At 36.8% G+C, this 72,089-nt stretch overlaps 1 protein-coding gene across 1 annotated transcript; it reads left to right on the top strand.

Annotated features, from left to right (window-relative positions):
- Positions 1-31,329: 31,329 nt before the first annotated feature.
- On the top strand, positions 31,330-61,293 carry LOC127252642 (uncharacterized). Its single transcript, XM_051276914.1, has 8 exons — positions 31,330-31,761; positions 32,990-33,201; positions 33,434-33,715; positions 50,984-51,106; positions 51,658-51,808; positions 51,960-52,156; positions 60,931-60,967; positions 61,062-61,293. The coding sequence occupies exons 1-8, from the start codon at positions 31,440-31,442 to the stop codon at positions 61,178-61,180; spliced, it is 1,443 nt and encodes a 480-aa protein (XP_051132871.1). The 5' UTR covers positions 31,330-31,439; the 3' UTR covers positions 61,181-61,293.
- Positions 61,294-72,089: the final 10,796 nt, after the last annotated feature.

Genomic DNA, 72,089 nt, shown 5'->3' with positions numbered 1-72,089 from the left:
CTCATTTCGTCACCTATATGCATTAGTAAAGGTCTTTGGCGACAAATATGACTTTCATAATAAAAAATATTTTTTTTTGCAATAAAAGTTAAGAAAAGAGATATAGCTACGAAAATATGATTTCGTAGCTAAAGCTCTTTTACTATAAAATTAAAATTCATAACAAAAGATTTTTAGCAACAAAATATCTATGATTTTAACCAAATAATTTTAGCTATGAAAAATAATTTTGTAGCTGAAACATTTTTACTATGAAAAGAATTTTCTAACAAAAAATTTTAGCGACGAAATTAATTTTGTAGTACATCATTTATTTTTAGCGATGAAATTAATTTTTGTTGCTAAATGACACATTTTAACTACAAAATATTTCGTAGTTAAAAATATTGTAGCTAATTAGATACTTTTTTATAGTGATATTTTACCGCAATATTCTGGAAACTATAATGAGAGTAATTAAACTTTATATAAACATATCTATGCACAATAAAAGAGGCATACTCTCTAAAATTTAACAATCCTTAAATGACATGCATTTTCTAGCAAAACGTTTCAGGCATCATTCTTCTAATAACCGAAATACCAGTTTTGATTGGATACATTTTTTTCATTTTTTTTTACACGCAAATAAAGATATACAAATGTATATTAATATAATCTCCTAAATAAGATAAACTCCACATGCAGTGGAAGAAACCTAGGCTAAATAGTTACATTTGACTATAGTTTCTTTCCCCAGAACAATTACCTACAATGACTAATGAAAACAAGGGTTGTGGAATTTAAACATTACAAATCAGAACAACATGGATCAAATCAAGAAAACAAATCATCTCTCTTCAAACGGACAAACATAGTAGCAATTTTTAATTGCATATAGTATTACCTTTCCAAGAGATTTCAACTTTCACACGGTTTGTACTAACAAGTATCCGACTCACATTTGCAATTGCAATCCAACACAGAATCAGGTATCAAGGTTTCATAGGAATGTTGCTCTTAATTCCTTTCAAACTTGAAAGCAAAACTAAAATATATAAAAAATTCAAAGCATGTGATATTATATAATCAAGATTCAAGAGAAACCAACATTGAAGCCAAATCACCACAAATTTCTACAAAAATGAAATCTATAGTTTGAGATTCACCCAGTAGTAGAAACCAAACTCAGACAAGCGAAAAATCAAACTAAAACACCTTTCCGCAACAGAAAAGAGAATGCGAGAAATATTTTCTTTCACCTTTTGCTCTCCGGCCGCAGAACGAAGAACACCCACCGAAACAAGCTTACAACGTAGGATGATGATGGCCGGAGCTGTATGCGGCGTGAGAGAGTTGACAAAGAATCGTAGTGAGGTTTGGGCAAAGATGAATGAAAATGGGATAAAATTTCTCTTTGTATTCAATAAAAAAATCCTAAATATTTTTCTTAAAAGATATAAAATAAGGGGAAAAATAAGCCATTATTTTCAAAATTCCTTTTTCATCCGTCAACAGCAGACAATTTCTTGGACACATCATATTTACGAGGCAAAAACCCTTAAAAGGCTAAGAGCATATACTACGGCTCATTTTTAGAAGGTGTCACTGAGGCTATCGACGGCATTGCATTAGTACTAAAAAAATTTCCTCCGTAACGGCTGTATCTTCGACAACAAATTCTTGAGCTGCCGTCACAGAAGCCTGGTGCAGGCAAAGCCACTTTGATGAGGTACGTTTTCTTTCAATTTTTCTTTCTCTTCCCCTATTCTCTCTCTTCTTCTTTCTCTTCCCTTCTTTTTCCTAAACATTTTTCAATTACTTTATCTTCTAGAAAATAATCCCCTATCGACGAGTGTGAACTTCGACGGGAGGTTGTCTGCGAGTAATTTTCCCAACACCATGGAAGGGATTCCGCCGAACACTCTGAACAAAGGTAAGAATTCGGAGACAAATTGCAATTATATAGTGTGTCAAATATATAATTTTCGTGTGGTAAAAAAAATTACTATATGCAATTTTTTGTTAGGGTTCTTCAATTTGGAAGTGGTTTACATTCTTGGTTTAGTGTTGTTTTGCATTCTTCATATATTGATGCGTGTTGAAATGTGACTTGGATTTAGCGATCTACCCGACCTGGAACCAAAGTGAAAAGGCTGTTTCAATTGGCAAGGTTTCTTTTTGGCCCATTCTAATTAATAAGAAATGAGTTTAGGGTTTAGGGTGTTCTGCGACACTTATAAATAGATAGCTATGGTTCATAGCCGTTAGATAATAATTGTAACTCTCTGAATTAGTATAATAAAATCTCTTCGGTTCCTGCCCGTGGACGTAGGTTGACACACCGTCACCGAACCACGTAAAACCTCTATGTTCTTTATTTGCTTTCTTTCTCGTTTTCTCATAACAAGTAATATCAGAGCCATATCTGATTGATTGAAGATGTTCTTGTATAAGTTTGATCTGGCGAAGTTTAATGGGTCGAATGACTTCACGTTCTGGAAGGTCAAGATGAGGGCACTTTTGGTTCAACAAGGATGTGTGATTTGTTGGAGGGAAAATACAAGTTCCTTAAAGACACGAACGAGGAGGTGATTAGGAGATTTTGGCAAAGGCTCATTCCGTTATCTTGCTATCAGTTACTGATGAGGTGTTACGTGAGGTTGGAGATTAGACGACGACTTCTGGGCTATGGGATAAACTATGTGAGAAGTACCAGAACAACTCTCTCACAAATAGACTATATCAGAAGCAACTACTTTACATCCTCCGGATGTCCGAAAGTACTAAGGTAAAGGATCATCTTGATACCTTTAACCGTATTATTCTTGATCTTCAAGGGGTTGAGGTTAAAACTTAAAATAGATAATGGAGATCAAACCCTAATTTTATTGTGTTCACTACCTGGTTCATATCAGAATTTTCTAGATACTTTGTTATATGGTAGAACAATAATTTATGTTAATGATGTGAAAGATGCCCTTATGTCCAAAGAATTGAAAATAAAAGGTTTCTATAGAAGAGGGTTCTGGTTCATGTCTGTTTGCAGGTAGGGGAAGACCACAAGAGAGTGGTAATGAGAATGGGAGGTCACGTAAATCCCCTAGCAAAATTAAGTGTTACCTTTGCAAGGAAAATGGGCACATCAAAAGGGATTGTCCACAGAAGAAGAGAAATACAAAAGTTAAGTCTAGTAACATTGGCAGTGTTGTTGTGGTACAAGACAGTTATGATGATGGAGACCTTAGTGAAGTTCTAACAGTGTGTAGTGCTAGTACTGCTGATACCTGGATTATAGATGCCGGTGTTTCTCACCATATGATTTTCTCTCGTGATCCACTCACTTCTTTCAAGGAGAAGAATGGACTGGTGAAGTTAGGTGATGATGACGTTCTAGCCATAAATGAGAGTGTGATAGTGCAGATAAAATTGCATGACAGTAGTGTCAAGAAATTTGACCTTTGGTATGTTCCTGAACTTAAATTTGATTTCTCTTGGCACCTTAGCCAAGAATGGTTTAAAATATCATGGTGAAGGTGAGTGGGTGAAAGTCCTGAAAGGTGCTCTGGTGAAGATGAAAGGAAAAATGCAGCATGGAATTTATTTTCTATAGGGCAGTTCAGTGATGGGAATGAAGGCGGTATCCCAGTCCTTGGATACACATGTTGACAAGACAAATTTGTGGCACCGTCGATTGGGTCACATGAGTGAGAAGGGGTTGTCTGTGTTGAGCAAGCATGGTTTATTTGGTGGGGATGTAATAGGTAAAATTCAATTATGTGAGGCTTGTGTAAAAGGGAAGCAACGCAGGGTAAGGTTTAGTACCGGTCATCACACTTCAATAGAAATTCTGGAGTATGTTCATTCAGATTTATGGGGTCCCTCTCCGGTGAAATCGCAGGGTGGTTCTTCTTACTTTCTCACTTTCATAGATGATTATTCAAGAAAAGTCTGGTTGTACTTTCTGAAGACTGAAGTTGAGGTGTTTGGGAAGTTCAAGGAGTAGAAGACCATGGTTGAAAAATGGACGGGTAAACAGGTCAAGATTCTAAGAACTGATAATGGCTTGGAGTTCTGCAATACTCCATTTGATGACTTCTGCAAGAAAAAAGGTATAGTGAGGCACCTAACTGTACGACACACACCATAGCAAAATGGGGTTGAAGAGCGAATGAACCAAACCCTCATGGTGCGTGCTAGGTGTATGCGCATATTTGCTCGCTTATCTATGAAATTCTGGGCTGAAGCAGTTAACACTGCTAGCTATCTGGTTAATAGATCTCCATCAACTGTAATTGACTTAAAGACTCCTCAAGAGGTATGGTCCGGTAAACCCTCTGATTACTCTAATCTAAGAATATTTGAATGCACTGCATATGCTCATGTGAATTATGGTAAGTTGGAGCCGAGGGCTGTAAATTGCATATTTCTAGGGTATGCAACATGAGTCAAAGGTTATCGATTGTGGTGTACAAAAGGTAAAAATACTGGTAAATTTCTTATTAGCTGAGATGTAATATTTAATGAATCAGCTATGCTTGTTCAGAGTAGAGGTTGTGAAAGTATTGCAGGTACAAAAGAATATGAAAGAAATATAGATAAAGAACTGAATGATATTTCATTGTTTTACTAATAAATCTGGAAATGCTAGAGCTACAAAGCTGCAATTGTAAGCAATAAGCTACTCTAAGTAAGCGGTAAAGACTTGGCCAAGGGAGAAAGGGAATCCCTACTCCCTTGGCCATTCTTGTGGAGAACTCCCTTACAGGGTTGGAGCTCTCGAAGAACAGGAAGACAACTAGAAATGCGCAGGAATTTTAATCGCTAGTATACTCCAATCAAAGTATATTTAGATAGAGATATCTGATCCTATTTATTGTAGGTGAAAAGGAACGGTTGCAAGAAGTTATAAAGCAGTTCCAACCGCTAGGCAGTTAGGTGGTTGATGGCAGTTATTCTGTTGGAGCAGTTGCTGGCCATAATTCCTAGGGTGCCGCTTCACTTGCATAGGTCAGTAAGGGCTCAGCTCTTCCTCGCTTGCTGGAGGGCATCAGCAAAACTAGGACTGCTTGCACTGGCTAGAAATGGAATGGTTGTACCGCTGTAGTTGGAACACTTAGTCAATATCTACTGTCGTTCGGCAGTAGCGGGCGTCTGGGCTGTCGCTTGCAAGCGGGAGAGACTGTCGTTTGCGAGCGGTGGAAGCTACCGCTTGTCTCTCTTGCCTTAGTTTTTCTGGCACCAGAATACCGCTTAAAAAGAGCAAAAATCATTAATAATCTCAACAACAAACTCTGGATCATACCAAGCGATATAGATCAATAATGTATGCCATTAACAAGTTACTATGATGGTTTTTATACAGAAATTCAAGTAATACACAGTTTTGTCAAGTTAAGAATATGCTCATATTTGGAGTCATCAAACCTCCTCACATTAAACATTTGCTCGTCCTCGAACAAACTGAATTATGACATCACAGAGTTATTTTGTTCACTGCAATCAAGAATTGTTAACGACCAGTGCCATGATTGGGAGCAATGTGAACCTCAAATAGAAACAATTGAGCCTTAAGCATTCAAACTTGCCATTTGATTTAACATGAATGGAGTTATCCCGGTATCGTCTACTTTGTTTGCTTAGCAGGGATTATTTTTTAGTAATGAAACCTTCAGTCGAAGGGTGCGGAGAAATTTTTTTTTTTTGGATCGAGAGTTTCAAACAAACATTGTGTTTACTCAAGATCTTATTTGATTCTCGCGCACCTAGGCCTTTTCAGCTCCCTTGTAATGATAGGTCCTCTCTGCTTTGCTCACATTGTGTCTTAAACCATATTTAAGGATTTTTCTTTTCAAGTCATTTCTTGTGAACAAAGTCGATAGACAGAAGTCCGATTGCCCTATTGAGTATGGAAAAATTTGAAATGAAGGAGGCACTAATCTTCACAAGTCTTATTTGTTGTTACTTAGTCTAACACTAATGTTCGGGTTATTGAGAAGTTCGAAAGACAATTACTTGGTCTATGTATGTAAGTTATCTAACTTTACTCTAAAACATATCATAGAGTTAACGCAGCGGAATATCACAATCATTTCAAATAAGAACACATACTTCATATTATGTTAGGCATACAATAAAGAAAAATGTCACTTGTTACCAAAAATTATTGTTTCGTTGATCATTGTTCTATGTACAACCCTTGTCATTTCAGAGTTTATGTATATGGGGGAGGACCTTCATTTATTTTCTTTTTTCGCTTGAGGGCCCTCGCCCCTGAGGAAGATTCCGTGTTAGCTTCCGCACTAGATCTTCCATCCTTTGTAAACTTCGAGTTGTGTCACGCTGTTGTTCCATGAGGATGGCGTTTTGTTGGGTGATGGCTGAGAGCGCCTTCAGAATCTCTGTTAGAGATGCACTGCTTGAGTCTCCAGCGCCTCTACACGCGCTTCTAGTGCGGTGCTTGCTTTCCTGCCAGTGGCCAGTCCCTCAGCCAAGTTCCTTGCATAGGTGTCGATCAAATTTTGGTCATCAGGTATTGGCTGAGCATGGCTGAGTCGAGTTCATCCAGTCTTCTTTCTAAGGTTTCAAGCGTCGCGCGGGAAGCTGATGTGCCTGCTCCCGCGGCTACTGATGACTGTCTCTCCGACTCAGCTAAACTGATTTCCACTGGCTCTTCTTTCTGTGAGGAATCGGGTGCCGGCTCAGGGGTGACATCCCTAAGGAACACCAGTTGCCTCGTTGTCTCATACTCCAGCTGCTCTGCCTTCTTTTGTTCTAAGTATCTCCTGAATCATAGCTGGAGTTGGGTTAGCGGCTTCTAGTATTTGAGCAACTTGACCAGCACCTTCATCTTCCTCTTCTTCTGGCACTCAACTTGCCGCTTTTGTTCCAGATGTTGCATTTCGGCGAGTAGCTGAGCTTGTTTTTCCCGAAATTTTCTTTCATCTTCATCATCCTCCTCATCAATGATTGTTTTGTCCGATTTGGCTGAGACCGGAGTCAGAGCTTCTGCAGGTGTTCAAGTTGTTACTGGTGTTCTGGGGCTGCGTGGGGACACCTGCAGAAGGGGAAGATTCGAAATCACTGCCTCCACCCCTTCGGTTTCATTTGCAGCTTTAGCGGTTGTGGCAGCGGGGACCTCGGAGGGATACTCATTGTGACATCAATCTCGCTGATGGTTTCTTCTGTGGCGATGGTCTCCCGCTCCTCCTCTGATCCAGCAGCAGTAGGCTCCACCGCTCCTGGCTGGTTAACGGGTTTTGTTTCATTGCCTAATCTAGCAGCAGTTGGCTCACCTGCCCCCTGCTGGTTGAAGGGAACAGGTTCATTGCCTAGCGGACTGAGCGGCTTGGGTGGCACCCCCATCGTCGCTGGCCTAGCTGGTGAAGGTCTTTCAGGTTGAGCAGTGGGTTCTCTGATCGTGATCCCCTTCCGTAGTCTAGAAAGCGGGATCGTGTCCATGCGCGCTTCTTCTTCCACCGATTTCCCCTTCCATTTCTCCTACCTTGTCGCTCGCCGAGGGGGTGTTGGATTTTTTCACAATGCTTCTTTGACCCTCGGCTTCTTGACAGGCGCTGGAGCGGGGTCTTCCTTCTTCTTTGACCTCTTTTCACCAGCGGCCGCTTTAGGAACTTTTCCTCCCTTATCTCTCCTATCCTCCTCTATCTCCTGAGCGAAGCGGAGGGCTTCCTCCTCCTTATCGATGGGAGTTTCATTGGAGATTGTTCTTTCAAAATCGGGTTCACCAGCAGCCTCCTCCGGATCAGCTTTGGGTGTCACCTTTTCTCTTATTATTCCCCCCCTCCCCCCCCCCCCCACCTTCATTTTTCTTTTTGGTGGGGGGGGTGGTGCAGCCGCTTGCGCCTTCCTCTTTTTCTGCTTGGGGATGAGAGTGAATCCCTTGGACTCCAGCCATGTTTTGTGGAAAGCCACTAGAAGCAGCGGCTTCATTTGCAGCTCTGGGGCTGGAGTGGGCATATCGATGCCCGCGCGTCGACATAGCTTTGTGATTAAGGTCCCGTGACCAAGCATTATCTCTCAATTCCTTCTGTCCCAGATGTCTATGCCGATTATTGCGCCCAAATCCACATCAGCGGTCTCCTCCAGAATCAAGCGCAGGGCAAGGAGGAAGTCAGGACTGATGTCAATGATGTGTGTGGTGATCATCACTCGGCTCAGCGACCACTTCACCCATTCTTTCTTATCTTCGTCCACCGACCCAAACTTCAAGTTCCTCTTCTCGTATTCGGGGGTGGTGGCGAAGGTCCTGTAAAGCGCCTGCAGCTCAAGCGAGCTACAGGTCTCCATTGCCCGCAGCCTGTCTTGCACTTCCTGGGAGGGGTAATGGTGTTCCCAGCCCAGGACTCGGTTAATCTTTCTCGCTGAGCAGTCTACCCATCTCCCTCTCACATATACGTTCCGTAGACTCTTAGCTTGGTTCAAATTCGCGTAGAATTCCCTCACCAGTGATACGTCCATTGGATCACTGGGATTCTTGATCAACCAAGTCAGGCCCCGCTCCTCCAGCCAATCGGCGAGCGGGCCTGAGATCTTCTCGGGGTTGAATCCTCTCTCATAGAGGATCCCCATTGCCTTCACCTTCTCGTATGTCGTTGTTGCCTCAATGTTGACAAAGTGAAGGCCGTCGAACTGTTTGGACCTCAACACATCCTTGACAGCATCGGCAGCATTCTTTTTGGAGATCTTCTCGCTCCTGAACGCCTTCATTCTCCTCGAAGCCTCTTGGCAGGCAAGTTTGTCCTTGAGCTCTTTTAGCTGGTAGTCCCTCAGCTCGTCATAATCTAGCCACCAGTCGCTCACCGGATACCTTTGCTCTGTTTTCTTAGTGTATTCAAATCTAAGGTAGTCCTCCGGGAACTCTGGGATAAACTTCCTGAAGGGAACTAACTTCAGCTCTCTGAGCTTCCCCCAATCTTCCGTCAGCTCTAGCACCCTCCTCCTTCTGTAGTATGCCTCCGGCGGTGCTGGTTCCAAAAATTCAGCCCCCAAGGTTGTGGTTATCACCTCTCGCCCGTCCGTAGATTTTATCCTTTGGACTCTCTTTTCTATTTTCTCCTCTACCTTCTCGAATTCCTTTCTTAACGTTTCTCGCTTGGATAGATCTATTTTGTCAGGCTGTCCTGAACCTAGGGTTTCCAGAGTTATTGTTTAATATGAGAAATTTATGAATCCTGCTTTACTACTTTTAAAATGCTGACAACATTCATGTATAGGCAATCATTTTCATAATCTCGGTGATTTTAACCTTAGCTCATTCGTTGTGTAAAAAAGGGAGAAAATCACATAACAATACAAAACATACAGATTATTACAAAATTGATCCATACAAAGCAAATATATCAATTATTGTATCTAAATCCAACAGATAATAGACCAAGATTCACATAAATCAAAGATATACACATTTTCGCGATACTGAAGAACAGAGAGTTTTTGCGAAAATAATTTGTGATTCTGTGTTATTCGGCGTTAAATCAGAGAAAATCAACCGTGAAATCAAGTTTATGGACTAAGGTTAACCTAGATCTTACCTTAGTTGAAGATATTATTGGCTGAAGAATCGAGATTTTGAAAAAAAATTTGCATGGAGAAATGGCGGTTACTGAAGCTTCTTGAGGAAGTTACTGTATGGTAAAAGTGGAAAATGACTGTTGACTGGGGTATTTATAGGCTTTTCTATCACTCATCTGGAGGGGCAAGCGGAGCGTTGCCTAGTCCATTGTGTTAATATAAAGGTATAAGGGTGGGTTTTCAGGGCGGGTGAACGAGTAAAGCAACACTTCTATTTACCTATGGATGACACTCAAGCGGTGATGGAAACGGTATTGGGTGAGCGATACTGCTCTTTCAGTAGGTATTAGGGTGAGATAAGCGAAGTGATGGGTGGCTTAGGTCAGGCTTAGGTTAGAAGTTAAAATTCTAACATTGAGCTACTTCTAAAAAGCATTAATCCTGAATATTTAAAGAAATAACACTACTCTAATGAAAGTGATAACAAAAACTGTAAATTTAAACTACGAAATCGATAAAGATAATTATAAAATCTATCTATGAAAGGGGTAAAAGAAAGCTGTAAATTTTTAACTATAAAAGCGGTAAGTTCTAACTAGGAAAGCGGTAAAGGAAAACTGTAAAATTGATGGTTTTTAGATTGGGCTTCTGGATTCCCTTTTGTAATTCCATCATAGGACGAGTTTCTGAACCTCCACTAGATTAATATCTGCATTGGCCTGCTGTAAGATAGGCCCTTCGATATAGGGTTTCAGTCACGCTCCATTGACAAGGAAGGAATCGCTTTCTCTGGGATCGTCCACATTACTTATCCTTATGACTCCACTTGGCAGCACTTGTTTGACTATATACGGCCCAGTCCACCGTGATCTCAACTTCCCTGGGAATAAGTGGAGCCTAGTATCATATAAAAGAACCTTGGATCCCTCAGCAAATTCTTTCTTCTTCAACTTCCTGTCGTGATAGAATTTCATCCTTTCCTTGTAGAGTTTTGCGCTTTCATATGCAAGATATCGGAACTCAGTTAGATAGAGCAATCTTTTGGCGCGCTTCTCCTATGCTGGGAGAAGATCAAAGTTTAGATACTTGATAGCCCAATACGCGCGATGCTCGAGTTCCAGAGGTAAGTGGCAGGTTTTTCCATACACAAGCCTATATGGGGACATTCCAATTGCAGTTTTGAAGACTGTTCTATATGACCACAACGCGTCATCCAATTTTTCTGCCCAACTCTTGCGACTTTTGTTTACTGTGGTCTGGAGGACGTGTTTGATTTCTCTATTTGAAACTTCCACCTAACCGCTTGCTTGTGGGTGATAGGGGGTAGTAAGATGTTGACAAACACCATATTGTTGAAGGCAAGTTTGTAGCGCCTTATTCACAAAATGGGTGCCTTCATCACTTATTATCATTTTGGGGATCCCAAACCATGGGAATATAGTATATTTTATGAAGCGGATCATATATCGAGCATCAGTAGTAGAGAGCGCCTGCGCTTCAACCCACTTGCTCACGTAATCCACCGCCACCAGAATGTATAATTTCCCATTCGAATTCGGAAAGGGACCCATAAAGTCTATCCCTCATACATCAAATATATCCACAAACAAGACTCCAGTTTGGGGCATCTCATCTCTCTTCGAGATAGAACCCAGTCTTTGGCACTTGTCGCAAGATTTGGCAAAGGCATCTGCATCTTTCTATGGGGTAGGCCAAAAGAAGCCCAACTGCAAAACTCTGGCCGTTATGCGCAGGCCAGCAAAATGCTCTCCTACATGGGACCCATGACATTCATTTAAAATTAGCGGGATCTCAGACTCCACTACACAGCGGTGGATTATCCCATCTGAGCCGATGTTAAACAAATAGGGTTCATTCCAAAAATAATCCTTTGCCAAACTGCGCAATCTCTTCTTTTCCCGTTGTACTGTATGTGCAGGAAACTGTCTTGTAGTTAAAAAATTTTCCAGGTCGGCAAACCATGGCTCCTTCGCTTGCACCAGGAACAACTTTTCGTCTAGGAATAATTCATTGATTCCAGGAGATATGTCCTCTTCTTTCCTTATCCTACTGAGATGATCTGCCACATGATTTTCCTTTCCCATCTTATCCTTGATCTCGATGTCAAATTCTTGGAACAACATGACCCATCTAATCAAGCGGGCCTTTGTCTCCTTCTTCTCCATCAAATACCTGATAGTTGTATGATCAGTGTGAACAATGGTCTTACTTCTGATGAGATACTGTCTAAATTTCTCGAAAGCGAAGACAATAGCTAGCAGCTCCTTCTCGGTTGTAGTGTAATTCTTCTGAGCGGAATCTAATGATTTGCTTGCATAATATATGACATTCAATTTGGATTCCACCATTTGTCCTAATACAGTGCCGACGGCATAGTCGATTGCATCCGTCATCAACTCGAATGGCTCGCTCCGCACTGATGCAGAAATTATAGGAGCGGTGGTAAGCTTCTCCTTTAAGACGAGAAAAACCTCCTCACACTCGGTTGACCAGTGAAAGTGAGAATCTTTGCACAACAATGCAGTGAGCGGTTGTGTAATTTGACTGAAGCCCTTGATGAAGTAGCAGTAAAACCCCGCGTGTCCAAAAAAACTTCGCACTAATTTCTCTTCGAGGGCGCTGACATCTTTTCGATTACACTAACATTTGACCTGTCTACCTCTATACTGGCAGCTGAGATCTTATGACCTAAGACGATTCCTTCATTTACCATTAGATGACACTTCTCCCAGTTCAGCACGAGGTCAGTCTCAATGTAGTGGAGAAGTACTTTTTCTAAATTATTCCGGCATCTGGAAAATGTCTTACCATAAACCGAGAAGTCGTCCATAAACACTTCTATGCAGGAGTCCAAAAGATCACTAAATGTATGATACATACACCACTGGAAGGTGGCCGGGGCATTGCAGAGCCCGAACGGCATCCTTCTGTAAGCGAAAGTACTATATGGACACATGAATATGGTTTTCTCACAGTCCTCCGGCTTGATGGGAATCTGATGGTAGCCTGAGTAGCCATCGAGGAAACAATAGTATTCGTGTCCTGCGAGCTATCCAAGCATTGATCAAGGAATGGAAGTGGGAAATGATCCTTCTTTGTGGCTACATTCAATCTTCTGTAATCGATGCAGACCCTCCATCCAGTGACAGGTCTTGTCATGAAGACCTCCCCCTCGTCGTTTGTCTGTTCGACAAAGCCTCCTTTCTTGGGAACCACCTGGGTTGGGCTGACCCACTGGCTGTCACTGATAGAGTAAATGATTCATACATCGAACAACTTGATTACCTCTTTCTTCACCACTTCTTGCATATTTTCATTTAAACGCCGCTGAGGCTGTCTGCATGGCTTCGCATCAGCATGCAGCCTAATATGGTGCATACACACCCCTGGGCTAATTCCTTTGATGTCAGTAATTTTCTATGCAAACGCCACTTTCCTTCTTTAGAGAAGTGAGACGAGCTGAGCCTCTTGGTCCGGCAACAGTGAGGCGGAGATTATCAGCGGGTAAGTCTCCTCCGGGCCAAGGAATATATACTTGAGGTGCTAAGGTAATTTCTTCAGCTCGTCCTTTATGCAGGTGTCGCTCGCTGGTTCCCTCGTAGCTTCCTCTATGGACTCAGTGGGCGTTGTTCTCTCACCGCTTGCCTCACTGGAGTCCTCTTCAGCTTCCAGCTCGAGCGACCCATTATCTGAAATTCCTTCCAGATTTTCAAGTGTTATACACTTCTCAAAAGTTGATAATTCATTTAACTCATCGATAAAATCACAGTTTTCTTCTTGAGGTTGATGCAGTGCTTTGTTCATGGAAAACGTGACTTTATTACCACCAAAGCTCAGTGATATTTCGCCTTGAGCAACGTTTATGGTGGCTTGAGTGGTGGCCGAGAAAGGTCTCCCTAGGATAATTGAAATTTCGCAATATTCGCTCATTTCCATAATAATGAAATCTGCAGGGAAAATTAATTTATTTACTTGCACGAGTACATCACGAATAACTCCTTTAGGAAGTCTTATTGATTTATCGGCAGGCTGAATTATAGTTCTGCATGCTTCTAATTTATAAAGCCCTAATTTAGAGAAAAGCGAGAAATGCATAAGATTGTTACTTGCTCCTAAATCACATAATGCCCTAATCGGCTCTAAATTTCCTATAGTACAAATAATAATAAAACTCCAAGGATCGTTGAGTTTCTTTGGAAGGTCCTCCTTAAATACGGCGCTGCACATACTTTCCAGCTGCACCGCTGCTACTTCGTCCGGGAATGCCCGCTTTCGATTGATAATGTCCTTGATAAACTTAGCGTAATGTGGCATCTGTGACAAAGCATCAACAAACGGTATAGTCATTTTAAGACTACGGAAAGTATGGACAAACTTATCAAACTCCTTGGAATTGTCCTTCTTCCCAAGTCGTGTAGGAAAGGGAGCCCTAGCCAATGGCTGAGCGGGACCCTTTTCCTTTGGTTCAAGCACCCGAACGGATGCTATCGCTCATGGTTGGGATGGACCTTCTTCCTCAGCTGGAATCTGAATAATTTCATCCTGCACAGGCAAATTAGCAACAATAGGGGTAGAAGGAGTGTTAGTACCTCTGTCATGCAGCAATGGTGATTGCGTCTGCTTCCCACCCCTTGTTTCGATGGCCTTCACTTGGTTCGGGACAGTCTCGACTGTCCCAGGCAACGTTCCTTTCTACTTTAGCTTTATAGCTTCAGTTATCTATTCGACCTGGATCTCCAGCATTTTGATCGAGGCAGATATATTTCTTTGGAACTCCTGATTTGCTCGCTTTGTGTTCCTCTAGAGTTCCTCCAGACTCAGCGGTGCTTGGGCCGTTGTGGGAGGTTGAGCAAAAACAGGTGTCTGCTGCGGAAAGTGAGGGGCTTGAAAATACTGTTGTTGATGTGGATAAAACCTCCTTGATGATATTGTTGTGCAGCAAACTATTGTGGCCGTTGGAATTGTTGCTGAGGACGCGGTCCAACGGGGCCTTGAGCATGCCCTTTTTAGAACTGCTGGAATTGAGGGGCATTTCTGCCAGCCATATAGAAGACCTCCGCTGGGTTCTGAGCCTCTTCAGTTGAGCACTCAGCAACCTGCGGACTCTGATGGTCTGTATAGGCACTTTCCTCAATCTCCGTGACCCCATGCATTGCCTGTTTTCCTTTATTACGCAGGTCCTGCTTCATGAGCTTAGACAGCTCCTTGACTTGGATAGACAGACTGTCTATCTGTGCATCATGGGAAACTAAAGCAGAAACCTGGTATATACCCCTCGATGGCTCCGGCCTGTTGGTCTCTGGCCAACTTGTCTGATTGGCCGCCATTCTTTCTATTAAAGCCCTCGCTTCATAGGCACAACGCCCCATCAGCGAGCTTCCTGCCGCTGCATCCAGAGACATCCTCAGTTCAGGAGTGATTCCTGAGTAGAAAATTTGCAGCTCTATGAAGTCTGAAATTTCATGATGGGGGCAGTTACGGAGCAGTTGTTTGTAGCGGCTCCAGGCTTTAGGAAGGGTCTTGTTACTCGCTATCTTGAAACTCAGTATCTCATTCCTCTGGCGAATGGTTTTTGACATAGGATGGTATTTACTCACGAAGGCCTGCGCTGCTTCCTTGAAAGTGACAGGAATGGGATAAAGATTATCAAACCACTTTCTGGCTTCTCATGTTAAAGAAAATGGAAACAGAATTATTTTCGCAGCGTCCTCCATGATGCCATGTGATTTGGAGGTGGCAGCGATCCTGTTGAAGTTCTGTAAATGCTCGTATGAGCTTTCATTGAGTAGCCCATGGAATTGGCTCTGGTTCGCCAGGCTGACGAGTGCTGGTTTCACCTCACAGCGGCTAGAGCCTCTGGGCACAAAACTAGTAATAAGTGTATGATCCAGAAAGGACTGATAGTGAACGTCCATGGGGACTTCAGCAAGCGGGAGTTCAGCAGCCCTGTGTCCCTCAGCCCTCTGGTTAGGCTCAGCAGTAGGTGGTGGGGGAGTGATGGCAGCTGGTGTCACAGCCGTGTTGGCAGCTTGAGCCGCTTGGGCAGCAATGTATGCTCCTTGTACAGCTTGGGCCTTCTCTACCTGAGCGAGGTGTGCTTGCAGCTCAGTCATTCCCTGTTGGATGCTACCGAGGGCTCTCATGAGCTATTCCTTGATGGGCGTCAGCGCGTGGGGAACGACAGTTGGGACAACAGTGGGGATATGGAGCGGTACCTCCTGCGAAGATGCAGATGTGGCAGAGTTTGAGGAAGTCCCAACGGCAGTCTGGAAAGCTGGGACAACAGTAGAATGAGCGGTGGCGTTTCCTTGGTTAGCCATGATCTTTTCTCTGACTTGCTTACGGAACAGACGTCTCTGCGAACGAGTGGAAAGAGTAGGATTCGTGGGATGCTGAAACCGCTTCGGACCCCTACATAAAGATAGCCATATCAAAATAAGAAAAAGTTAGAACCAGAGTTAGTAGAAAGCAAATTTTTACAGAGATTAAAAAGGTAAATTATGGCGCTTCAAAAGATCTTAAAATAAATTCTTTTCATAAGTTTAAAGTCCCCGGAAATGGCGCCAAATTATGATAACTAAAATTTGTTGAAACTTCATTTGTACATTTTCACAGGGAATTTATATTCAGAAATTAATGAATGAAGAACTATAGAAAGCGGTCAGATATAGTAAAAGATTGTGGTTGTAGACCCTGAGTAGTTATCATAATTATTTATACTCTTTTTACTTGTGGGTTTCTAGGTCGAACACAGGGATTTTAAGTCATGAATTTCGAATCAAGTGTAGATCTTGAGAAAGCGGCGAAAAATGCAGTAAAGGACCCGCTCTGCAGCGGATCCAGATTTCTACTCTATAGGAAGCGGTAAACGAAAACGGTAAAAGTAAGCGGAGGTGAGCGGAGCGGAGGCGAGCAGTGAAGTGCCAGCGGTAACCGAGTGAACGGGACATGAGCGGATGGCGTTTACCAAGTGAACGGGATGTGAACGAATGGCACAATATGTATATATATATATATATGTAAGCAGTGGAGAGTGAGGGAGAGACGTTGTGTCTGACTTGTGCGTTACTTAATTGCTAGGTTTTCCTGGATGTAATGAGCGAGCGGTGTAAGTGTGTTAACGGAGGTATATGTATAATACGGAAGCGGATGAAGGAGATAATGTAAATATATAAACTGAATTATAAAGAATTCTTAACACTGGAATTTGACCTTAAGGGATTTACAACAAGACTTCAATGTACCCAGAATTGGAATATTATAAGAAAGAAACCCTACTAGGAGTTTCTGTGACCTAATAGACCACCATCTATGCCCCGTGAATTATCCCAACTTTTGCCTCATTAGTGTCTTTACCCTTCTGTTACCTCTTTTTAATCAAAATTGAATTCAAAACAGTAGTTAAGCAGGTCGACAAGGCTCCCGCGTACTTAACTACATTGAACTACCTTGAAAACGCTTTTGGCAAAAGACAAGGCTTACATAATCAATTCTTCTTATGCTCTAAACCAGTGAAATGAAATTCTTTAAATTCAAAGTTTATATAAGTGTGAAAAGAATGTGAAAGAAATATAGATGAAGAACTTAATGATATTTCATTGTTTTACTAATAAAGTTGGAAATGCTAGAGCTACAAAGCTGTAATTGAAAGCAGTAAGCTACTCTAAGTAAGCGGTAAAGACTTGGCCAAGGGAGAAGGAGAATCCCTACTCCCTTGGCCATTCATGTGGAGAACTCCCTTACAGGGTTGGAGCTCTCGAAGAACAGGAAGACAACTAGAAATGCGCAGGAATTTTAATCGCTAGTATACTCCAATCGAAGTATATTACATAGAGATATCTAACCCTATTTATAGTAGGTGAAAAGGAACGGTTGCAAGTAGTTATGAAGCAGTTTCAACCGTTAGGCAGTTAGGTGGTTGATGACAGTTATTCTGTTGGAGCAGTTCCTGGCCATAACTCCTAGGGTGCTGCTTCACTTGCATAGGTCAGTAAAGGCTCAGACACTTGCTGGAGGGCTAGAGGGCATCGGCACAACTAGGACTGCTTGCGCTGGCTGGAAATGGAATGGACTGCAGGTGGAACACTTAGTCAATATCTGCTATCATTCTGCAGTGGTGGGCGTCTGGGTTGTCGCTTGCAAACGGGAGAGACTGTCGCTTGCGACCGGTGGAAGCTACCGCTTGTCTCTCTTGCCTTAGTTTTTCTGGCACCAGAATATCGCTTAAAAAAGGCAAAAATCATTAATAATCTCAACAACGAACTCTGGATCATACCAAGCGATATAGATCAATAATCTATGCCATTAACAAGTTATTATGATGGTTTTTATATAGAAATTCAAGTAATACACAGTTTTGTCAAGCTAAGAATATGCTCATATTTGGAGTCATCAGAGTACTACGATAAGGTTAGTAATGCCTCTATAGAATATGAGGGAAACTTCTCATGTTATGTAATTACAACACTAGATGAAACTTGTTTTGTCTTCTCAGTTGCTACCTTAGGGATTCAAATAGATACTTACACCCTTATAATGTATATATGCTTTGCTTCATTTGCCAAAATTCTATAAGATTTTGTTGTATTGATTAAGGGTAAGTATATTTCATTTTGTAAAATTTTGGGAAAGTTCTAAATATATGCTTGAACACAAAATTAATATACTGTCACACTCATATCTATGGCTCCATATATGGTCATTTGACTTCCATATCGTAATTTCATTTTACTTTTATTTCATTTTCATTGGTTCTATTCTTTAAAATTTAGGTACTTGTTGTGCTTTTGCAGGATAAGGGATAATTTGGACAGTATTGAAATGATGGGAAGTGCCATTGAAAAAATTGAGGGATGATCCAAATGACATTCAATTGTAGATGCTGCAATGACCCTATGATTAGAAGCAATGTCAAAGGTTATATGATATTCAATTCTAGTTACAATGGAAGCCTTATCCTTCAGACGAACCATGCTGAAAACTCGAAACATGGAAGAACATCCTCATTCATGATGAAAAACGCACATCTAAATTAATTATTCCAAAAGTAGTGAAATTTATATATATAATTGATGAAGCGTTGACATTGTTCCATAAGAACATCTTAGTCATGTATTTCTCCTTTTTTTATTGAATAAAACATTAACGTTGTGAAGCATTGCAGCACTACCAAAAAAAGGTTCTTTCACCACGGCTCGACGGTTTGTTACAATAACATCGTAACAAATAATGGTTTTTGTTACGACAATTTCCGTGACCAAATATATATTTTCTTGGTCAACGTTTCAAGTTCTTTAATTACGCAAAATAATCCGTAACAAAAACGGAGTTGGTAGACTTTGTTCAAAATAACATTGGTTACGATTGTGCTTCGTAACAAATGGTGTTTACATTTATTTTTTAAATTTAAAAGATATTTTGGATTTAAAAAAAAGGTAAAAACGCTATAGCGCTTTCGGAAAACTAAGAACGATTTCATACCCACACGCGCAGGCTTTCTTCTTCCCTTCCTCGGTGCCGAATAGATTTCACACTTAGCGAATTTTAGAAAGTTAGGGCACAACTCATTCTTCGACGCGATTTCTCAATCAGCAGACGCGACGTAATGGGCGAAGGTGGGATCGAGGAGGTTAATCGGCACCGGTGTCCAGGTAATGTTTTTAAGTTATCTCGAGTAGTATAAGGATCGATCCACAGATCTTCGTCGCGTCCTCTGTGAGGAGAAATCGATATAGGGCGTCGTAATATTCTTCTTCTTTCTCAGGTGGTATTGGGAATTGTATGGCTTGTGTGTGATAAACAAAACTTGATTAGTTGGTAGGATAACGTATTCTTGTGTTAGAGAACTAGTAGGCAGATTGTTTAAGTGCCCTGTGAAGTTTGATTTATTAATGGTGTAATTTTATCACATGATTATTTTGGTTCTGAAATTTTGGTTTTTGGTCTGCTGGTTTGAAAGGGAAGAATCTCAACCTGTACCTGTTCGACTCTACCCTGGGATCAGTATGGGTTGAGGTGTTTGTGTTTTTGTCTTGTTGTTTAAGATGGGTGATGAGAGTATAAAAATGATAAAATAATACATAGCTGGAGTATAAAATTATTTATAATGAGAGTATATTGTTTCGTGACTGACGAAGAAACTCTGGTATGAGTAGGGAAAGATAACAACACGCACAGCCGCGGGGCTGACAGCTGAGATGCACCCAGCCTGGCTCGCTGTCGTCTGCAGGTATTTCGTCACAATGCCAATCGGCTTCATTTTTGCATTACAATTATACTCATTGTTCCAGTTACAGTGAGTCGTCGTCTTTTATTTCAAATTTGTGCAGGAAAGGGAGGGTAAGAGGTGCTGATACTTTGCCTGGATCAGATCAGATCCTTTATTTGTTTATTTTATATATTATAACATAGTTAGATTCAATTCATCGTATTCACTCTCAAATTGATTGAGGGTGAGATGGGAATTATTTTCACGAGGTTGTTTTCTTCACTATTCGGGAACAAGGAAGGTCGGATTCTTGTGTTGGGCCTCGACAATGCCAGAAAGACCACCATTCTTTGTATGCCTCATTTTTCGCTTCATACGATTCACGTTGTTGTGGTTGCCTACTTGCCTTGGTGATGACTTTTAATTAATTCTCTTTAGCTATTGGTTTTCGCAGATCGACTTCAGATGGGAGAAGTAGTGTCTACTATTCCAAGTACTTACCTTGTTATCCTTACTTTAAGCAATTCTATACTGTTATTCTATGAACGTGGGTTGACTGACATTTAACGCGCTAATTTTTGGATATTTTGCGTTGTTTCTAATTGTTTTATGTTATTCTCTTCTCTTGAGCTTGTTTTGGTTGCTTCCTTGAGTTCATTAATTTGCTGCATCTATTTCATAGGCATAATTTAATATGACAAATGGTGATATGCGAAATGTGTAGTCTGAAAATAGGATTAGGGAAACTTTGCTTTACTTGATTAATGAGTAGATGTCTTTTTCATTTTACAGCTATTGGGTTCAATGTGGAAACAGTGCAATATAACAACATAAAGTTCCAAGTTTGGGATTTAGGTGAGTTTATCATCCTTAATAGAATTGGGATTGTTTTCAAAGTTTTTTGGCTTTCAGGATCCTTGCTGTTTGACTTGGGCTTATGAATTTGTTTATTTTCATATGGGGTTCATCATTTTAATTTGTAATTTCTGAGTTTGGTTGTTATTGACTGTGTCATGTGTCGCCCTTGGTGATTTATGTTGAAATTATGAAAAGAAGGAGCTGAGGACTTCTTGGCTTTAGGTTTTCACTCTCATTAGAGCTCCAGAGCATGAAAACAAATGATGTCCATGGATGAATTATTCACATTAATACACAATGGAATGAATTTGTAACAACTATCAGCTATTAAATGTTGCCATTGGCTGTGGTTTCAAATGCTGCCATATATTATAAAAGATAATTGTAGGTTTATCTTAACTGAATTAGAGAATGTAGACTACAAGTCAACAATATCCTTCTAGTTAGCCTAAGATTTTTTTATTTAAATATATATAATCACTTCACCAATAAGGGAGGAATATTGTTTTGTTTCGGCGTGTCTCATGAGCTAAATGATTGGAATGTAAATGTTTTAAATTTGCTTCCTTATTTTTTCTTTTTCATTCTTTCCATCAAGGAGCCGAAGGATTCTATAAGCTATGATTTACTTTATAGACATACGATTTGCTTATGAGGGTGGGTCGTGATTCTAGAGTATAATTAGGCATCTAGGCCATTAAGCTTAATGGAACTACAAAACACAGTTATAACTTTAACCTGTGGAAGTCATAAAATAACATTCAAGAAAATAACCATGGGAATGCTCTTTGTTATCACAATTTCATTTATGCTTAGCGGTTTTGTGATTATTTAGTAGTTTCTCTTCCAACCATTTCTAAGAAGTCCATTTTGAAGTTTTTTATTCGTAACATTGGTGGTTCTCCTTGTTGTGGCAGGCGGGCAGACCAGTATCAAGTAACTAATTACTCAAAAAAGTTCCAAGTAATTACTTGTGATTTTTATTTCTATCGTCTATTTAGTTAATTTGTCCAATTTAATGGTTCTCTTTTCAATCACACAATACTGACATGTGTCTGTACCCTGTCTAATATTGCCTATTGGATTTGTGCAGTAATAACATTTCTTCGTTCTAAATCCATGTTAAAATCTCTCTCCAATGATTTTTTTTCATACTTTTCTACTTTTCAATAGAATGTTTTATTTTTTATTATGTATTTAAGAATTGATAGATTTAGTTAATTACTGCCACGGATAAATAGTTTACCCAGGTGAAATTGTCAAAATAATATTCTGTTTTCAAGTAGGAATTGCTTTTATTGTTATTATATTTTTTAAAAAAATCTAACTTTTTTCTTTTGTATATTTTTTAATACTTTATGTGGTGCTTGACAACATCAAGTTCACTTTAATTTTTCAATGGAAGTGGTAAAAATGTCTAGCAGCAGTTTTTTTTTTTTTTTTTTGCTACTATTATTACACACATTGGTTGTTCACTAGGAGCTTTGGTTAACTATTGAATTTCAATGATTGTTTATCTTGAATGTGTTCATATATACATAGGTGGATAAGTCGAAATTTTGAATTAAGACAACACTTTGCCAAATCCTTCAAATCTGGATAGATTGCTGGTACATTTTTTTGTTAATAGCCAAAGTGCTACATATTTTTATTACTAGATGATGCTACAGCGAGAATCCTTATTTCTATATAAAACATGAGTTGTGGTGAGTGAGTGCATCTTACAATAGACCTTACTCATCTTTGAACCAACCACATGATACACATATACTAAATGATAGTCTTATTTTCCGGTATCTTTTCCTTTTTATTTCTTATAAAACAAGCTCAGCTTTCTTTAGAACTTCCTAATCCCTTGAATCGATGCTAAGATGTTTTGCTTTGTTGTTTAGGCCATACTGGAGGTGCTACTTTCCCAATACTCAAGCGATAATATATGTTAGTGATTCAAGTGATACTGATAGACTAGTGGTTGCCAAGGAAGAATTCCATGCAATATTGGAGGTGATATTTTCCATTTATGTATTATCAGAAGAAAGTTCATCACCTATATATTTCAAAGGGGATGTTCTTGTTCCTTTTTACACCAAGGTTAATGGAAGATCAAATAAGCTAAACTTTATGTTACTTGACAGATCTTAAGAATGTAATGAAAATATTTTTTATTTCATATGTCACCATCACATATTCATGGTAAACAACTTGCTTGTGCTTGGCTTCAACAGGTATGTTGTCCCGATTATGGTACTTTTAGTTGTCAAAGGTTAACAATGTTCTCATTAATTGTGAAGCTTTAAATTTCAAGAACATAATCAGAATTAGAGTGATGATTTTTTAATAAACACTTTAGTAGTTTTTGTAAAATATTGAATGGCCACTGTTTGCATAATTTTGCTGCACATGATCCTTTGAAGTTCTCTGAGTGTTCTTACAGTAAGTTCCTACCTAGGTGGCCCTGGAACTTGAACCAGTACTTAACAGTTTGTTTACCTTTAGCTTTGGTTTTTATATTTTAGGCCTTGGCAGTTTTGTTTTCAACTTAAATAGAAATGAAAAATGGTTCTTGTTTCTAGCTGTTTTAATTTTCCCTACATCAGTTAAACTGTTTGTTTAAACTCCTAACGATATTTGTGAATGATTGGCTGTACTTTCCTCTTTCTTATATGGAATTACATTGGTCCCATGCCAGGAGGAAGAGCTAAAAGGCGCTGTTGTCCTCTTGTTTGCTAACAAGCAGGTGGAATTTTATACCATTCTTTCTGCTATATATATATATATAAACATTAACATTGCACTTAATTTACATACGATAAGCAGAAATTTCTTGATGCATTTGCATACTTGTTAACTCTGTGTGTCGGTTGAAGTTGCTTGTTAATCCACTCACAAGTTAGATAAGTGTACTCTCTTATGGCTTAACATTATCTGACTTACAGGATCTTCCTGGAGCAATGGATGATGCTTCGATAATTGAGGCCTTAGAGTTGCACAAAATTAAGAATCGGTAATGGGCTATCTTCAAAACTTCCGCCATAAAGGGAGAGGGCCTCTTTGAGGGCCTAGACCGGTAATTCATGGATATATAATGTGCTTTGGTACCTAATTCATGGATATAATACCATGTATTGTACGACATATCTAAATATACATACTCGTATTGTTCTAGTTGCAAAGCTTTACACTTCTAATGTCTGTGTTATGGCATGTTATACATATAATTTGAACGTCTGTTGATATCTATGGCTCAATATACTCAAAAATTGCACTTGTGGATATTGTAGGTGACACACTTTCCCTGGTCAAGGTCTTCGTGACATCCGCCTCAGTCCCGAACACACCCCTTATTTTGCCGACCATTGCTGGGGCGACTACCCTTCGCGATGTCGTTGGTGAAAATCCTATTGAATGGAACTACAAGGATGTACGGATCTACTTTCATACCTTTCTTGTATTGTCTTGAAAAATTTATAAGAAATACGACTTAAACTAATCTTTGTGTTGGCCATTGCAGCTCATGCACCGCCCCTGAAGCGTATCTACCGATTCACCCATGTTAGTTGCCCCGTTTGTCTTATGGAATGTATGTCATACCTATTTTTGGATGGATTGTGTTGAGGCTGTGTGAACGATATGTGGAATTGATGCATAGACCATTGGAGTTTTAATTCGTGTGGTGAAAGATGTGGTTATGGATTGATGGATATCCGTACTTGCTTATTGTTAGGTTTGGTGTTTGAACTGTTAAGCCCGTTTTGCGGAACAAGATGTTGCTGTGTAGTGCTTGCTAGGCTTGTTTTATGGGTTGCTTTACTTCGTTGTTAGGTATGGAGATTGTCAAGTAAAATCTGTGGTGTCCATGGGCCTTAATGTTGGGATTCAGATTTTACTATGAATTAATGTTTGCATGTATTGCCAATGATGATGTTTATAGCATTATGTGTATACGGAATTTCTTTCGGTATTGGGGAGATCACAGCAGGTCATTTTGTTCCACACATTTTTAATTGCAGTAACACCTATTTTTCATAGCATGATATTTCTGCGTAACAAAAGGATGAAATACCGTGACAAAAAGTGGTCCTTGGATATTTGTTGTTTCAGGTTGTTCCGTGACTATAGGAAAGTATATTTTTTATTACGGGTTCAGTGTCGTTACAAATATTCGTAACAAAAACCAAATATGACAAGCGATCACAGGAACGTTTTTGTAACGCAACGACCTTTCGTAACAAATATCGTAACTAAAAGCTCTGACACACGCGCGGAAGGATCGACATTTGGTTACGAGAGGAAATTCGTAACAAACAGCGTAACAAAAACCCTGCATTAGGGAGCGTTGACCGACAGTAATAGTTACGAAAAACGGCGTGGCAAAAAACATTTGTTACGCGAGTACACATTACGGAAAAAAGTCGTAACAAAGGCGTAGCAAATACACAAATTGCACGAAAAATGGCTTTTTGTTACGATTTTCCAGCCGTAGTAGAAAACCGTTTTTTTAGTAGTGCAGGTGGTTGTGTTTTTCCTTCCGGACTGTGTCTTTTTTTAGTTGACACAAAAGACATTTTGTTGTTGTGGCTATTGAATGGGGTTATGACTATGTTCAGCTGGTATTAGTAATTGACTTTATATTTTTTTTGGCTTGCTTTTAGTATTTCAAGTTTCATGTATGGATGCAATGGTTTGCTCTGGAGTGATGCAAATGTATCATTTTTTTTTGTTTGTATTCACAGTTTCCCCGGTATGGTTTGATCACATTTGGTGGCAATGTATAGTTTATGTACAAGCAACCTATCCGATGGATGCAATGGTCTGTCATTGATGATTTACACAAGAGGTGTGTGAATGTGTTTGTTTGAATTTTGTGTTCTACAACTAAGCTGTCACAAAAATAAGCAAATATAAAACAGTTTGCAATTTTTCTATACTAAAAATGTGATTTTTCATTGCCAAATTGTAATCCATCAATATTCACATGGTATATTCAAAGAACGATGCTATAAGCTACCTTAACTACATCCAAGTAATGGCAAAACACATGCCATGCATACTTATACCTGTGTAAACTATTTTAACTGAAAATTAGTAAGTCTTCCCTAAACTCCAGAAGCAAACATCAATCTTTACAACCCAAAACAATCTTCACAGCCTAAAAGAATTCTCCCTGTAATTAAACAAAATAAAAAAAAAACATTTAATAATTGTGTAAAGCAAACACGTTAATAGAAAAGATGGATTAATAATCACAGTACAACGACCAAGAAATGAATCTTGATTTTGTACAATGAGGGACAAGAACTATAATTTAATAATAATGATAAATGCAAATTTGCATTTTAATTAATTAAGGAATCATTAAAGTTGCCACAGGCATGTACAAAAACTTTATATTATTCTTTACTAGTGTTTAAACAACAAAATAAACTTATGACATATCAATACATAAATATGCATTCTGCAACTAGTTATGAAAAAAGTTTATACCTAATCCTGTTTCATTTTACTTTGTTGAAAGGAACCGAACCAAGATGTTGTAAATTGTTCTTCTTATGGATCTTGGTTACCCGTCTCTGGAGAATTGTGTATTTAATAATATTCCCCGTATTCTCATCATAATCAAAGGATATTCAAATATTGGAACTACGTAATTCTGATATTGCAAAAGTATATATCGTAGTGAGAATGAACGAATTAGATGAAAATCAGATCCAAACAACATAGATGGACATTATACATTGACTCAAACTTTTTTAGATGTAACACTTGATTCAAGGGAATTGATATATTGAAATTAAACTGATTGTTTATATTGAATTAGTAAGTATAAAAATTATTGAAATAATATAATAATAAAGAATGATAAATATAACAAATGCATATAGTATTCTAAATCCAAATCAAACCAATTTTCCGTTATCATAAACCTTTCAAAATCAAAGCAAATACAGTAAAGAAGTAGATCGATATACACCCATTAAACTAGAACATTTGTCATTAGTAAGAAAACATAAGATTCAAAAAATTCTTGAGAAATTTCGAATCGAAAGCCACAAAGTCCTAACTTCCTCCTGCCATATGTGTTTGTTGTTAAATATTTGAAACAAACATACTTATCCAAACTTCAAAACTAAATCGGTGACGGAGGAAATCAACGGAGGAAATCAATAATCGGTGGGATGTTACCAACAAATATGATTTTCAGTTCAATTATGAAAATTTCACAAGAAAATCGGAAGGAAGAATATGACCGACGAATATAAAAAATGGATATGTTAGAGATTTTTAAAATAAGAAGAATTAAAAAATATGTTTTGTAAAGGCCATTGCGTATGTTTTAGAATTTGAAGCTTAGATATGTAAAACTAAGAACATTCGCATCGGGGGGGTTTCTCCACAATGGAGAATGCGGCGAAACCCATGTCATCTTTTTATTAAAAAAATAAAATCAAATTAATGATGCTCCCAACATTTCTGCACGAGCCTTGCTTTCTTTATTTTGCCCATGTGTCCTAATTAAAATGGGACACATAGGCAAAACATTTTAATGTATTTTATTATTTATTTTATATATTTTATTTGAATTGTATTTGTGTATATTAGTATTTTTATATTTTATAAATTATTTTTATAAAATAATATTAATATTGAGAGTATTTTTTATTTAATTAAATATAATTAATCAATTATAATAAATATATATTAATAAAATTGTACCATAAAATTAAATTTTCATTTCATATTAATTTTATTGAATTTATTTATTTTTTATTTAAAGACACATAAATTTATACCATAAAATTGAATTTTCACATCATATTAATTTTTAAATAAAATAATAATAATAATAAATATTTTTTATTGTTTATAAATTAAATTATTAAATAAATAAATATGAATAAATATGTATATTAGATAAAATTTATTATTATTTAAGTTATTTTAAAAATAAATAATTTAATAATATGGAAGAAAGAGAAATTAAAATTGGTGTAAATGAATTTTTTTTATGAAGATATAAAATAAAATGAATTTTTCCGATAATGTGACGGAAATAGAATATTACGTAAAAGAGAAAAAGAGAAAGAAAGAAGAAACCATGTTAGATTTGATTGATGCTGATGACCTAAGACCATCCACAACGGGAGGCGCCTCCAACTTAGCGCCTCCCACGTCACCATTTTATTAAAAATAAAAAAATTTGTCTGACACAAGAACCAAATGCTGCGAAAATAGAGTTCTTCCCTGTAATTCTTCTTTTTGGGTGGGCCAATGTGCCTATTTTTATATTTAATAATTAATATTTAAATTATATATATCATATTTATATTAATTTGTTTGTTTTAAAGATTTTATTTAAATTTATTATATAAATTTTATTTAATATTTGTAATAATAGAAAGTTTAAATATATTTTTATTTTTATTTTAAATAGTTTTTAATGAATATTTTATAAATATTTAATCTAATATCTACTATTAATTTAATTATAATTATTGATTAAAAATATTTTTTATTAACATATATAACTTAATTAAAATTATACATAATACAAATAAAAATAAAAATACATGAAAATATTCATAAATTTAAAAATAAACTTACATGACTTGATTAAGATTACACACAATACAAATATTAATTAAAAATGCATAAAACTGTTCATAAATTTAAATGCAAACTAACGCGACCTAATTAAAATTGCAGACAATACATATAATAATTAGAAATACATGAAAAAATACTAATAAATTTGAATGCAAACTTAGGGAAAGCATTCGCGTGCCAACCTTTCTTTCACTCCTTTTTCAAAATCAGTCAGATTATCATCACCTTTATTCATTAACATCATGAGCATTTCCATCTTATTTGAAGCAAGTTGTAGTCATTTAGCATCCTGATCAATCTTCCTTGCTGTTTTTTTCCAATCTTTTAGCTTTCAGAAGTGCTTCTATTTTTTCGGATTGTTGCTTCAAACTTTGTTCCTTGAATGCTGCCATATGTTCCATACTTGAGCTAAATTCGCTGTTTTTTTTGTAAAATTTTTCATATTTTTCAGTAGGATTTGAATTGAATTCCTCGTTTTGCACCTGTTTCCCCCTCTTCTTACTTACTTTAATACCAGGGGGCGAATAGGAGGAGTTGGGTCATCCACATCAAAGTATGGTGTCGCCTAACACGAACTTGAATAACCACCATCTTCACTTATTTTCGTTCGCTTTGAACTTCCACCACTATTACGAGATGATTCGCAGTAACTGGCCTTCCATTTGGGCTCATCTCTGAGTATACGCCAAGCATCTTCATGGACGAAACCTTTCTTCTCACTGCCATTTGAATATATCTTCTTTGCTGCATTGAGGGCATCCTTGCTTGCATGTCCAAAGATTTTTACATTGAGTAACACATCTGCTCGTTGCACTTTCAGGCTTGTTCTCCATGTAATACGTTGCGATTCTTTTCCAGAAAGCACTACTTGGTTGGTCAGTGTTGGTTATGACATCCTTACTTGTGTTTAGCCATGCACTGATTAAAAGTTCGTCTTCGGTCCAGCTCCACACTTTTCTCGTATCTTTGTTTTTTGTATTGTCAGGGACATCATCATCTGCTAAATTGATAGGTGTGCAGTATTGTGGGGTGTCCATTGCTTCAGTGGCTTGCATCATGAATTGAGGAGATGATGAACTTCCGAATGCTTGAAAATTTGGAGGATAGGAGTTTGGAGGAATTTGATAATATGGTGGAGGATTGAATGGCTGAAATGGGAGATTAGATGTAGGGAACATTGGTTGATTTCCTAACATGTTCATAAAACTTGGAAATCGAAAAGAATTTTGGGGATCTTCGAGAGTTGGGATCCATTCGTGGGAAATTCAGGAGAAAATATAGAGAGAAGAAAATGAAGAGAGAAGATTATAAGGAGATGATGTAGATCATACGAAGTAAGTATGTAGTGTATTTATAGTAAACATTGCAACGGCTATATTCCTCAATTGTATGCTCAACGGCTATATATGTGTCAATTGGCAAAAACATATGCTCAATTGTATCAAGATATTGAGCACATCAACAATGAAAATGAGGGAAGCTCGCGGCAACGTCGACGGAGAACATACAGAGAGAGGAATTGTGAAGATGGCCATACTCGATTATTCAATGATTATTTTTCTGATAACCCCGTGTATCCAAGTTCTTATTTTCGTCGTAGGTTCCGAATGAGAAAGCATGTCTTTCTTCGCATCGTAGATCGACTCTCTAATGAAATGAAGTTCTTTCAGCAACGGCGTGATGCTACAAGAAGAGATGGATTGTGAGCATTACAAAAATGCACAGCAGCAATACGTGTATTGGCATATGGCACAGCTACTGACACTGTTGATGAATATCTTCGTCTTGGAGAAAGCACCACAAGGGCTTGTTTGAAGCAATTTTTTGAAGGGATATGTTCTCTATTTGGTGAGGAATACCTACGACGACCAAATTCTGCTGATATACAACGATTATTATTTGTTGCAGAGACACGTGGCTTTCCAGACATGCTAGTAAGTATTGATTGTATGCACTGGGAATGGAAAAATTGTCCGGCTGCTTGGAAAGGGCAATTCGAACGTGGAGATTATGACAAACCTATAGTTATATTAGAAGCTGTAGCATCATACGATCTATGGATTTGACATGTATTTTTTGGCACACCAGGTACATGCAATGACATTAATGTACTTGATCGATCTCCGGTATTCGATGACTTTTTGAATGGGAAGGCTCCAAAAGTTAATTTTGTTATCAACGGTCATCAATATAATATGAGATATTATCTTACTGATGGAATTTACCTTTCGTGGGCAACTTTTGTTCAATCAATTCGTCTGCCTCAAGGTTATAAAGCATAAATATTTGCGCAACATAAAAAAGTGGTTCGAAAAGATGTGAAGCGTGCCTTTGGTGTATTACAAGCTTGGTTTGTCTTCATTAAAACTTCATCACTTATTTGGGATATCAATTTACTAGGTAAAATAATGAAAGCATGCATCATATTGCATAATATGATTGTAGAAGATGAAAGAGACACTTACATGCTTTATTACGATATATCTCAATATGATCAAGTGGAGACAAGTGCTAACTCGAATTGGTCATACAACAATACGAGACATGCAACTATGGAGCAATACCTACAGAATAGAATGCGACTCTGAGCTAGGGAAACACACCATCAACTCAAAGCGGATTTAGTTGAACACATTTGGGATAAGTTTGGTCAATCGGGTATTTAATTTATTTGAAAAATATATTGTAATATTATGTATTTTTTTATTAAATTTGAGTTTGAACTTTAATTATTATATTATTATGCAAGTGTGAAATTATTATTTTTATTTATTTTATTTATTTATGCTAAACCCTAAACCCTAAATAATTGTTTTATTTTTTATTAAATATTATAAGAATATAATATAATTGAAAAATATAATTTTATCTTATAAATATATAAAATATTTAATAATGTGGAAAAAATAGAGATTTTAAAAGATTCTTTGATGTAGATATAAAATATAATTAGAGTTCTTTGTGATAGAGAAGAGAGAAACTGACAAGTCGCATAATGCATAATGCAAGCAGAAAAAAGAATAAAAAGAAACCGTCTATGGTTATCTAGATTGCGGATGGCCTAAAGCAAATTCACCTTGACACGTAATAAAAATAAAAGCTTTTTTAGGCTGAGCCATTGTATTTGCTCTCGTAATAGCAAGATTGCAGCAGGGCGGGCGGAGTGAGGCATATTTGGTTGAAGTCTTGAAGGGGTGTTGAGTAGCGTTGTCATTCATAATTCCGTAGACGAGCGAGCATGAGCCTCTCTGTCCCCTCGCATATTCTCAGCCTCAATGCCAATACCAATGCCAATGCCGATGTTCTTGCCGCCTCCAAATCCTGTACTCACCCCTTTTTTTCACCTTCACCTATTCATTTCACTAAACGGATTCGTCGCTTCCCAACCCTTAGAGTATGGGCGCGCGGAGGAGGAGGAGGAGATGACACTGTCATTTCCCCGGTCAAGTCCCTTCGGCGCCTTCTCGCTTCACCCGGAATTCACTTAGCTCCTGCTTGTTTCGACGCCCTAAGCGCCAAGCTCGTCGAGAGAGCTGGTTTTGATTTCTGCTTCACTACTGGTATTGCCCATTCTTCACTTCTGCTTACTCCTAGAACTGAACCTAGAATGTTCAATTAGATGGACAGGGAAAAGGGCTTCAAAATAAACTCTGTGCCTGTCTTCCGCGGATCAGCGGGGATGGGCTTCTTTAGTTGTCTGGGATACTCGTGGCAAGTGATACCTTGCGTTTTTTGTTAATTTATTCTAGGGTTTACTTTTTCCCATTCATTGTCCGTTCATTTATTAAAGAATTGCTGTGTCTGTCCCGTCCCGCCACTGGTCCTTTTGAATTTCTGTGACATGTTTAACTCTTATTATATACAATCACAAGTTGCTTAACTTATGTAGCCAGGAAAATGAGGAATGTGTAGTAAACTTATATGATTGTGTAAGTAAGAGTAGGGCAAAGGTAGTGGCGTCTTAAAAAAGCTGTGTTCTTTCAGTCACCATGTACATACTTGATATTTAAATTCCTTATGTTCTCCACATAATCATAGAAGACCTAATTGTAACAGATGACTTTTTGTGGAATGAACATCCTCTGATTCCTCTCCCACCCTTGTATATAGCTGCAGCTTGCAGAAGTTCTGTTCAAATCTCCTGTTTCATCTTTGTATCTCAAATCTAGTGCTGAGAGTTCTTGTGTTCAAATGCCTGCAACTCTTTTATTAAAAAGTGTCCTGCCTGTAATTTTGGTAATCAGAGCGTCGTTTACTTATGAGAGGATGTGGATGAAATGTGAATAAATATAAAGTGATATGCTATCCTTTTAGTTTAACTATCTAGGAAAGGTGGTTGCTTCATTTTGTACCTTGATATTGTCTGCTTCATAACATAGGAGGGGCTTATAGAAATAGTTGATTTGTTTGAACTTGTCTATATTGGAAAAAGCAAGGTAATAGTTCATTATTTTCTTTCAGTCATTGAAACCATTTGCAGCTGAAATTTGTATGCTGATTTGGCTGTTAGGCTTGCTGCAATGTTGTTTAGTGTGATATAACTTTCTCATAATAATCTCCATTGGGAATATCACATTTAGAAGAAATATCTGCCGCATCACATCTTTCATAATTTTAAAGACTGGCTTTACTTTATTGTTATCTAAAGTTTTTACAATATTTCTCAATTTCATGTAGAACTGGTGGTATCACATGAATCCAGATTTTTTGAATCTCTATTTTTATCAGCTTGCTTCTATACAATGAACATGCTGTTGGAGAAAACAATGATGCTTTTTCAATTCTTAGGTTTCGGAATATCAGCTGCCCGGTTGGGACTGCCAGACACTGGATTTATTTCGTATGGAGAAATGGTGGATCAAGGACAACAAATTACAGGAGCTGTTTCCATCCCCATCATTGGTGATGGAGATAATGGATATGGTAACCCAATGAATGTTAAGAGAACTGTCAAAGGATATACTAGAGCTGGCTTTGCTGGAATCATTCTTGAGGATCAGGTTTATATTGCTGATGTTCCTCGTTTTGTTAATTTATACACTTGATATCTCCCTCAAATTGCCTCTCACGTTTGTGATGTAGCATATTTGGATTTTCCTTGGCATATGTGGATGTACTCAGTATTTATAGATGTATTTGTCTCCAAACTAAAATTTTTGTTGTGGTCAGTTTTAGAAATCAGTTGGATTACAGTTGAGCTTTCTTCCTTTGCTTATTGTTGCTCTTTCCAAGGTTTCACCTAAAGCTTGTGGTCATACACAAGGGCGGAAAGTTGTATCTAGGGAGGAAGCAGTAATGAGAATAAAAGCAGCTGTTGATGCTCGTAAAGAGAGTGGATCTGACATTGTTATAGTGGCACGGACTGATTCACGTCAAGCCATGTCATTAGAAGAGTCTCTATGGAGGGCACGTGCTCTTGCTGATGCTGGAGCTGATGTTGTATTTATTGATGCTCTTGCTTCAAAAGCAGAGATGAAGGCCTTTTGTGAAGTTTCTCCAGCCATTCCAAAAATGGTATTGCATCTTCAATTTTTAATCCTCTAGTTTCAAGTTAAAAATACCTCCAATACTAATATTATCTGTAAAAGAATTTCATTTGTTTTTTAACTCTCTCTGGATATCAATGACATGGGAAATAAAATGGTTGGGAAAATTTAATCGGTTAAAGTGGAAATTTTAGTATTTTGTTACAAAATGGATGTAGAATAATATGGATGCCGGATAACTGGATGTTTCCATGCCGTTATGGGCATGCTTGGTAAGTTGGTTGAATCCTGTGTTTATTCTAGTATCAATAAGTCTTTTATCATTACAACTTGGGAATTCTGCTTATCCAAATAAGTGATCAATTTACGGGCAAGTTCTAGCTTAGAAAATCGATTACTTTGATGGTCCATTGGCTGTTTTTTTGAGGCATCTCTTTGATATGAAATCTGAGTAGTTTCAGTTTTCTGTTGAACATCTTGGCATTTGATCTGATTCACCATACTTTCATATCTTGTTGAGATAGTGGTTTTAATTTTGTTGACCTATATCGCTTTCTACATCGCATGATGGAATGTTTAAGCATTTCAGAGCTTAACTTTATCTTTCTTTATTCTGAATAAGCTTTTCAATTATGTTATTTGTTATTGTGAGAAACTATGTGAAATGATCTTTTTTGAGGAAACAAATATTTTGTTGTTCTTTTTTCCTCTGTGCAGCCAGAGATCCCATAATTCATGGGATAAGATAGATAATCATTTCATTTTTTTTACTAGAAAGTTTTGTATAAAAGGCTGGCCTATCCGTATTTAAAATACAGTTTTTTGACAGACTTTCTCTCATTTAGTTATCCTTTTCTTCTGTTCAAAATCTAGGATGGTATCGGAGCAGTTCTTTCTTGGGAACTATTCTTGATTTTACTACTTTTCTCTCCTTGGTTCAACCAGCCTTAAATGGTTTTCTAGAATCTTTTCTCAAAGTTTATTAGTCCTAATCACTGGAGGCTGCTACGGATCCAAATACGAAGTTGCTTTCTGCATAGGGGAGCCTTTGACTGATGTTGGACGACATAGAAGGCTAGTTGGAAAGTTCAATTATCTCACTATCATCTGTAAGTGTGGTGAGTTAATTCCTTCAATCTTCATGTGACTTTCATTGGAAGACACTAATGCGCATTTTGCTGTATATCAAAGGATCTCTCCTAAAAGGCTTACTTTTAGCGCTGAGACTGAGTATCATACTATGGCCTTAGCTCCATGTGAGCTTTTTTGGATTAAACTATTACTTGTGAACTCAAATTCTGTTGGATATTTAGATGTTGATTGGGTAGGGTGACTAGGGTCTGTAGTTGATAGATATTCTACCTCTTGTTATTGTATTTGTTGGAGATAATTGATATCTAGGAAGAGTAAAAAGCAAAATGTACTTGCACGTTCTAGCGTTGAGGTTGAGTATCATACTATGGCCTTAGCTACGTATGAGCTTTTTTGGACCAAAAATATTCCTTGTAAACTCAAATTGTGTGAGGTGATGAAGTTGTAGTGTGATAACTAGACAATAACATTGCATGAAACCCAATGTTTTATGAATGAATGAAGCAAATTGAAATAGATTGTTACTTCACGAGGAAAAAGTGTTATATGGATGCATAGATACAAATATGTGTCTTCATATGATCAACTTGTAGAAATATTAACAAAAGCCATAAGAGATCCTAGATCATAAGTCATTTGCAGCAAGCTTGACTTGTACGCTCCAACTTAAAAAGAAGTGTAAGATTTATATCTATATATAATTTAGATAGATTTGATAAGGTTAAGATTATTATTATGATTAGATATTAATTTTTTTTGTTAAGATAGATGATCTATAATGACTATGAGCCCGTTTGGATTGATTTAAAAAATAAGTAGAAGTCAAAAGTAGAAGCAGTTTAATTTTGTGTTTGGATGAGTCTATAAAAAAAGCAGCTTTCATAAAAAAGTATTTGGATGTAACAGAGTTGAAAGTGCTTTTAAATTGTTAATATAATAGTATTTTTTCTATAAAACTTTTATAATTTATTTTTAAATTTTATTAATTATATTTAAAGATTTTAAATTATAGTATAAAAAATATATTTTTAAAATTTAGTTATTTATATTTTAAAATTTTAATTTAAGGATAATATATAATTAAAAAATAAAATTTACAATCCAATATTAAATTATTTGTATTTTAAAATTTATTTTAAAATTATATAAATTATATTAATAATTTTAGTATAATTAAAAAATTATATATTCCTATTTAAATTTGGTATCTTAATTATAATTTTAAATTTTAAATTTTAATTAAAATATAACATATAAATTAGAAATAATAATTTATTTTTTATTAAAATATAATATATATAAATTCTTATATTATATATATAAATGAATTGTTTTTATATTATATTGTATTATTGTATTGTATTTATTATTATTATTATTATTATTATGGATAGAACAATAATTTCGACTGAAAAGTGCTGCTTAAGGTGCTTCTGAAAAAAACGCTTTTCAGCCTAAAAGACTGCTTCTACTTTTGGTCAGAAGCCAATGCAAACAGGTAGAAAATATGTTTTTTAAAGCAGAAGCCAAAAGTTCCTACCAAAAGCCAATCCAAACAAGGCCTAAGTATCTTCATTTTTTTTTTCTTTTTATTGAGATAAAAATAATTTCCCTTTATTTTCTTTTTATTGAGATAAAAAAGTAGGCAATAAATGGGCTTAGACCCGAAAGAAAGAGTAGCTGTTAGAGAGCAACACCAAGATGGACAAGGAATCGAAATGCAAGAGGAAGAGGAGCCTCGCCCATTACTGGTGTATCGACGACGGGGACAGGCTAAGACCTGCTATTCGCGGGTTTAGACTTATTTACATATCTTTCTAATTAAGACATTATAATTGGATTTGGGCTTGGACTTTTATTATTGAATGGGCTTTATTTTCAATAAGTTAGTAGGAGTATTTAAAGAGGCATCTAGGGTTTGAAGACATTATTCTTGATATGAATAAATAAAGAGCCCAGTGGCTTTTGGCCAAACAATTGGTTTCGTTTGATTGTTTTCTATTGCTTGTTTATGTGTTCTACCAATTGGTCCGACCTGCCGGATTCCGATCCCGTTGTCATGGTAACAACACGATCTGCAATAGAGCGACTGGACAAACTTGAAGTTGATCAAGCTGAGATGAAGGAGAATATGAAGACGACTAACATCCAATTGGCAAAGATCATGACGACTCACTGAATTCTCGAAAGTGATTCTAAAACCCTCTGGATTGCAGCAATCGGCGACAGGCCACTAAGTGGAGAATAGCGCGACGGCGGAGAGTGGCACATCGCCGCACCACTGCAACCAACACGGCTGCCCCCGGCCGCGGTGCCACTACAGCCGGCGATTGACTCCCGATTGCAGTCGGGCCATATGCAACTTCCATTCTTTAATAGTTCGGATCCAATAGGATGGTTGACCCATGTGAATCAACAGTTTGAAATTCATAACACCAGTCCGGAGTTAAAGGTGCTTGCAATAGTGGTGGCTATGGAAGATGCTGTATTATACTGGTCAACCTGGTTACGCTCGCGCAAATCGGGACTGATATGGGAAGAATTTTCGCAAGCGCTGGTAGCGAGATTTGGTACGCGCTGTAGGGAGTCCCTTCAAATGATTGACAGACATTAAACAAGAAGGATCTGTGGACGATTATGTAACGCTATTTGTAAACTGGCTAGCCAAGTTTCGGGTTTGACAGATGCACACTACCTCGAATACTTTATGAAGGGTTTAAAGGATTTTATCCGAAATTCACTTTGTCTTCTTAGACCCGGAGACCTCGAAACAGCCATGGAATTGGCTAGGGCTATTGAGGATAATATCGAGGTGCAGGCTAGTGGCTGCGCATTCCGAAGTTTCAACAGTCACGCACCGCGCGCGAATCTCATGTCTCGACCAAATCCCTCGAACACGAGCATGTTTAGAGGGGGAGCCTCACTGCATCCACCGGTAGTATTTCCAAGCCTCCGATCGAACCCTCCCAGCACGGCCGATGACGACCAGTCAATCGACATGCCGTCTCCGATTTACTCGCCTATCACCCTAAGATTTGGCCGATCTGATGGCAAAAAGGTTGTGCTTTTGCTGCAAGAAACCATATTCACCGGGACATGAAGGTCCCCTTAAACAACTGCGAGTCATGATTGCTGAAGAGGGAGAAGCGGTCTTGGACCTTTAACAACATGAGTACTATGAACCCACTAGACAGGATGGTCGGAAGAACAAACAGATGCACTTACTGAAGGGGGTACCTTACCGGTTTTCTCTATGGCGGGTTTATTAAGTCCGCGGACTATGCGCCTGCTCGGGGTTATGCAAGGAAGGCCAGTGACAATATTGATCGATAGTGGTACTAGCCATAACTTTATATCTTCCTTAGTATCCGACTTGCGACTACAACCCGACCGTACATGAAGATTTGGAGTTCAGTTGAGGGATGGGCAGAGGCCGGAATTTGCAGAAGTGTGTCGGGGTATTACGGTCTCTTTATCCGAGTGCTAGGTAACCATCGATTGTTTTGTATTTCCACTTGGAAGGGTTGATATTATTTTGGGCATAGCCTGGCTGGTCACACTTGGATCCTACATATAAACTTCAACCTAGAATATTTGAGTGTGTATCCTTTGTGCATGTTCATAGTAATGAAATGAGAAAATTGGACCTTAGGGCTATCAAATGTGTATTCTTAGGGTATTCTACCACACAAAAGGGATACAAATGCTTTCACCCCTTATCAAAAAGATTCTATGTGTCAAGAGATGTCACCTTCAACGAACAAGAAAGCTACTTCAAGCAGCCTCATCTTTGGGGGGATAATGTAAGTGTTAGTTATATTATCTATAGAGGTATTTTTGTATTTATAATAGTATGAGGGCAGTTTAGGTATTTTGTATAGTTTTAATATATTAGGGTTTTGTATATTTTAAAATCATTCTTTATTTTGACGTTAATAAAAAAAAAACAGCGATATTCTTCTCAAGAAACTTTCATCTATCAAAGCTGAACTATATCAGTTTTACCTCCGGGGAAAACGGCTGAAGAGGAGCTTGCTCAGCGTGATACATTCTATATGGTGTGTACACTAATTGGTCTTCGTCCAGAGTTGAGTCCGGTTCGTGATAAATTCCTTTCCAGCTCAACAGTTCCGACCCTTCATGATGTTTATTCTCGCTTATTACGTGTCTTCTCTGTGGCACATCCGATTATTGATTCTGCAGACAAGTCTGCTCTACTAGCTTCACCTTCTTCACATATGCGAGGTGATCCTAGTCCTCATAGGAGCTCTCGTGGGACGTCTCATCCACGCTGCACTTATTGCAACATGTGGGGCCATACTTGTGATAAATGTTTTAAATTGCATGGTTGGCCACCTTGGGTTGTTCCGCAGGTTGAAACTCCTCAGTTATCGGGTAATTCTATCACTTTGACTGGTTCAGACTATGAGGAGTATCTTGCATACTAAGCTTCAAAGCAGTCATCTCATTCACCCGTTGCCTCTGTCGTTCACACTGGTACCTCTCTTGGACCATGGGTTTTTTATTCTGGCGCCTCTCATCACCTATTTGGTAATCCAAAATTGTTTTCCGAATTCATAAGTCTACCTTATTAGTTGATGTTACTTTAGCTAATGGGTCACGAGTTTCTGTTAAGGCTGGCGGTGATGCTCAACCATTGCCATGTGATCCCTTATCCTCCGTTCTTTTTGTTCCTCATTGTCCATTTAATCTTGTTTCTGTTAGTCAATTAACCAAAACTTTGAACTGCTCAATTACGTTTGACTCTAATTCATTCTCTATTCAGGACCGCAAAACGGGGAGGACGATTGGCAAAGTACTTGAACTCCATGGACTGTACCACCTTGACCACCCTCCACCACCTTCACTCCCAATTGCATGTTCCACTGCCAGTTCTCCTCAACTACTACACCGATGGTTGGGTCATCCGAGTCTCTCTAAGTTGTGTCGGCTTGTTCCAAGTCTTTCTAGTTTATCTTCATTGTCCTGTGAATCGTGTCAGCTAGGAAAACAAACTCGCGTTTCGTTTCCCCGGCAGGTTAATAATAGGGTTGATATGTCTTTTGCTTTAGTCCACTCTGATATATGGGGTCTGTGTTGAACTACTTCTGTAGTTGGGTTTCAGTACTTTGTTACCTTTGTTGATGATTTCTCAAGATGTACTTGACTTTATTTGATGAAAGCTCGTTCCGAACTATTTTCTGTCTTTGAAACATTTTATGCTGAAATTTGAAATCAGTTTGGTGTGTCTCTTAAAATACTTCGGACGGATAATGCCACTGAATACTTCTCTACTAATATGACTCAGTTTATGTCATCTCATGGTATTTTACATAAGTCCTTTTGTGTCTATACTTAGCAAAATGGGTTGGCTGAACGCAAAAATCGCCACCTAAGTGAGACTGCTCGTATTTTGCTTGTGATTCATCATGTTCCTTTCTGGTTTTGGGCTGATGTTGTTCTTACTGCCTGCTATCTTATCAACCGCATGCCGTCCTCGGTTCTTCAGAATAAAATTTCCCCACCAGATGTTGTTCCCTCAAGATCCTTTATGTTATTTACCCCTTCGTGTCTTTGGGTCTACTGCATTTGTGCATGATCACTCCTTGGGTCGGAATAAGTTAGCTCCACGTCCGCTGAAGTGTTTTCCTTGGCTTTTCTAGAGTTCAAAAGGGTTATAAGTGTTTCTCTCTTGATACTCGTAGGTATTACTTTTCAGCCAATGTTACCTTTCTAGTCTACACCTTATTTCTCTCCGTCATCTTTGATCTCGTTTGTCAGCCACACGTTACTTATTCCTTTCTCTTCTCCTCTTCTTTCGCGTCCACCTCTTTAGGTTTATAGTCGTCCTCGCCCGCAAGTGTCCCTTTCCGATGGTTCTACTGCTCATGTTCCTCCAGCATTTATCGACTAGTCCTAGCTCTCAAGACTTGCCATTGTCTTCTTCTCCTGTGGCTCATATCCTACCGGATCCTGCACCGTTATGACGAGGTACTTGTTCTTCTTGTAATCCTCATCCCATTTACAATTTTCTTAGTTTTCATCGTTTGTCTCCCACATATTATACCTTTGTGTCAAACTTATCTTCCATCTCCCTTCCTAAATCCGTTCGTGAAGCTCTTTCTCACCCAGGTTGGTGATAGGCAATGGTAGATGAAATGGCAGCTTTGCATGCTAATGGTACTTGGGACTTGGTGCCTTTGCCTTTAGGTAAGTCTCCCGTGGTTTGCTGTTGGGTTTATGCAGTTAAGGTTGATTCAGATGGTCAAGTTGCTCGTCTTTAAGGCCCGTTTGGTGGCTAAGGTCTTCACACAAGTTGCTCGTCTTTAAGGCCCGTTTGGTGGCTAAGGTCTTCACACAGGTTTTTGGTGAGGATTATATTGAAACCTTCTCACCTGTTGCCAAAACGTCTTCGATCCGTCTTTTTATTGCTTTGGCTGCTATGCATTCCTGGCCTTTTCATCAGCTTGATATTAAGAATGCATTTCTACGTGGTGAACTTCAGGAAGAAATTTATATGGAGTAACCACCTGGATTTGTTGCTTAGGGGGAGTCAAACCACGCTGTTCGCTTTATGGATTGAAACAATCTTCACGTGCTTGGTTCAGTCGATTTAGCAGTGTTGATATGTTCCGAAGCGCATTAGACCATTCTGTCTTTTATAAGCACACATCAAGTGGTAAGTGTTTATACCTTCTTGTGCATGTTGATGATATTGTTATCACCGGAAATGATCAAGAGAAGGCCACTCAGTTAAAGTAACATCTATTTAAGCATTTTCAAACTAAGGATATGGGTCCATTGAAGTACTTTCTTGGTATTGAGATTGCTCAATCACGTGATGGTATTGGTCTTTCACAACGGAAGTACGCATTGGATATTCTTGAAGAGGCTGGTTTGTCTCACTGCAAGCCAGTAGACTCTTCTCCCATAGATCCAAATTTGAAGCTTCTTCTGGGACAGGGGGAGCCATTAGCTGACGTAGAAAGATATCGTAGAATGGTTGGTAAGCTTAACTATCTCACACTTACTCGACCTGATATCTCTTTTGCTGTAAGTGTTGTGAATCAATTTCTTCAGTCTCCATGCGATAGTCACTTAGATGCTGCCATTTGAATCTTGAAGTACATCAAAGGGTCTCATGGTAGAGGATTATTGTACACTAATCAAGGTCACACTGAAGTAATTGTCTACTCAGATGCTGATTGGGCAGGATCCCTAGTTCATAGACGCTCTACTTCGGGATATTGCATATTTGTGGGAGGTAACCTTATCTCACGGAAAACTAAGAAATAAAATGTTGTTGCTCGCTCAAGTGTAGAGGCAGAATATCGAGTCATGGCATTAGCGACATGTGAACTTATTTGGGTAAAATAGCTTCTTCATGAACTCAAGATAGTGGAAGTTAAAGAAATGAAACTCTTTTGTGACAATCAAGCTGCCTTGCATATTGCATCTAATCTGGTGTTTCATGAGAGGACTAAACATATAGAGATTGATCGTCTAATCCACTCACCATGTTGCTTTCTTACCAAATCTCTTAGAGGCTCTAAAATTAAATTTTTATGTGACAAACTGGATTGTATTCTCCAGTTTGAGGGGAGTGTTAGATATATTATATACAGGGGTATTTTTGTATTTATAATAGTATGAGTGCAGTTTAGGTATTTTGTATAGTTTTAATATATTAGAGTTTTGTATATTGTAAAATCATTCTTTCTTTTGACGTTAATAATAAAAAAACAGCAATATTCTTCAGTAAGGAAGGAAGACGAGACTCTCATGCTTCCAAATATGACATTTGGACCTGAAATTAGGACAAATGACATCGCTGTCGCTGAAATTGAGGGAAGACCTGCACCTGAAATACCTGCACATGCACCTAAACCAACAGAAATACATGCATCTGAATCGGCACTTAATGGTGGAAAATTTGGGAAGAATCTGGTATATTCAAGGAGAGAAGAGGCCATTCCAGAATCTAGCAGTGTCCCAGAATCCAACCCATCATCATTACATGAGGTAACACCTTCAAATCCTATAAATTCCAATGATTCTAATGAGTTTGTTTCTGAAAATATAGAAACACAGGTGGACCAAACTCTAGACCTACCCATTGCCCTTAGAAAGGAAACCAGAACCTTCATCCGACAACCACTTTACCCACTATCAAATTTTTTATCCTTTGAAAAATTCTCACCTACCCATGAAACTTTCTCACAAGCCTCAACTCCATACACACTTTCCTCTGTATCTGAAGCATTGTCTGACAGGGAATGGAAACATGCCATGGATGTGGAAATGGAGGCGTTGAACAAAAGTAGGACCTGGGAACTTGTCACCCTACTACCTGGAAAAAAACCCGTACGATGCAAGTGGGTATGTGCAATAAAGTACAGGGCTGATGGGACCATCGAACGTTACAAGGCAAGGTTAGTGGCCAAAGGCTTGACTCAAACCTGTGGAGTTGATTACTTGGAGACATTTGCCCCGGTTGCTAAGATGAACACGGTCAGAGTAATATTGTCATTGACAGCAAATCATGATTGGGACCTATAGCAATTCGATGTGAAGAATGCTTTTTTGCATGGGGACCTTGAAGAAGAAATATACTGGTTGCAATGGACAGGTTGATGCTGGAACTGTTTGCAAGTTAAGAAAGGCTCTACATGGGCTGAAACAATCTCCATGAGCATGGTTTGGAAGATTCACCAAAGTAATGACAAGTTTGGGCTACAGACAAAGCTAAGCAAGTGTTGTTTCAATCGCTTTATTCCCGATCGTACTTGCTTATGGCAAAGGGAACATTCTACCAAATCTCTATTTCCCAAGTCCGGCCAAAAAACATATTTCCAACCTGGATCATTTGACTTAGCTTTTCTTTTGGGATCTTTGGATGGATCTATCGTTGACGCTTCACTTTCGGCCATAGCAAATTTAATCCTATAAATATTTATATATCAATATGTCAAAATAATACAAAATAAATAAAAAAATTGTTTTATAAAATGAAAAATTATAAAAATATGTTGCAAAATAAAAATAAATAATATTATTACATTAACAAATAAAAAATATTTAAATAATTAACTAAATATTATTAAAACAATAGCTAATAATAGTAATATAATATAAAATAGAATAATAGAATAATCATATAAAAATAAATAAAAAATAAAGCATATCCACAGAGAAATTGAGATTAAGATTCCACTCACCCAGGAGCGCGGCTTCAGTTCGGCGACTGGTGCGACGTCGGTGGACTGGAGCGGAGGCGGAGGGGAAGATTCCAGAAACACAACAAATCAGACAATTTTTTAGAAGATACTTATATTCAGATTGTCCGGTTCAGGTAGGGCTTGATTTCGGGTAGAAACCGGTTAAGGGTAGGATCGGGTTAGGGCTTGATTTCAGTTTTAGGGCCACTCGCCGCGACGCCGCCAGACCGCCTTACGTCACAAGGCGGGGCGGTGACGCCTGGCGCTCTCCAACGAGCGCCAGAACGCCGTGGCGTCGCTATGGCGGGCGCCATGGCGACGCCGTGACAACCATGGGTATGGATATATTTTTATAAAATTTCGTTCTAAAGTCTTTTGTGCTGAAATCAAAAGTCAGTTTAGTGTTAAGTTTGTTGTCTACGTTGTGATAATAAATGTGTCAACATAGTATACTTGATCAGTCATTGTGTTGTGTGTTGATACACCTTTTCTGCCCGTGCTTTGTTGTTTCAAATGAAGGTTCTTAAGACATTTTGCGCAGATACTATCTCTACAACATGTTTCTTGATTAATCGTTTGCCATCATCAGGTTTGGGGGATAAAACACCTTATTAAACACTTTTTCCGTCAAAGGCATTGTTTCATATACCTCTTAGAGTCTTTGGGTGGTTATGCTATGTTCAGGATGTTCAGCCACAAGTCGATCCCAAGTCCCGCAAGTGTCTCTTTCTTGGGTATTCCTGTGTTCAAAAAGGTTATCGATGTAATTGTCTAGATCTTAACTGCTAATTTATCTCTTGGGACGTAGTCTTCTTTGAATCTACTATCCCTTTGACCCTAGGGTTCCCATTTCCCTTTCAGACGATGATTGGATAGTTTATACCGGGTTTTAGCCTCAAGCTCCGTATACTAGCTCTTAACCTCATGTTCCTTTTAAGATTATTTATCGGATGCAGAATGACCGTCTCACTTAAAAGCTCGAACTAGTAGGGAAACACAGTCATTAATCATATATCCGCAAACGGGAGTCCCCAACACGCCCCCTCAGGTGCAAGTGGGGTCTGCGAAATTTGCACATGCATGTGCCGCAAATGGGGACGGACGGGACTCGAACTCAAGACCTAGCCTAGGCTTTGATACCATGTCGGAATCAGAGATGATTTCCACTATGATTTGAATTGATAATACACAGAGTTAAAAAAAAGAGATTACAAAGAGGAAAAAGGAAACAAACTAACTGATCCCCTCAATTAAGGGACCGACTAAATCTCTCAATTTAAGGGATTACAAATTAATTCTCTTAACATATTTGAATTACAAATTGATTTTCCTAACATATTTACATTATAACTCAACTATTCTTTGACACTCCCCCTTAAGCTGAGGAATAGATGTCTTCCATTCCCAGCTTGGATACAAGATCATGGAAACTCGAACTGTTCAGCCCCTTTGTTAGAACATCGACTAATTGTCTCTCTGATGGAACATAGGACAGATATACTAACCCTTCCTCCAGTTTTTCTTTGATGAAATGTCTATCGATTTCAATATGCTTTGTCCTATTATGTTGTATAGGATTATGAGCTATATTAATAGCTGACTTAATGTCACAGTAAAGCTTCGTAGGACCATCCCATTTGACTCTCAAATCATCCAAAATGATCCTCAGCCAAAGTAATTCGCATAATCCTTGAGCAATTGCCCTAAATTCTGATTCTGCTGATGACCTTGCCTCTACATTCTGCTTTTTGCTCTTCTATGTCACTAGGTTATCTCCAAGAAAAGTACAATACCCTCCAGTTGATCTTCTATCCACTAGGGAGCCAACATAGTCAGCATCGGTGTAGGCTTTCAAAGTAAGAGTGTCATTCCTTTTGAACAAGATTCCTTTTCCTGGATTGCCTTTTAAGTAGTGCAGTACCTGTAAGCAGCTTGAAGATGAGGTTCTCTTGGATCATGCATGAATTGGCTGATCAAACTTACAAAATATGCTATGTCTGGCCGAGTGTGAGCAAGGTATATAAGTCTGCCAACCAACCTCTGGTACATTCTTTTATCCATAGTTGGTTCTTCTTTAGCTTCTCCCAATTTATAGTTTGGATCTATTGGAGTAGAAATCGGCTTACACCCAATCTTCCCTGTTTCTGCCAATAAATCAAGCATTTACTTTTGTTGAGATGAAGATCCCTTGTCTAGAATATGCCACCCCAATACCGAGGAAATACTTCAATTTCCCCAGTTCCTTTATTTCAAATTCTTTCATTAGTCTCAGCTTCAATTCATGCTTCTCTTTCTCATCATTTCCAGTCATTATGATGTCGTCCACATAGACTAAAAGAGTAGTCACTCCCTTTACACCCGAATGCTTAATAAAAAGAGTGTGGTCACCTTGGCTTTCTTTGTACCCAAATTCCTTAATGACTTTTGCAAATCTGCCAAACCATGCTTTAGGAGATTGTTTTAACCCATAAAGGTCTTTTTTCAACTTGAACACCTTGTTACCAATGTCCCTTTCAAATCATGGTGGGATGTTCACGTAGGTTTCATCATATAAGTCACCATGGAGGAATGCATTCTTAACATCATATTGTAGCAGTTGCCAATTAAAGTGAGCAGCCAATGATAACAAAATTCTTACTATGTTCATTTTTGCAACTGGAGCAAATGTTTCCTGATAATCCACCCCATAAGTTTGAGTGTATCCTTTGGCTACTAACCTTGTTTTATATCTTTCAAGGGATCCATCAGCCCTGTACTTCAATGTAAAAATCCATTTGCAATCAACAATGTTTTTTCCTTTTGGTTTATCAACGATCTCCCATGTTTTATTCTTTTCTAATGCATTCATCTCTTCTCTCATAGCATCCTTCCATTCCCTTTTTGACAATGCCTCAGACACATCGTGAGGGATGGCAATGGGGTTCAAACTCACAATGAATCCCTTTTGGGCTGACGATAGGCGCTTAAAAGAGACATAGTGAGATAGAGTGGTCGTTTAGTGCATTCTCTAGTTCATTTTCTAACAGCAATGGGAAGATTTAGAACAGTAGTTGAATCAGTGGACTGTTCAACAGATTGTGTGTGTAAAGATTGATTTGATCTTACTGTGATTTCATTCTCAGAATTTGGATTGGATTCTTGGACTTGTGTCAGTTTAGGAACGGTCTTTCTCCTTGAATACACCTTGGGAAACTTTGGAAAATTGTGAGTGATGCTGGTTGGAGAAGGAGATGATATGGGTTCAGTGATAGGATCGGGTGACTCAGATGTGACTCGTTTAGAGGACTCCGGGTCAACGGGAATATGAGGAGGGTTTGGTTTTGAGTGACTACGGGGTGGCACATGCGGAACGTCAAGGGTTTTAAGTGGTTCGGAGGACTCACAAGTACTATCTTCCATCATTGAAATTTCCCAACGAAGAGGACTTGAAAAAAAGGTCTATTTTCTGTGAAATTGACATCTGCAGAAATGTAAAATTTTTTGGTCAAGGGGTTGTAACATTTGTATCCCTTTTGAGTGGATGTGTAACCGAGAAAAACACATTTGATGGCTCTAGGGTCTAGCTTTCCTTTATGTTGTTTGTGGACATGAACAAAGGCGGTACACCCAAATACCCTATCAGTGAGGCCATTTGAGGTTCTGAAGTGAGGGTAGAAGCTATGAAGGGCCTCTAAGGGGCTTTTGTTTTCTAACACATGGGAGGGAAATCTATTTATCATGTGGCAGTAAGGACGGCTTCTCCTCAATAGGTCTTAGGAACATTCCTTTCAAACAATAAGGCTCGGGTGGTGTTGAGTAAATGCTTATTCTTTCTTTCAGCTACCCCATTTTGTTGGGGTGTGTCCACATATGAGGAATCATGGATAATCCCCTGTGATTGAAAAGTAAGGTGACAAAATCTGATTAAAATACTCTCTAGCATTGTCTGTCCTAAAGCTTTTTATTTTGACCCTAAATTGATTTTAAACCATTGAATGAAAATCAGGTATAACTGTGCTAACTTCAGATTTTTGTTTAAGAAGAAAGAATCATGTGACCCGAGTGCAATCATCAATTAAGGACACAAACCAACGAGCCCCAAAAACATTAGGTACAGTGGAAGGACCCATATGTCACTATGTATCAAATGAAAAGGATGAGAACTTTTTTATTGCTAATAGGAAAAGATGCACGGATATGTTTGGCCAATTCACAGATGTCACAATGAAACTCAGAAATATCTAATCCTTGGAATAAATGAGGAAACATTATTTTTAAAATCCTAAAAGAGGGATGGCCAAGACGTAGGTGATATAGCCAAATGGCATCTTTATTCGAGGAACTAAGGAAAGAAGAAGGCAATTTACTCTTAAGTTTTTAGGATGGTTCAAGGTGGTAAAGACCGTTCCTTTCCTTAGCAAGTCCAATCCTCCTCCCCAGTCCTGGTCCTGAAAAACACAATAAGAAGAGCAAAAAACAACATAAAATTTAAGACCATGAGTCAACTTTTGAATGGAAACAAGGGTTGTTGATAGTTTGGGCACATGGAGAACATTTTTAAGGATAAAGCTAGGTGTGATATGTATATCTCCAATCCCTGCAACAGTTGCTAAGGTGCCATTGGCCACAACAATTTTTCTATTACTTGGACATGGGGTATAGGTGTGGAAGAGTTGAGATGTGGGGGTCATATGGTCTGTAGCACTGGAGTCTATGATCCAAGAGTTTGGTATAGAATTTGTCTAAGACATTCATGCACACAAGTTTACCTGAAAGAGCCATTGAACATGTTCCAGAAGGCTTCTCAAGAGACCTCAACAAACTTCTTCATCTCTCAATTTCTTCACTGTTGAACTCCCCTATTGCTGGATTTTCCTAAATATTGGGCTGCTCTGTCATATGGGCTTGAGGCCTTTGCTGCTGCCCCCATGGTAGCCTTACTCTCGGCTTGTAGGTTTACCATTAAACCTATTGGATGCCCAGATATTTTGCAGTTCTCCAATTTTCTGAATAGAGTTTGATTCTTCGGAAGGGTTGGAATTGTTGGAGACGGTGGTTTCAGACATGACTTAGTGAAGAAGAAAAATTCACAGCTATTAAGGCCGGAACAAAACACAGCAATGAAGGTTGCTTGAAGAGACTACAAAACCCTAAAAAAATTCCTAGAGCTCTGATATCATGTCGGATGCAGAGTGACCGTCTCACCTAAAAGCTCGAACTAGTAGGGAAACACAGTCATTAATCATATATCCACAAACGAGAGTCCTCAACATGCTCCCTCAGGTGCAAATGGGGTCTGCGAAACTTGCACATTCATATGCCGCAAATGGGGGCGGACGGGGCTTGAACTCGAGACCTAGCCTAGGCTCTGATACTATGTCGGAAATCAGAGATGAGAGGAAAGAAAATTCTGTATTTCCACTATGATTTGAATTGATAATACAAATAGTTAAAAAAGAGATTACAAAGAGGAAAAAGGAAACAAACTAATTGATTCCCTCATTCAAGGGACTGACTAAATCCTTCAATTTAAAGGATTACAAATTAATTCTCTTAACATATTTGAATTACAAATTGATTCTCCTAATATATGTACATTATAACTCGGCTATTCTTTGACACTATTCACTTTCCTCACGTGTATGGCCGTCGTCCCAGACCCCCTCGGTTGTGTCCTGCACCAATCTCTTCTTGATTTGCACTTCCTGCTCCAATGGTCAAGTCTATTGATTCTTTATCAATACCCTTGACGATATTGAGGATTTTCCTCTTGTACAGATCTGGTTTGGTGTCATCGGAGAATTGGATGGTTTAACTTCGATCATTCCCGTTTCACTCTCAACGATAATATATTCTTTATTTGCTGACAAAAATGGGAAAGATCGGAGCTAAACCATCCAATTCTCCGATGGCACCAAACCAGATCTGTACAAAGAAAGGGATAACTTTTGGAGAGACTGAAAGATATCGAAAATTAGTAGGCAGACTAAACTATCTCATTGTAACCCGACTAGACATAGCATATCCTGTTAGTGTGGTAAGTTAGTTCATGAGTGCACCTACAGTCCAACATTGGGAGGCTTTGGAACAAAGTTTGGGGTATTTAAAGGGTACCCCAAAATAGGGGCTGTTATACAAGGACTACGGGCACGATCAGATTGAGTGTTTTTCTGATGCTTATTGGGCAGTTTCTAAAGTTGATAGTAGGTCAACCTTGGGATATTGTGTATTTGTGGGTGACAACTTGGTTTCATAGAAAAGCAAAGAGCAGAATGTGGTATCTATATCAAGTGTTGAATCTGAATATTGAGCAATGACGCATTGTGTCTGTGAGATTATTTGGATTCATCAGTTCTTGACAAAGTGGGGATTTCAAATCTCGACTTCAATTTGATTATGGTGTAATAATCAGAAAGCTCTTTACATAGCATCGAACCCTGTGTTTCACGAGCGGACTAACCATATTGAAGTTGATTGTCACTCTATTCAGGGAAAAGACCCAAAAAGGAGTGGTGGTCATAAGTCATGTCAAAACAGGAGACCAACTTGGAGATCTGCTTGCCAAAGCTTTACCTAGCCCTCGACTCAAACATCTTTGTGATAAGCTGGGCATTGTCAATATTTATGCTCCAGTTTGAGGGGGAGTGTTATATATTGTTAACTATATATATATATATTATGGGTCTAGCGCAATGTATCTATATATATTTGTAAATCTAATTGTATATCTAATTAACCATTATTAGAGAAAAGAGAAAAACGATTTCGTACAGTGTATCTCTATATGTAAAAATACAGTTTTTTTGACAGAGTTTCTCTCCTTTATTCATCTTTTTCTTCTGTTCAAAATCTGAGAGTTATCAAATTGATATTTTCATGCACAGTGAATTGCTGACCATACTTCCATGGCATAAGTTTATTCATTGTTTTCATCAAAGAGCTTATTGCTTGCTCCTGAAACTGTTATTAGTTAAGTTGAACTAACCTGCCATGCCAATTTTGTCTAGGCCAATATGCTTGAAGGGGGTGGACGAACACCAATACTCAGCCCTATTGAGCTGGCTGATGTTGGATACAAACTTGTGGCATACCCACTGTCATTACTGGGTGTATCCATTCGGGCAATGCAGGTACTCTTTTTAATTTATTTTTAAATCTCTTCTATCTCTTCCAAACAGTATGCCATTTTGCCATGATTATTGAGAGAATGATCATAAACCATCAGCGGTAGCTTTCAATCACTAAATTTGCACAGGGTTTATTCACAATGTTTTCTCTTCTCAGAATAGGGACTCAACATTATTCACAAATCCTGATTTGTGTCAGAATTGGTTGGAGCCTTATCTATTTAGTTCTTATGCATCTTTACTTTGATAAGTGGTCTTTCAAGCTGGCAAGATGATTTGATAGCTTTACGATGGAGACCAAGTTGAAAATTCAGAATAGTTCTTTCTTTAGTTTTTGTAGTGACTGATTGTGAAAATGATTAAAACCTACAAATAGGCTTTAGGCCACAGATGATATAATTCCTTGATGCAAGGCGATCACATTAAAACATTAACTATGCTCAAAATTTTTTGTTGACCTAGTTGGCTCTTTGGTTAATGTTTCTCTTCAATTATCCTGGAGTGAACTTGTTTTCCACAGACAATTTTATGCTTATTATTACTCTGGTTCACAGGATGCCTTATTAGCTATCAAAGGAGGTCGTGTACCTTCATCTGGAAGCATGCCATCATTCGAAGAGCTTAAGGAGATTTTGGGTTTTAATATCTATTATGAAGAAGAGAAGCAATATAGCACCAAGAATAGTGAAATTCATATAGACAGAGGTAAAAACATTGAACCACCTTGTTGGTTTATCTGCCTTTTCATTATCTGACCAGAAAACATGGCTGGAAAATCTAGTGTTGGTTGCTAGACACCACAAGTTTATAATATCTGCATGGGTATGAGAAGACAAAACTAACACTTCGTTTATAGAGTATGGTACCCAAAATGGCCCAAGACTTACAGATCAGAGTACACAAGCTCCAGCTGTTGAAGTAGTAACACCTGAAATATACAGCAACTATGTTGTGGATGATTCTAGTGGCCCTTTCTCTGGCATTTGGTCCCGAAAACTGAGAGTCAGAATAACAGGACAAGATGGATATGAAAGACTTGATGTTTGCATACCTGTAAGTAATATGTTTACTTCATACAACTGCAAAGCATTTGGCTTTTATATTTCCTACTATGTGAAAAGGCGAAAGAGGTGGGACTTTTGACTCTTATTAGCAAATCTCTTCAACTTATTTTAGATTTAAGTGCTAATTTTAAATCCTGGCAGCACCTAAACCCTAGTAAAAATAGGTCATTGAAGCTTTTATGTGTGCTCTTGTAATATTTTGTTCGTTTATATCCTCAATTTTTGTTTTCAATTTCAAACAAAGATTCATTAATGTTTTTCATATATTACATGTTTTAAAAATAAAAAAAAAATACTCTTTGACATCTTCATAACTTGATGAGCTACAAGTCAAGCTCAGCACCTTTATGGTCAATTGTTGCAAGTTTGGAATATGAGTTCCATAATTCCTCAACCAGCAGTTGCAATTCTGTTAAAACAAATAGTATTTTCTAAAATAATAGATTACAAAACTATATATAAATTTATAAACTTTGAAGGGGTAAAAGAAAAAGTAAGAAGAAGACTTATGGTTTAATCTTTAAAACTATCTTGGAGTCAACGTCCGTCTTTGCATTACAGCTGCATTTAAAGCAAAAATTCCACCACCTCTTTTATGAGCCACTAGCTACATTGTAATTTTCTCCACTTCTTCTTTCGAGGTACTCCGGTTCTTAATGCACTCATATGATTGGTATGCTACTTCAGGATCAAGCTCAATGTTTGGATTAGAATATAATAGAACTGAAAATTTAGAAAATGGTCAGCCACATGTAGAGGGTAGTGAAATGGGAATTCTATCATTTTATCAAATACCTCCTTATAATTCTTATCATTTTCTTTAAGCTCTTTCAATGGCTTCTTCAGCTCAAATTAGTACGCCGTATATATCATCTTATTTTCATTGTTCTCAAGTCTTGTGCATGCACAAGAGGCCTATAACCTTAAGATGATCGAACAAGACTTCATTTCAAAATCCTAGGCATCAATTTAATGTTAGTTGTCTGTCTGCCCTTAGTCTCTTTGGCCATCTTAGATTTGAATGCAAGAGTAAGTTCAAGCAATGTAATGTGAAGGGAATAGGGAGAATATTTATTTCATTCTAAAGAAAGAGAAAAAAGAATACTATATATACGTAGGTATTAATAGTTAATCTAACAAACTAAATCTAATATTTAATTATGATAATCTTAACTAAATCGTATATATATATCTAAATTATAGATATATATCTTAACACTCCCCCTGAAGCTAGAGCGTACAAGTCATAATCCAAGTTTGTTGTAGATGAACTCGGATTTTAGACCTCTTAGGGCTTTCGTTAATATGTTTGCAAAATGATCATCTAAGAGGTCATTTAAAGACACATATTTAGTATCTATGGATGGGACCTGCAACAGTTTGATGTTAAAATTGCATTCTTCCATGGGGATTTAGAGGAAGAGATTTTATGGAGGTTCCATCGGACTATGATAAGAACTTGGATCCTCACACCATTAGTAAATTGAAGAAGGCTCTATATGGACTTAAGCAATCTTCTCGGGCATGGTTTGGAAGATTGGTCTGTTGGGCAGGGCGTTGGAGATAGGCCCAGTTTAATCAGAGGGTTATGTTATAAATAGAGCCAAGGTGATCGATCATACATTGTTCATTAAACATTTTTCTTTAGGGGGATTCACAGCCCTACTTGTGCATGTTGATGACATAGTGATTATAGAGAATGATGATGAAAAGAAGAGATCAATGAGTCGGTGTTTAGCAAAAGAATTTGAGATCAAAACATTGTGATTGAGGTTGCTCATTCGAAACAAGAGATTTTTATCTCCCAGCAGAAATATGTTACATACTTCTTAATGAAACAGGCAAGACAACATGATGATGCTGTAGTAGACCGGGAGATGTACCAGCGAGTGATAGGGAGACTCTCCCACACACAATCGAATGTAGCATTTGCAGTAAGTGTGAACAGTCAATTTATGCACAACCCAAAAGAAGTTCATTCGCAAGCAACCCATAGAATACTACATTATCTTAAGCGAACAGGAAAATGTATTTTATTCAAATGGAGGTTTGATACTTGAAGCATACACTAATGCAAACTATGCTAGGTCTATAATTGATAGAAGGTCAACATTTGAATATTGCACCTTTCTTGGCATGGAGGAGTAAGAAAAAAAGTGTGGTAGCTCGATCAAGTGCAGAAGTAGAGTTTAGGGCAATGGCTCAAGGTGTTTGTGAGCTACTTTGGTTAAAGATTATTCTTGAAGACCTAAAAATTAAGTGGGAAAGGCATATAAAACTCTTATTGTAACAACGAGTCTGCAATCAGCATAGCTCACAATAAGGTGCAACATGACCGGACAAATCATATTGAGATTGACAGACATTTTATCAAAGAGAAGCTGAAAAGCGGATTAATTTGCACGCTTTATGTATCAATGACCGGTCAACTAGCAAATATTTTAACAAAATGATTGAATAGCTCACTGTTTCAAACTATTGTATACAAGCTAGGAATGGAAAATACCTATTCACCTAATTGATGGGGAGTGTGGGTAAATATGTTAATCAATTTATTTTAGGAAACAAATATCTTGTTTGCTTTGTACAACTAGATATTCCATGATTCATAGGATAAGATACAGGGTGATCCCATGATTCATGGAATAAGCTATAGGATAATTTCCTTTTATTTTACTAGGAATTTTTGTATGTAAGTCTTCCTATCCCTAAATGTAAAATGACACTGTTCTTTATATAGAATTAATTTTCCTCATTTGATTTTCTGTTCAAAATCTGAGAATTATCAACATAGACAATCAACTAAACACATCACTCTTTTAAAGTGTGCTTAAAGAATATAGTATGATCACACAAACATTGTGTCATGCCAAATTCTTGGATAACAAGCTTAAAACGTCCAAACTATGCCTGTGGAGATTGCTTTAGTTCATAGAATGAGCGACGAAGTCGACATACAAGTCTAAACTCCCCATGAGCAACAAAACCACGTGGTTGCTCCATATACATGTTTTCTTGAAGCTCACCATGGAAGACATTTTTAATGTTTAGTTGATGAAAAGGCTAACCACGCACAACCGCCATAGAAAGGAAAAAACGAACAAATGACATTTTACCAACATGAGAGAGTTTCTGTGTAGTCCTTATCATACACTTGAGTGAATCCCTTTACGACAAGCCGAGCTTTGAGACGATTAGTATGACCATTAGGGCCAATCTTGATTGCATATAATCCATCAACAAGCTACAAGTGTCTTTCCTGGTAGCAACGGAACCAATTCTCAAGTATTGTTAGGATGCAAATCTAATGTTTCCTCCACCATAGCCTAACACCACACTGAATGACCCAAAGCTTCACACCAAAAGCGTGGAACACAAACACAATCTAAGGCAGGCATAACACTACACATGGAAGAAGATAAATGGTGACAACTAAGAAAATGGTAAAGAATAGGACTACGAGTGGATCGAGTACCTCGACACAAGACAACAGGTGATGGTGGATCAACAACTAGGGTAGGCAACAGTATTGGAGTTGAGTCATCAATAGGCGTAGGTAATGGTAAGGGAGTTATGTTAAGACGTTGCCATATGTTGGTTGACTCCTGTAAAATATAAATAAATAAATGATGCGTATCCCTACAAGTTTAAGCTTTTAGGTGAAACGGTCATTTAAATTATCAATATGGTATCAGAGCTAGAAAGTCCTGTGCTCGAGTCCTACCACCCTCATTCATCGTTGTCATTTACATCATCTAACACCATGTAAGTCCACTAAAGTGGAGGGTTCGAAGGGAAAGTCACTAGAATGGGAGTCTCAAGTGTTGAGGACTCAGGTGATGAGGAAGATGACATTGTGAATTATGATGATGACTTAAATAATGTGACATCTGCACTCAAAACACGTTCAACCAAACACACATAGAAGTAAAGGATATATGGACATATTCGGTTGAAAAACATGTATTGAGAATCTTATGACCTAGAGTAGTAGATGGAAGTCTGTTAAATGAAATCTCTCCTATTTCTTAGTTTAGCATATGTTTTTTTTACCACTCTGTTGAGTTGTTGTTGGACTTGCACAAAATCAGCGAGTCTACACAATCTGCCGTCATTGGTGCAGAGAAGAGCATAATGGTAGGCTGACTATGGCGTGCATTTTGTCCCTTCCTACATGCGCTCAAAAGAAACAAAACACATGGTTGGGCATAGTCAAAAAGTAGTTTGAATTATCATGAAAATACCCCATGCCACTTTGATGCAAAAGGAATTAATTGTGTCAATATATGCAGTCAACTCTGAGGCTGCTTAATTAATCTGGCATGCAAAGTTGATGATAGTGTGGTTGAGAGATTATTCTATTTTATGGCAAGTCAGACAACTCTTTGACTACCGAAACCATGCGTTTTGTCTCGTTTGGATGCAGGTAGGATAAGACGAAATGCATACCATAGTCAACCAACCATCCTTCTTTCATATGCACCAATGACGACCGATTGTGCATACTTGTTGTTTTTGTGCAAGTCTGACAATAGCTCAGCAGAATGGTAAAAAAACATATACCTAAGTAGGAAATAAGAGATATTTTCATTTATCATTCTTCCCTTTTTTAGCATATGGTATAATTGGAATTTAAACACTTGCACACCCATCATCCAGGCATCAGTCCAAATGTGAGTAGAATTCAATCATAACATTTACAGGCCATAAATGAAGGTTGCGGGCAGCCTTTATAAAAGAAAGTATGGTTGTAGTCACTACGAACAAACAACCATCTATCATGCAAAATAACAACACGGAAACAACACTTAAACTTCAAAATATCATCAATGTGGCACCAAAACACTTTCAGGGAGCGGCGAACTCAATCAAAAATACCCCCCTTGGCAAGTTGAGAAGGAAATCTCCCCTTTCTCTCCTTCATTACTCCCTCTTCGTGGAAGCAGATGACAAAAAGGACAGGTCAAGAGGATGTTTCATCCTCACTCTCGACTGCAGTAAGGTTTTTGGGAATGAGATTGATGGCACAGACAAGTTTGTGATGGTCAGCCAAGGTGGACCTGATTTACAATTGTTCTTACATAACCTCACATATCAGGCGACGGGTTTCCAATAATTGGCCAGCTACGTCCATTGCTGCAATTTAAAGAACAAGTCCGATGAAAATGGCAACATTGCTCGAAATAAGGTAAGGTTGGTAGCTCAAGGCTACACTCAGATTGAAATGATCAACTATGATAAAACATTCGTTCCTATTGCTCGGATTGAGGCTATAAGATTGTTATCATCCATTTCATGTTCTCTTGTTTTTACTCTTTACCAAATGGACGTAAAAAAACTTTCCTTAATGGATGGATCAAGTAAGAAATTTATGTTGAACAACCGAAGGGATTTCAAGACCCTTTTGATCCTGATTATGTCTATCGTTTGAGAAAAGCGCTCGAGGAAAGGAGTATGTTTGTGGCTCGACTGATATAACGCTGCTTATCAAGCATAAAAGAAAAGAGCTGATGATAGCCCAAGTTTACGTGGATGATATTGTGATTTGATCTACAACTGAATCCTTGAGGAAGGAATTTGTAAAATTCATAGATGCCGAATTTTGGTCCACCACAACTCCTTCGAACACCTAAAATAGGGTCAACTCCTGAAATATGGTTATATCACAGTTATAACAACTTAGTGTCAATGATATAAAAAGGTAGACTTTCAAAGCAGTAAATGAGGCAAGGTGTTTGGTAACCCGATTTGGTTATAAGCCAACCTACATCCGGGGAATTTTAATCCAGGAGAAGTTCTACTATAATTAACATTGACTACTGAACTAAATAATCCCAACTCCTTCAACTCAATTTTCTACCATGGTCTACCTTATTAGGGTTTGAGTTCTTAGGGTTTAGCGCCACCGTAACGATAGAGGATCGCCGGTGTCGCTGCGATAGAGAATCATGGCCATTGAAACTCCTAATTTGGCCAAAACGTTAATTTATTAAAGTTACCGCCATTGTGACAGAGGATCGCCTGCGGGTTCCCACAACAGAGGATTGACGCCACTGGAAACTTTAATTTAGCCAAAATCCCAACTTTAGAGTTTAAGTGCCCCACAACGACCGAGAATCGAGTTGAATGTTGATGTCCAATTATGAAGTTTCTCCATATTCAAAGTCCACCTTTTGTCTTTTTTGCCAAATTCGAGTTAGCTTCTACATTACCAACTTGAGTTTGAGACATTTTAGATTGATATTTTTATTTGTTAGTATCTAATCATATCTAGATTAGGTTATTAGATTCATATATATATGTTAGATAGATAAGGTTCACATCTATACCTATATCTATTGCTTAGTTAGATTTAGTTAGTGAAGTAGTTTGCTCTTTTCATTCACGCAAAAATCTATATTTACATTATATAAAAAACCTATATAATGTATACTATTCAAAATACCTAAAAAACCCTTACAATTTTATAAATATGAAAATATATCTAACATTCCTCTCAAACTAGAGAATACAAATCGTACGATCCAATTTTGTCTCACAAAAATTAATTCGAGGGCCTCTAAGAAATTTAGTAAGAATATTTGAAAGTTAATTATTCGAAGCAACATGGTGAGTGGTGGTGCATCCAGCTAATACCTTATCCCGAATAAAATGACAATCAATTTCTATATGTTTATTCTTCTCATGACACACCGCATTAGACGTAATATGCAAAGCAGCTTGATTGTCACAAAATAGTTTCATTTCTGAAAGTTTCACTATCTTGAGTTCATGGAGAAGCTGTTTTATCCAAATAAGTTCACATGTCGCTAATTCCATATTTAAGTTCTATTTTTTTTTTTCTTTGGGAACAAAACTTGACTGCGATCGACTCAAATTGATAGAAAACTTGAGTTTAAGGCTCTGATACCATATGACACGGCCTGACCGCGTATAATTATGCCCATAATAATTTTCTTAGCCACAAAGTTCAATAGAGAACCAATGGTTCAGAATATAGGTGAAAGAAGGCAGAATAAAAAAGAAAGGATAATGCAGAGAATGTGAATTAACATGAATGACAACCAACTATTAGAATAAGTCTCGGACCTAAAATCAAAACCATAGTTAAAACACAAACAATAGGCTAAATCTCACTGCAAATGATTGGAAGCCATGAACCGATGAAATCACTCCAAAGACCCGATTTGAAAGACTGGAGGATAAAGAAAAGATAGTGCAGAGAATATGAATTTAATATGGATGATAACCAACCACAAGAATAAGTCTTGGACCTGAAATCAAACCATAGATTAAAACACAAACAATAGGCTAAATCCCATTCCAAATGATTGGAAGCCACGAACCAATTAAAACACACCAAAAATCCGATTTGACATATCTAGGTGGAAGGAAATCACATCCTATTACTAGACAAACATTGAGAGGGAAAAATAAAGAACTTTTATTCAAGATATAGAGGTCCTTGAGGAAAAAAAAAAAAAAGGACCACAAATAATAAAGGAAACAAACAAAAAGTAAGTCTAACTATAAGGAAACAAATAATAAGGAAAGTTCGAGATACTATATGGAAACTTATAATAAAAGGTAATATATTTACTTAAACCGTTTTACTATTCCAACTTTTTTTTCCCCCCAAAAACATCAAATCAAACACCTATTTTTTATTTATTATATTACACTAAAATTAAATTTTACATTCAAAACATCAAATCAATACATATTTATATCACATCAAACAACTATTTTAATTCAAAATTTTACTATTCAAAATCAAAACCAAAAACCATAATCTCACAAGTAAACACACCAAATTTGAGATTTTTTCATAATTATTTGTTGTCTTAGTCCTTTTGTAATCTTGGCCTCGGGATGAGTCGGCTTGGTGACCTTTGAGTCGGATATAAAAGAATTGTAATATCTAGCACATCCATCTTCAATAATCATTTTTCTGAGCTTGGACGGCCGCGTTAGTTCCGGTGAACTTTCGGCAATTATTTTTACGAGGTATTGCAATTTGCACTAATTTTAATGGCATAAGCCCAATGATATGCAATGGTAGATTGACCCTGAGGTAAGCAAGCGAGCTGCGATAATGGCGGCAAGCATAGTCGACGTTGGAGGGTGAGGGTGATGGCAGTGGGTAGAGGAAATGCGGTTTCGATCGAGTAGGTTCTTAACCCCAACTTTACTTGTTGGCTCCGATACAACATGAATTATATTTCCCATAAAACTTAAAAATACATTAAATACAACTTTTCTATATATATATATATATTATACGTACACAAAGAAATAAGCCTAATGGGCTTAACCCTAAATCAAGCTACAACAGCCATCTATCATATTTAACAATAATTATTACAAGCTAAAATATTATTATTGCATGTTGGTAAATATTTCATAGTTTATGGAGTATTGGCTAGATTAGCGTTTTATAATGTTGCCTATGCATGGACCACTTAGGGTGTGCTTGTTTGGGAGTTTGAGTAGTAAAAAATTTGAATTGAAAATTAGTTGTATGATATGATATAAATAAATATTGATGTGATGTTTTGAATATAAATTTGATTTTTAGTATAATATAAAAAATAAAAAGTAAATATTTGATTTGATGATTTTGGGGAAAAATTTTTTTCTAGGAATAGTGAAAATTCCTAATTCCTCAAAATCTTTGAAACAAACACACCTGTGTTTTATCTGAATGTTTATTTAGTTTGGTGCTGATTAAAGATGATTTATCTTTCATTATTCATATCTCAGGCTGGCTTTCTCGAAGGAGTAGCAAACATAGTTCCAGGTGCAGCGTGTGTGATGAGAAGTTTCTTCATGTTGTTAATTTGAAATTTTTGTTATAATATATCTAACATTTCTTGCATTACACTGGTTGACAGCATTAGGGGGCGTAAACCTGAAAGCTTTGCTAGATGATGCTGTTTTTGAAGAGGGAGGCCAGCAGTTGCTGGATTTCAATGATGCAAAAGGGGACAGAATTCAAGTGTTTCTCGAGTAAGTGCGAGGCATGAACTTCCACCTCTTGCATAATATTATTTTTATCATCAGCAAAGTGTAATCGCGATTTTGAAAGGGATTGTTTGAGGTTAATAATATCCCAGTTGGACAGAAGCTGAGAATCCATTTCCATGCTTTACTTTGGACATGGTGTTATACAATGTTATGCAGAATCTTCTTTCTGATCTTTATTGCATCAAATATAAATTCAGGGGTCATATGGCTGACTGCAGTATACCTGTTTTGTGCTTTGTGAAGCGGATCTGTCTAGGTTTCAATATAGTTGAATAGAGCTAATATATATTCTAGATATTATGTTGTTGAGTAATTATCTGTCATTGAGTTTGACCACAGCATGTTAGTCACATAACTATGCTAAATGCATGGATGAATTTGGCCTATGGTTTTCAAGTGTATTAATAAGTGCTACTATTGCATTGCCTTAGTGTCATCATCTGTAGGCGAAGAAAATTTGGTGACTTGACGATGGTATGGAGTGGCATATCGGTTTGAAGCCAATAAAACAAGCCTTTGGCTAAAGGTAAATAGCATGCAAACTACGCCACTGAAAAAATCACACTAACAAGTCCTGTGTGGTAGGTACCATTGTGTCATCCCTTATTAGCCTTCAAAATTTTGCTAGCATAAATCACCTGTTGTATTGATTTTCACAAAAGAATGTTGAATTTCTAAATTGAGCTTGATGAACAAATCGGCTTGGAGATGGATCCTCCCCTAGTTGAAAATTTAGCAATCATTAATGTGATCGCTTGCCTGTAATTTTCGATGAAAATCACTTAGGAATTATACGCATAAACAATAAATTTACCATTACTGGAGCCTTAAGCAATGAGTTTTGGTGTGTTTGAAGGCTTCAAGGCTACTCCATGTATAGGTAGCTAAGGTTCATCTTTACTACTTGAGAGGTCTCCAACTATAGTGTTTTCCCGCGGTTTTTTTATTTTATTTTATTTTATTTTATTTCTAAATTGCAAAAGATCCACATGTGACTTCACAAAATTTAGTCAAATTCTCATACTTCTAAAATTGTGCAAAACTCTCTTGTGATTTCATAAATTTTACGTCTAACATTCGGCAATTCGATATTTGATCTAAATGCTTTCAAAATGCGAATAAATTTTCGAATGTAGCCCAAAATTATAAATATATTTATTTTTTTTATATTTAGCTTGAAAAAACAGTAAAATATAAATTCTTAAAACCTAAGAAAAATAACTAGTTTTTATAGTATATTTACTATTTTTTAGTCTAAATATAAGAAAATGAATATTTTTGTAATTTTAGGTTATTAAAAATTGATATTACAGATTGGGTGCATTTAGATCAAATATCATTAATTAAGAATCGTCTAAGGGGTTAAGAGCAGAGTTTATGGAACCACGAGGGAATTTGACGCAAATAGTTCAATTTTGAAACCATGTGTGGGTTTTGTGCAATTTAGTATTTTTTTTTTAAAAAAAAACAAATATATATATTTAGAATTATATAATTATAATTATGATTTTATTTAATTATAAAATTAAATATAAAAATATTAAAGAATATATAATATTATAGGATGTGTATTTTATTATTAAATAATTAATTTAATAAAATAATATGCATCAAATATACATTAATTCGAAATTAATTAAAACATTGCATTAATAATAAAACAAACACAAAATACTACATAATAATATATATAAAAAAAAATACTAAATTGACTACATTAATAAATATACACTACAATGCATAGATTTTAAATTACTCTTTTTTTTTTTTTTAAATCCAATTATCTACTAATAATTTTTTTAACAATCCTTCCTTGAATGCTCTTCATTAGAGGTTAGTTGATGCTTCACAACTAATATTGTTACATTTATTTTTTTGCTTGAACTTTTTTTTTTTGCTTATTGTTTTAATAATAAAAAAGAAATTTCATAAGTCATTCCAAATATGGTATTAGCTCCTGTATCTTTAGTTTTTGTACTTGCCCAATACTCATCATAGTTGTAAATACTAAGGTTGTGTTCTTTGGTGGGTTCTAACCCCAATTTTTACTATATAAATTTTTCTCTCTCGCAAAAATATTAAATCAAACAATTATTTTTTTTAATATTATACTATAATTTTATTTTATATTCAAAATATTACGTCAGCATCTATTTATATCACATTAAAAAAAACTGTTCAAAATCAACTTTTTACTATTCATATATCCAAACCCACAAACCGTTTGTCATCACCATCACTGCATGATATTGTTGAATTAGAATTGGATTATTATCCTCCAACCTCATTAATTTTTGACTTTTTTGCACTACCACTAACATATTATGATGCTTCATTAGAAATTTTGGATCTTTCTTGTCATTTTTGTTTATTTTTTAACTTATGTCATGTATGTTCAAATACAAATGATCTATAACAATCATCACCAGTGGTGCAGCCAATAAAAGGGCCCAAGGGTGTTGTCCCTCCTAATTATTGTAGTTGTTTATTTTTATATGTAGTTTGTAAAAATTTTAAAATTTTAGTAATGGGTCATCCCTATTAATTAAAAAAAATATATTATTATTACAAATAGTTAATTCAAATTTCCCAAAAAGTTAGTTTAAATATTCTAAATATTTATATCTGAAAAAAAAAAAATAAGAAAAACAAACTGAAATGTCAGTGGTTTATAGTTTTTTTTTCTTTTAATTTTATTATATAATTTTAAAATTATATTATATTTAAAAAAAATTGGCTCTTGCCAAAAAGACTTTCTAGCTCCGGCACTAATCATCCGTGCATGTATTGTTTAGCATATTATTTTGAGATTGTCCATTTATTTTTTGTGGGTTAGTTTGTTCATATTAATCAATAAATTTCAATACTTCTTAATTAATTTTAAGCTAACAAGACTTACATTGAGATTGAACTTTTGAAATCCATTGATCTCATGTATTTTTTTATGTAATAGTCCACTATATATTTTAAAACAGCAGCAATTTTTTTTTCTTTAACCGTACCTACAATGACATTCTTGCTTGTGTTGATTCATCTATTGACGAGGAGAGCATTTTCCTCATGTTTTTATATTTTTCTTGTATCTCTAATTGAACTAATAAGTTGGACATCATCATCTTGTTCATCAAGATTTTGAATATAAACTTATGTGCTAAATTTGGAAATAGCTACAATTTTATTTATTTGGTTTGAACCAATTTTTCAAGTACATGAAGTATTTAGAGATTGGTTCAAATAATACAGTGGGCCACCAATTGGTCAAAAGTTCAAAATAGGACAAAAACTTGGATCAAATGAAAATGGTGGTTGTGGATAATAATATGAGCTTTAATATTAGGTTTAGGGAAGAAAAAAAAAAAAAAAAAAAAAAAACCTAGAACGATGAAATTTGAAAATTTTGTAGTTGGTTGGGATATTGCAAAATTTTAAAAGAATAAAAGAGTTTGAATGTTTAACGATAAATTGAGATATATGCTCAAAGAAAGAATAACTAGAGAAATATTGAATATATATGTAGCTCAATAGCCTATTTATATAGAATTTTTACTCACAAGACATTTGTGCTATCATTTATTGTTTAAAGAATCAATATACTCGTTTCTTTCCATCAATATCTAATGTATGCTATTGACTTAATGTACTAAAAAGAATTAATTATTTTTGAAAGTTTTATATGTTAATTTTTGTAATTAATACATAATGCATGTCATATTACTTTATCATACTAAAATACATTGATTCTCATATCACTTTATTGTACTAAATGATTGATTTTTTAAGCATTGTAGTATTACTTCATGCAAACCAATAATACATGGTTTGTGCTTTCAACTATTTTTGTTTATACGATTATCAATATATATAATATAATATATTTTTATCAATTTATAAAAATCAACATTTAATATAAAATAATATTTTTATATTATTTATATAATATCTAAGAGTAAGAAGAGACACCCGACAAGAGCAAATAGAGTATAAAGGATAGAAAATATTCGTCGTAAGATATATTGGAATTCCCCACGTTGTAGGAAATGTATTGGTCATCTATTATTTTATGTCATCAGTCCAACGACGCTTTCAGAATAATTTGGTGAGTACACTGGTGCTTTTAGAAAATTTTGATGAGTACAACACTTCTCAATATACGTCATTTACATTTAAAAGTAGTTAGCAAATATATTCCTTTGTACGAGTACATTCAATTAGTTCAGAGGTATATAAATTACTAATATGAAGGCACAAATATCATCACTGATGGTATATGGTTTGGTCTTAGGGGTATGTCGACACCTAATCACGGGTGTGTGAGTTACAAACCCTGGTATATATTAAGAAGTTTGGATCACATATCATGTATACAAAACGTATATCAAACCAAAATACAAGTACATATAAGCAAACTCTTAAAATAACATGCGTTAGATTAAACTGGTTTGTTTTGCTTACACAGTCTACGTCAAAATATAACATCAACGCTTGGTACCCTTGATTGGCCACAAATCTAAGCTATTCATCAATCCGACCATTACAATTCACACCCCAATCATTCAACAAGTACTAAACAGGTCCTCCGGGGCCCCCTGATAAAATGCGTGCAACAATTTTTGCCCTATAGGCCTTAACATCGTCGAATTCGGCTGCCCAGCCACCTAGTGGATAACGGTTGGTATCATTTAGAGCATAGCTCTTAGCATACATGCATACCATGGGGCCACAGTCGAGATTTTGATCTTGGCCTCGACTAAAAATGACCTCCAGAGTATCATCCGCCATTGGCCATAAATGAAATTCATTCAAGTACAGGTACATGAATTGAGTCTACATAAGAATAACTCAAGGTGAATTAATATATCAGGATAGATATAGGGCACATACTATAATTCTTACCAGACTTTTTGCGTTTCCTCTTGTGAAGGGAGATCTCTTTGAATTGCACTCTGTCATTTTACGTGAAGCCAAATCCAAAATGCACAAATACCAATGAAATTTTGTGTGGACCACTCTGTCATTTTACGTGAAGCCAATTCCAAAATGCACAAATGCCAATGAAATTTTGTGTGGACCAAAAAAAATACATACCGACAACCATCCCTAATTTGCTCTATTACTTTAGCCACTTCGACCTGCACGACCTCTTGCAGAGATAAATAAAACTCCCCTATGTTTTTGCTCACAAGATTTTTGCTTTTATTCATCGGCCGTTTTTTTCAAGTTTGATGTTGTCTCAATGATTTTCATCTGCAGTACGTTCAGAATTACATAAAAAAACTATTAACTGTAACATATGATGAACTAAATAGTACAAATATTAAAATAAATTAACATCATACAACGAAAAATGAATGAACGAAAACACATCGCGTTATCACCCCATGTTGGTGCCTAAATTCTTGACTGCAGAGCCATTGTAAGTACGCATCCATAATCTCACCACGGATAGCATCGTCAAATAACATATCGATCACTGATTCAGATGTTACGTATACTAGTCTATGGTTCCATACAGTTGCCCTACAAACACCAACTTGTTAGAGTGTTTAACATATTTGAAAATTATACAAATAGAGCACAAGCTAGTATCTAATGTATATCAAAATTTGTAAGAAAGTTGCCTATCATTTTGGTCTCATCTTTGGAAATGCATCCACTCCCACAGTAATTAGTAGACCCTCGATACAATTCTCACTTCGAAGAATCGGCAATAAAGGTCTGTTTGTGGCCCGTTTCACCATCAACAACCTACAGTTACATAAGTTGTCAATCGAAGCACACACATTGTATATTCAGGCATATAATTTGTTCCAATAAAAATTACCAGCTAGAAACTAAGGTATATGAAAAAATAATAGACATACAAAATATGTTAATCAAAGCACACAAAATTTTAACGTATGAATGTTTCACCAACCATGATTGTTTGATCATCGTTTTTGCTTTTATCCTCTCATTGCCTTGTTGTTCTCCCTTTCTTTTGTTTTAACCCTGGAGAAGAAGTGAATTTCGGGTCTTTTTTTCTTTTTCGGTCACGTTGCGCAATAACACCATGCACAATTGACGAGTCATTTGGCAATTCTGCCCCAACTTTATTGCCACATTCTTCCACCAATGTAGTTTGTTGTATCAAAACGGTAAATACCCTCCATAGAGACTTCCGATGGCAGAAGAAGTTCGTGCGGGGAGGATCAGCGACAATTTCTTTGGAGGGGACTTCGACGGGGAGAGAAAACGTATGATGGGAAGAGTTTGGAAGAAATATTAAAGCAACGATTCAGATGGTAATATATATTAGGGTTTTAATTTTTTCTTTTAAATTTAATATTCTATAACTAATTTGAGTACATAAATAAAAAATATAGGTACATAGCTCTTACTTATTCTTCGTATAGCGGGATAATTTTAGAGTACGTAATTGGATAATGTAAGTTTATATAAAAATAACAGAAGTACATACAATATTTCTTATATTATATAGAAATCTTAAGGGTAAAATGGGCACTAGGAAGTTAGGTGCAATTGAAAATAATAAGTATGGAGTGCAGTGTAAGTGCAAAATGAGAAGAGACTGAAACTAAATGTTTTTAACGTCAGAGGTATTTAAATCCAATTGCCCCTTTATTATATATATATATATATAATATACTATTATATATATATTTTCATCATGTTTTCATATTTTTCTTGTATCTCTAATTGAACTAATAAGTTGGACATCATCATCTTGTTCATCAAGATTTTGAATATAAACTTATGTGCTAAATTTGGAAATAGCTACAATTTTATTTATTTGGTTTGAACCAATTTTTCAAGTACATGAAGTATTTGGAGATTGGTTCAAATGATACAGTGCGCCACCAATTGGTCAAAAGTTCAAAAGAGGACAAAAACTTGGATCAAATGAAAATGGTGGTTGTGGATAATAATATGAGCTTTAACAATTAGGTTTAGGGGGAAAAAAAATACCTAGAATGGTGAAATTTGAAAATTTTGTAGTTGGTTGGGATATTGCAAATTTTCTGAATCTCCTTGGCTATCCAATTTTTCCATAAAATTTTTCCATAAATTTTTCTGTATCTCCCTGGCGGACACATAGCCTCCGACGTGCCATGCGGGCGTTTCCAGCGTCGAGGGACTAAAACAACGAAAATTTTTCACTTAGACTAGTTTGCGACATGCTACACTTACGGGATTAAAATGATAAGGGGGTCCAATTACGAGACTAAAAAAATAATTTACGCTATTTTATTTATTTTATTTCTTGTTTAATTCATTTAGTAGGTAAAACTTAAATTCAAACTTTTATTTAATTAATATTAATAATCAAACTACTACGAATAGTAATATATCTAAAATTAAAAGTAATAAAAACATATTTCTATATTAGAATATTAACTTATTATCGAAAAAATTTCGTCTAGGCTTGGCGCGTTTCCTATAGCTTATTTATTAAACAGGTTTTATATCGAGTATGAACAAGTTAAATTAAAGTAAGCTAATGGGAGTAATTTTTATTTATTTATTTTTTCCCTTGTGTCTTGTAGCTCAACTAGTGTCCAGGTTCAATGAACTTCAGCCAGCTGGTTGCATGTATTTAATAGTAATAGAAATACCATTTAGTATTATTGTGTGCAATCAATTTGATAATGGGCAATTGGGCATTAATAAGGCATGCCATGTGGCAGTGCTTTATTATTATTATTAACATCTTGATTTCATAACTACAATTATAGAAAAAATCAAAATTAGGGTTTATTCTTCAAATTATTTATTTTTTCAATATGATTTATCAATATCATTGAACATAGAAGTTGTACGGATGACTATCTGTTATTACGTAAATGTCCTTATTACTGTAATAATAGTTATTTTAGACAGTTATACATTTTTTTTTTGATCGGAAAGATCAGGGATTTTAAATATAAATAATGAATAAATAGTAGATACAAAATACTCAGGGCATCCCCGGGAGATCAACCAAAGGTAAGGCCTGGACATACAAATAACAAAATTAAAGTCTCTGCACGCAGGCAGAGACGGACAAAAGAATCAGGGGATTCTATCGTGTAGTAAAGGTCAAAAATGGGAGAGCCCCAATCTGTGTTCCAGCAGATTAATTACAAAATATTTGCAATAATAATAATGGAAGATGTAGGCACTCGATCCCCGTAAAATCTGGTGTGTAAAGAAGTTGGTTTTCCAATTTGTAGCAGCAAAAACTGAGCAGCTGCACTCAAATGCACTTTCCTGTCGATTCAATCAAAATCTGGTGCAAATAGAAATCTGATTACCAATTTGTAGCAGCAAAACACCGAGCAGCTGATCTCGAGTGCACTTTTCAGTTATACTTTTGGATAATATTGTAGTGGAGTATTGGTAATTTGGTCATTTAAACCCACTGCTGTCAGTTATACTTGGGATATTTGGTGGTGTTGTGGTTTTTGTTTTTTCAACTCCATTTGTTAATTTCTAGTGATTTACTTGTAGAAAATATATTGATATGGATATCATTTTGTGCATCGTAATATTTCTTTTAACACCATAATTTTTTTATAATTTATGAAGCCTATGATATTTTAAAAAATCCATTTGAAACTAATGTAGGTGTTTTCGAGTTTGTTGGGCACGCAAAAAAAAAAAAAAAAAAATTTGCCCGACTGATCGGTTGATCAATACATATATTTATATTATTTTTTTATAATAATGTGATATAAAAAAATAAAAAATTGACAAATTAGTTAAGACAATTGTGTACATAATAAAAATGTAAAATTAGAGAAAAAATGGACGTTTATAACCCAAAAAGAATATTATACTTTCTTTGTGACCGACTCCAAGGTTCGGTTCTTTGTGAGTCTACTAAATTAGTCGTTTGGTCTCCTGTTCTAATACCAAACGACCTAAGGTTCGCCGTCCTTCAATAATGGTAAAATTTTAGATTATTAAACAAAAAAAAAAAATTCCGACTGGAAGCCTTCCTTTTTAACAACCGACTAATTTGGTCAAGCCGGACCAATTTCAGTGAAAATTCGCATTGAGGATCACATTTATGTTATTTTGAGTATTAGCTTTATTGAAGGAGGAGAAAAGGAAAAAGTCGGATGAAAAGAAAACAGCCTTCACGTCGTCTGTTCTCTCGGTAGACTGTCCTCTCGGTCGGTTGGTCGGTATGGTGTCTCCCGTTGGATGGTCAGTCGATTACTTGTTTGGAGTAAAGCTCATTCTGTAGCCTGTCAATCTTTTTCCCTTGTAATTATCTCTCTTATAATGATTTACTTTTATATTATAAAAGAAAACTCCATCCTAAACGACATGGCTGAAGTCTTCCTTTCATCCGATCAATTCACTCAGACTTTATTTCTATTTTTTTTCCAAGTTTCAGTAATTACTTTGTTTATTATATTTATTTATATTTAAACTTATAGATTTAGATTCATGTCATCAAATTTATGAAACAAAAATTTAAATATAAACCCAAAAAGAAAGTAGGCCTTAAAACGCTCCAAAGGAAAAAAAAAAAGAAAAAAAAAGAATGTGTGACCGAATTAGTCGGATGAAAAGAGGAATCCCTTCCAGTCTGTAGGGAGGTTACTTTTAAATAATATAAAATAATGCCATTATTGAAGGAGCACAAACGGATAGTCGGTTGCTATTGAAAAAAGTACCAGCGCCTCATTTAGACGACTAACAAGGAGACAGAAGGTCGAGGGGGCCCAAAAATATTATTTTATTTTTTATTTCTGATTTAACCTTATATATTTAGATTCATGTCATCAAGTTTTTAATATTCAAATTCAAATTGAAATATATACAAGTATATATCATTACACAATGGCTTATCAAATAATAGTGAGAAAAAACAATATAACACAATATTTTTAAATATCAATATTATATTATTTGATAAAAAGGAATTATTTCATTACACCAAATTAAAAGTGTTGATGCAGATTTTCAGCAATAAAAAGTAAAATCCGAAGTCAGTTATCAGATCGTGCACAATCAGTTATAGTTGACGGAGAAACCTCATCGTATTTACAACCGTCTGAAAAACTGTTTTTAGTTGCATCTACACTGGCAACCGTTTGCTCGACTAGACTACTCGAAGACTAACGTCATGGGTTATATATCATCACCCGACTAGGCAAACTTCTGGACCATCCACCGACTGATCCCACTGAATAATCAAATGATCGACCAACCGACCGATCAAGACGCCGATTGGTCGCTACACCAAACGGCTAATCAGTTGTCCGCTCAAATGACCACCTTCCAGTCTCTTCAGACGGCCGAACAACCATCCGTCCGGATGATCAACCAACCCACAAACTAGACGATTAACCGGTCGCTCAATCAAACGACCAACTGACCACCCTTTTAAGCGACTGAATCACCGTCCGACCAAACGACCGACCAATCGATCAAGCGATTAACGGATCGCCTAATTAAACGACCAATTAACAGACCTTTTCTTCAAATGAGCCTGTAGAAGCCCACTTCCCTTTTTGTAGGTTTTATTTATGGGCCCAACTATCATGGTCTAATCATAGGCCCATAAAAACCCTAAAATATTTTAACAATTTTGCCTCCTCCCGTCTGACTCCCTACCGTCACTTCTCGATCAGTGTGAGATGTGATGTGATCAGGGAGTCTGTTCATCATTGCACTGTCTAATCCGGGGGTTTTGTAAAACCCCACTTAAAACCCTTTCATCTTCATCTTCTTCCTTACGCTCTTTATTTACTTCTCTTCTTTTGCGATCATATTTTCTCCTCCTTCACTCAAACTTCATCCTCTTTCAGCCATGGCCAATCAGTATGTTCCTGCCTTGCCTTTCGATGGTTCCACTCCAGAAGTTCCCTTTGTTTCTTCTGTTGTTCTTACCCCCACACTTC

The sequence above is a fragment of the Andrographis paniculata genome, unplaced genomic scaffold (genome assembly GCF_009805555.1).
Source record: "Andrographis paniculata isolate CXL003 unplaced genomic scaffold, ASM980555v1 Contig46END, whole genome shotgun sequence".
Classification (NCBI taxonomy): Eukaryota; Viridiplantae; Streptophyta; class Magnoliopsida; order Lamiales; family Acanthaceae; genus Andrographis; species Andrographis paniculata.
The sequence above is the reverse complement of the archived record's forward strand: the minus strand, read 5'-3'. Positions and strand labels throughout refer to the sequence as shown.

Excerpts from the sequence above, each read along its gene's own strand:
- LOC127252642 (XM_051276914.1), top strand. The coding sequence starts at position 31,440 with ATGAGCCTCTCTGTCCCCTCGCATATTCTCAGCCTCAATGCCAATACC. Across the intron at positions 33,202-33,433 it reads GAATCATTCTTGAGGATCAG|GTTTCACCTAAAGCTTGTGG; the intron begins GTTTATATTGCT and ends GCTCTTTCCAAG. Across the intron at positions 33,716-50,983 it reads CTCCAGCCATTCCAAAAATG|GCCAATATGCTTGAAGGGGG; the intron begins GTATTGCATCTT and ends AATTTTGTCTAG.